The following is a 70,459-nucleotide window of genomic DNA, read 5'->3' on the forward strand; positions in this document are numbered from 1 at the left end:
CAGATTGGCTAGGAGGGGGAGAAAGAGCCATATCTCCCATGTTCGGGGGAGAGAGAGCCATATCTCCCATTATCGAGTCATGTTTTCCCATGTCGGTCTTCTTACTTTATCGAGATGGAAAGAGTGAGCTTTCAAGTGCCCAAGAGTTAGGAATGTGGGGGCCTAGAGAGTTAAGGAGCCACCTATAATTCCGAGTTGGGTGTATAGAGAATACTTAGCTGAATTTTGATAAATGACAAGCTCCCTAGCAAGGCCGAGAGGATCATGCACCAACTCGGGGAATATGAGCCATCTATAATCCTGAGTTGGGTGTATGGAGAATACTTAGCTAATTTTTGATACGTGATGAGCTCGCTGGTGAGATTAAGAGGGTTACATACTTTCTCGACTCAGGGGGATAATGAGCCACCGATTTTTCTACTAAGTTAGAACCAATGACAGAGTTTCTCGAATTGGGGGGGGGGCTAGTGAGCCCCATGATTCCGAAGGAGGTCTCATGATGCTACTTAGATGCCGAGTAGGTCCAATTGACGACACTTAGACAGTTTTCGACTAAGTTACAAAGACGCTCTTCTTATGGCTGAGGAGGTGTCATTGAAGGTATTTCTCGATTCGGGGGGTTTAATGTGCGCCATGTTTGCTGAGGAGGTCTCACGACGATACTCGGATGTTGAGTAGGTCCAATTGACGATACTTAGTCGTTTTTCGACTAAGTTACTAGGGTGCTCCTCTTATTATCGAGGAGGTGCAGGTGAAGGAGTTTCTCAACTCAGGAGGGGGAGGGGGGTAGTAAGCCCGGTGTTTCCCAAGCAGGTTTCACGACGTAACTCGAATGCCAAGTAGGTCCAATTCATGATACTTGTCTGTTTTTCGGCTAAGTTAATAGGAAGCTCCTCTAAGGACCGATGAGTTTCACGACTCAGGGGGGGGGGGGTAGTGAGTCAAATGTTTCCCGAGGAGGTCTAACTTTTTGCACTTAGCTATTTTCGCTAAGTGATATTGTACTCCTGGCAAGGCTGAGAAGCGACTGCGGAGGTTCATTTGTTTACACTTAGCTATTTTCATTAAGTGATACGGTACTCCTGGCATGGCCCGAGAAGCACTGCAGGAAATATGGACGACTCGAGGGGGGGGGGGGGTTAATGGCCTATGTTTCTCGAGGAGGCTTCATTTGTTGGGACAACGCCACTCGAATGCCGAGTAACCGCAAATGATAATTAGTCATTTCTCGCTAAATCGGTCGGGGAACTCTTGCCACGACCGAGATTATGCGAATGAAGAAGTTCATAACTCTAGGATACACAAACACCATCATTCCTTCATTGAGTGTATTTATTGGACCAGTTGGTGGTTTCAAGCAATTAACCCTATGCTGGATGAAAAGATAGGGAAGCCTCGTTCCTTTCTGAAGCGGTTGTCCAGCAAAAACATAGAGAGTCGCTTGGTCTGGAGTACCATTTTGGTCTCGGGAGTGGGGGAAAGGGTTCGTGATTGCGCTTTGCTTCTAGGTGCCCTTATATGCGGGATCCCCAAATGTTATGTTTTCTGAGGCTGAGCTAGGTGAGCCTCATGGGGGAACCAAGATGAAATTCCCGAGTCGGGAAAATACTCAATCCCGGAGTTGGGGAGAAGCCCCTAATTTCCCGAGTGGTGGGCATAACTTTGTCCATTTGATCTTGTTAGGTGACTGAATTCGACCGACTAGATTCTGCGGGTTGGTTCTCAAGTCGGTCTTCTTCTCATGACGTTACTCGGATACCTAGCCGTTTTTGGACTAAGTTACAAAGACTGAGAAGGTTACATACTTTCCTGACTCAGGGGGCTAATGAGCCGCCTATTATCGAGTCGAAGTACCTTCCTGTGTCGGTTATTTCCCGAGATGATCACCTTACATCCACTAGTTGAGATGGGCAAGCCCCTTATTTCCATAGAGGTTGAGTGGATGGTACTTGGTTAATTTTGCTCAATGTTGAGTTTTCTGATGAGACAGAGAGGGTCATTATCTTTCGGAGTTGTTCTCCAATGGGAGGCTAATGATCTCTGTGCTTTCTGAGGAGGTGTCTTGGAGAAGTTCTCGAGTCAAGAGGCTAACAAGCTTTGTGCTTCCCGAGGAGGTTCTTATGAGAAGTTTCTCGACTCAGGAGTTACTACGCCTCATGCTATCCTGAGGAGGTCTCTTTTATCGAAACGACACTATTCGGATGTCGAGTAGGTCCTAATAAGAAATAGTAATCCATTTTTTGGCTAAACTAGTTGGGGTACTCCTCTCATGATTGAGGGGGTGCCATTGGAGAAGTTCTCGACTCGGGAGGCTAACGAGCATTTTGCTTCCCTAGAAGGTCTTTCTCGTCGGAACACTGCTACCCAGATGCCGAGTAGGTCATAATAAACGGTCATAATCATTTTTGGCTATGTTAGTTAAGGCACTACTCTCATTACCGAGGGTAATTGTTTCCATTGCGATTGTTTTTGGTGGACTCCCAAGAAGGAGCCTCTCGTTTCGCTTCCCTAATTTTTGCGCCAACAAGCTTACAAATCTCTTCTCGTGTCGCTGCCCAATATTAAAGTGTTCAGTAATGGGAAATTCGTGATGATACTATGAAACAGTCCCGAGAACCTGTCGAGGGCCCGAGTTGGATGTTCCTTCTTTGTGCTTATGATGCGAAAGTACTATCTACGAGATCCTTCTTCCTGACTTGTTTCACGATGGTTGACAACTTGGCATGTGTCTTATTCCATATTTTGCCGACTTGTTGATGTGGAATATTTTCTCGGTCCTTTTATTCCCGAGCTTTCTCCATTATACTTTGAGTGGAGTTAATTTGGCTTGAAGATGAGGCCCTTAATTAAGCTTTTATTTGTCGGCTAAGAGCTCTTGAGTACTTTGTTAGATGCTCTAGTTGAGCTTGACTAGTGACTAACAAAGGTGGGATTTATAGGAAATTAGTTCCAGAGGTTGAGGTTGTTATGCTTATCTCGAGAGGTAGATCTCTCATCTCGGCTATGACGACAGGATGGGAGCTCTTCGGCCTAGGTGAGAAGCCCTTGTCTTTCTTCAGTCGGGTGCAATGTTGCTCTCGGTATGTGATTTTCAGATGTAGCATCCCCATAGACGGCGTCAAACTATTTCTGCCTAGAAACTGTTAAAGATGATGGTAGTGTTGAGAGTTTTGAAATCCCGAGAAGTTACTTTCTTACTAACTTATTCATAAATGTTCGGCCGCCTTTCGAGTGCTCCCTCACTTTTGGAAAGTAGTAGCAACACTGACTTCGATTTAAGGCAAAAGATGTTTAGCCTTTATTGAAGGATTATAAGGGAGGCGTAGCTTCGTCCTGCCTTATGACTGAGTTCCTTTTGTGTAATTGGTCGAAATCTCTGCTCCATACTGTTTTTTGTTCTTGGTTAAGGGATGTAGGTGGTGAATAGAGAGGTGGGAAGCCCTCGCTCTTTCGAGCAGGGGAGGGTTGGGGATATTTTTATAGTGTCCGGGTTGGGTATACCCTACCCGAATTTCAAAAAAGTTGTCAAACTACCCGATTTTTTTAAAGCGAGTCCATGGGGGAGGTAATGCAGGACGCGTAATTACGAACACTGATATAAGTGATAAAGGTTTGGTCTCATAATTTTGAAATTGAGAGATCAAATTTTATTAGAGCGTTCTTACTATCCGCTTGACTCCTACAGAGTCTGACTTGTAAAGTTGAATAGTGGAGAAAAAAAGTATTATGTAGAAACATGCATAGATTAACAATACCCAAATCCGTATTCCTAGAAATTAGACATACCTTAAATAATTGGTAAAAACTTAATATTACACAAAATCAGGTTTAATTTCTAGACTTCTCTTATAACTTCGTGTTGGACCGTATATTGTTATCTCTTTTCTAATGCCAAACCCATCATTCAATACTATATGGAGCCTTATTAAACCTATTACTTTTTTTTTCTTACAACGAGAAATCGTGCATTAATTAAAATAGGAATTACAACCTAATGCTAATACAACCTAATCTAAACCTATCAAACAAATCTAAAGGAGCTTTATGAGCTCTTACATTCCATCTAAAACAAAAATAAGTAAAACCGATAAAAAGTCGCTGGTGAAAGGGGGCGTTGCTGCTCCGAGCTTGTTATGGTGGATTCAAATCACAGATGCTTGATGGAGGTGGTAGAACAAGCGAATGACGTTCACAATCCAGACAACAAACAACCACCAGCGAGCTTCGCATCTCGTCACATGAGCAATCCCAACAATCTACTATTGCTGAGGATTCTAGGCTCATGATCTTTTAAAGAGTCATGTCTAGTTGTGACTAAGACTGTTTAGAGTGCGGTCTGGACCGCACCTAACCGCAACCCAAACTGTTTCTTTGCGGTTTAGGTTGGTCTGCGGTTTTAAAATTGAGGTTAGGGTTATGATTTCAAGCAAACCGCGGTTTGAGATTTGCGCTTTGGTTTTGGTTCTAATTTTTGTAAACTGAAACCGTACCGCAAACCGTAATTTTAAATGATTTTTTTAAGTTTTTTTTTAAAAATACAATTGACAAGGTGGCATACAAGTATACAATATTTTTTTTTTTTAAAAAGTTTGAGGTAAAAAACTTGGACACTTTTGATATATTATTATTTATGTTTAATTATGAATTCAATTTTCATATTTATTTGGACTATTTAAATTTATTAAAAAAAAAATTTACTATTAGATTATAGAATTAATGTCACGGAGGAAAAAGTGGTTAAACCTCAAACCAAACAGCACCAGACCGTTTTTGCGCAGTTCAGTTTGGGTTGTTTTAGGAAAAAGTGTTGTGCGGTTTAGGTTAGAAAAATGTCAAACCGTATATTTGCTATTTGGGTTGTGTTACATCCCAGACCGCACCAACCTAAACCGCAAACACCCCTAGTTGTGACTCATTACTCTCGCTCGAGAGTATATTAGGTTTCTCCATGAGGTAGGAGAATCGAAGATGCGTGGGAGATGAAAACCCCCGGATACAACTAGACCGTCACCTTCAGCTTTGAAGTGAAGGCATGGACCGTTACGATCAATGCCAAGCTAAAAAGAGAGACAAACAATTTGATCTCTCGAACACACCTCCATTTTGCAAAATTGGAAAACATATGTCCCAACCATGAAAAAATGTGATCGCTTCGTCCATGCTCACGAACTTCTTGAGTCACCTTGTCCCTCAGCAGATTTCCCAAAAACCGACATATTATACTGGTACAACCTTCACCAATCTTGACCCAATCACAAACACTTGTCGATGGCCACAACCAACCATAGAAAACATCTTTAGGAACTCGAAAACAGCAACACACACTTATAATTTGGAGATTTAACATGCACTAACCAGGGGAGAGGGGGAGGGGAAACCCAACGGTAACAGGGAGGGGAAAGGGGGACGGGAAGCCCAGCAACCAGGGGAGAGGGGGAGGGGAAGCCCGACACTAACTATGGGGAGGGGAAAGGGGATCCCGACACTAATAGGGGGAAGGGCAAAAGGACCCCGACACTAACAGGGGGAACGGAAAGGGGAGCCCAAAACACTAAACAAGGGATTGTACCTATCTGACGCGTGGACGGGAATGGGAATAGGGACCATGAACGCTGAAACGATGACACCAAAGAACAAGCACCACACCAACCTAAGCAAATTTAAATCACGCAACCAACTAGACCTAAATAGAGGAAGACCGACACAAACACACAACAGGGAGGGGAAGAGGACTGGAAAACACAAACACGACATAGGGGAGGGGAATACTCGAACACACAATAGGGAGAGGAACGGTGACAAGAAAACGAAGCGGGGAAGCGGAACGGTGCGGGGGGGGGGGGGGGGAAGAACACAGGGAAGGGGAACAAAATGGGGGAAAAGAAGCAGGAAAGGGGGAACACCGGGAAAGGGAGTGTGAAGCGAGATGGCGGGTGCGGTGGGGGAACGACAGAGCAGGGGGGACAAAGGAGGGTGGGGGCAAACACTGCGAGGGGTAAAAAGGACGAACCTAACAACGACGAACCTACAAGAAACAACCGGGGCCTGGCTCGCCGGCGACAAGGATGGATTCCAGCCATCAGCAAGCCTAGGAAATTGGGTGGCGAGGTAGTTTTAGGTTTAGTGTTGTTTAGAGGGAGATACAATTTTGAGTCTATAGTATTTATATTTTATAAACCTATAAATTTTACCACGGGCATAAAACATCAATTCTTATATCAACACTTAATTTCAACACTAGCATGCACCCACTTGTACACGACATGCGCCATTGGAACACGTTTCTCTTTTTAGGTGACCATAATGTGAAATATATTTCATTTGTTTCTTTCTAAATTCAACACTTTGACTTTTGCAACATTCACATACCTCACTTTGACTTTTGCACCATTACCTCACTTTGACGGTATATTAAAAACAAAATTGATCATCTAAATTGTTGTTGGATTAGTTTCAATATTTTTTTTAATATTATATTTTCATAACTTTTATTAATAGATAATATGAAATATTAATATTTAAAGTTATGCGTTGGCAAGCATGAAAGTGACCTTGCAATACATATTTAAAAACAAAGGTTTAGTATATTGTAAATTTCTATTTGACTAAATTTAAACTAGCACTAGTGAAAAAATAAGGAAGGGCTGTGCTAAAAAAGGCCCTTAGGGCGGCGCTTTGTGACAGCAGCCCTTTCAATAGCAGCCCTGCACAAGCGCAGCCCTTCACAACGAAGGGCTGCGCTTTTTGTTAAAAGCGCAGCCTTTTTGACCCAAAAAAAAAATTTTTTTTTTTCATTTTTTTATGTCAAATTGACACAAAATCAATTCCAAACTGATAAAATTATATATATTGCGAAGAATTTGATATCCAAACATATTTCATCTTCCATCTCAAACTTTGTTTCTATATTAGAAACAAATATAGATTCACATCTAATTAGCATATAAGTCGTATAAGTAAAAAAATTGCAAGAAAATAGAAACATTTGAAAGTGATTGAAACAATATATTGTATTGCCGGATATTTATTTTGTTTTTTGTTATTGGTTTTTGTTTGTGTTCTGGTTAGAGAAAGAGAGATGGATGGTTACGAGATATTTGGCGAATAAGAAAAAGAAAATGGGGAAAACAAGGTAATGTCGTTCTTGAGTTGTATGAAGGAGATGCATCATCATATGTATTGATAGAATGACGAACCTATCTTTGATCCACTCAAGAATAATCTTGTGTTTGTTTGTTCCTACGTGTCTCCCGAATTTGACGCCGACAAAAATGACCCGATATTTCAATATATTGTACGTACTTAGATCAGTAGCTACATATTAAGAAATGATATGAAAGAAATCAGATCTAAGAAAAATTAAAAATTAAATTACAACAACAATAAATTTGGTTCATCTCAAAACTTTGTACTCCTTAAACCTATGATTGGAAAAAACCAGATCTACCTTCACCCCAGACAAAAACGAAAAAAAAAACAGATCTAAGAAATAGAAGAACGGTCGAGTCAGATGCAAAAAAAAGTGAAATAATGACATTAAGAAACGAAAAAATTTGGACAGATGAATATTTATCAAAAATTATATATTCAGATACAAAAGACGAAATTAAAAACAAATCAACCTAAACAAAAAACTAAGACCAGATTCGAAAACAAGAAACTTAGAAGATGAATGGCGAAATTAACCAGATCTAGCAGACAAAATTAAGTTTGTTTCTCTCTCCTCTTTGTGTTCTTGCATGTCAAAATCGAAGAACTCGTTGCAATTTACAAGATGCCGTTGTTGAGTTGTATGAAGGAGCGAGGCAGGCGAATGTCGAAATTTAATTTTGTCGATTCATTTTTGCAGGGGATTTTTCTCAATTTTGGAGGATTGATTTTGGGAAGGAGAGGAAAAGGGAGAATTTGAGAGGATTAATACCGTTGTTGAGTTGTATAAAGGAGAGAGGCAGGTGAATGTGAGGGAGGAGAGAGAGAATGAGAGTGTGAGTCTGTGCGAGACGTGAGAATGAGAAAAACCCTAGCGCTTTTTTTCAAAATAAAAAAAAAAGCCCATGAAGGGCTGCGCTTGTCCCAAAAAACGCAGCCCTTTTAATAAAAGGGTTGCGTTTGACTAAAAAGCGCAGCCCTACTTAGTAAGAAGGGTTGCGCCTTTTTAAAAAGCGCAGCCCTTCACTTAGTAGGGTTGCGCTTTTCTTTAAAAGCGCAGCCCTTCTGTTATGTAGGGCTGCGCTTTTGCCCTTCACTAGTAGGGCTGCGCTTTTAGAAAAAGCGCAGCCCTTCCTTTTTTTTTTCCCCTAGTGTAGCTAAATAAGATATTATAAGTAACACGGCCCGTACAAAAGTGATGTTACCAAAGTAATTATAGTTTTTTTCGATACTCAGAAGTGTTGAAATTAGAATACCACTTGATTTGGTAGTCGCGACGCAAAGGTACAACGGTTAGAATGGCGAAGTTAGTTGGTATGGAAGCAATGATTTTGATTTTTTTTTAATGGAAGCAATGATCGGGTTGAAGCTATCCTATCAAAATAAGATTATCCAAAAGAAAAAAATGGCATTCCTTAATCCATACTTCCATTGTTTGCTCTTCTAGTAACAATCAGACTAACATCCCACGCAATAGTCTAGCTCGTCTACTGATCTAATTATTCTATGCGTCCTAACTTATAACTACAACACTCGCTTTTGGCACATTTTTTAGGAGAAGATAAAAAGAAGAAAAAAGATATATGAGTAAGGTGTAGAGTCCAATAATAGGAAGAAAGCATGGTAGAGCGAAAAAAATATGATAGAGCGAAAATAACTTATCAATATCTATATATATAAATTTATTAAAAGGCGTTCCTAAACAAGGAATGGTGCCACGTGGCGCTCTTCCTAAAGGATTTTTAGTACATTTAATACATGGATAATAAAATATTAGAAATTACATAGTATAGGGTTCAATCATGTGACCTCATGTTAATATACTAAAATTTTAACCACTAGATCAATTTTTATTTAATCTTATCATTTTAAGGTACAATATTAAAAAATGAAATTTATCCTTACCAATCCGAACCTAATAACTAATTAATATGTAGTAACCAGATTAGGATATTTTAAAAAGAAAAATAGCAACTTGAAATATGGAACCGGAGGTTATACTATTTTACAATCATACAATGTTCAGTACTGAAACGATGATTCAAACAAAACAACCACAACTTGAAATGTAACACTTCCATGTAAACTTTGACACAATGGATTAATTTAGCGACCAAACACAACCTCTACAACCAGGCTATCAATCCCTGCAGTAATTTCCCTATTTGCTTGTATGACCAAGAGGACGTTCAACACCTTTTCCGAAGTTGTCCAGTAGCTCTTGAAACATGTGATCAAAGCCAACTTGAAGTCACAAATACCATGGTGGATTGTAATGACTTTAGTGAATGGCCAAGTCACTGCTTTTTACACTTTAATAATGAAACTCGGATGCAAGGTTCACATCTACCTCTTTTCGTCAGTACACTCTGGACTATATCGGAATCTCATAACGAACAAGTTTTCCGTCAGCAACGACTAACAATACAGTCAATTTCTTTCTAGCTCCAGGATAGTGCACAACAACATGCCACATTCGAACAACAACAGCATGACCCAACGATAAACAATTTAGACCCATCGATTCCTCCAGGATTTCAGGTTGCAAATATTGGCTAACAGATTAGCTGCGAAGCCTCAATTACAATACAAACTAATGGCTCATGGGATAAAGTAAACAACATGGGTGGCTTCGCTTGGGCGGTTTATACGAGTACCCTGCATTTATGTAATAATCCTGTTTTAAAGAACGTTTATTAAATGTTAATTATACTTATTAAGTTAATTATGTTTCAAAAATTCTTATTTTATTTGAGTTGGAGCTGAATTATATTGACGTGTTGGTTATGTATTATTTATTTATTTTATGAGATTATTATTTCTATTATTATTCTATTATATTTTGGATTTGTGCAATTAGTTAGAGCGGTGTTTCGCAAATTTGAAAAAAAAATCAACAATCGGTTTCATTTTGTTTGGTCTTATCCTTTCCGTTTCCTTAATTGGGAAACCAATCCCAAAATCTTCCTTCTTTCTCCGGTGTCTCTCAGAAAACCCCAAACCTCAATTGATGAAAACCCGAAACCCCTTCTCCCTTGTCCCTCTCTCTCTCACACCCGCATCTCCCAAGCGTTATCGCGCCGTCAGCCCTTGCTCGCCGGAGTTTTCTTTCCCCTCTATTCGCGTCGTTGCTGTCGGTGACGTTGTTGTTGCTTTTTTTTTTTTTTTTTTTTGGTGAAATATGGAATCAATAAGCTTAAATGTCTTGGGCTAAACGCCTTAATACATAATTATCCCACATGTTCAAAAGATAACTAGGGGGGGTGGGGATAAGCCTAGTTACATTCACATCCAACAAACTTTTCCTTCCTTCCTTAGCCAGCGAATCCGCGAACGTGTTGAGATTCCTTGGGCAGTATTGGACCTTCATCTCTTGGAAGTAGCGGCTTTGCTCCCTGCATAACATAATAGAGTGGTCATTTGGAGCTGTACATTTTTGAGGGTCTGTAATTTGTTGCATCGCTTTTTTGCTGTCCGTGTTAATCTGAATGTGCGTCGCCCCGTGCTCACTTGCGATTGATAAGGCCCAGTAGATACCAAGTATTTCAGCGTGTAGAGCATTATTTGCATAAACTTTCCTCTGGAAACCTCGGATCCAGATACCTGTATAATCAAAAAAAATACCAGCCACACACGAAGCAGAATGAAGATTGACGAAGGATGCGTCAACATTTATGATAAGCCAAGGGTGATGGGGGGTGTTTAAGTGCTGAATCTCGGGTTCTCTTTGTGACAGTGGGTTGGGGGTAGCCCTATAATGGGCCATAGCATTGTTGTGAGCTTTATCAATAGTGAGGTCGGGAGAGGGCAGCGGGCTATTCTCAAAGACAAATTTGTTTCTTTGGATCCATAGTTCCCAGCAAATGAAAGGAAACAAGTAGTTCATAGGAAGACCCCTAAACATTATTTTTTCCTGCAGGTTACTCACTAACCATTCCTCAACCCTATCATGATTTTGACTAGTGAGAGACAATTTTTCCCAGACACCTCGGGCATAAGTGCATTCATTGAGGACATGTTTGGAGGACTCCTCGAAGGAGTGGCAAGCTGGGCATATTGGAGATTGAGTGATGTTACGATGATGGAGAAGCTTATTTGTGGGAAGGCGATCCCACCATACTAGCCAAAGAAAGATTTTTATTTTGGGTGACATATTGCCTTTCCAAAGCCAGTCCATGTTAACCACGGTTCTTCTATTTTTTGTGATGGCATGGTAGGCCATTGTTAGAGAAAATTTGCCCTCAATCTCAAAGGCGGAAGATGGTCTATCACAAGATGGATTGTGCGTGTCTGGGAATTTTATTTCCATGATACGAGACGAAATGAAGTCCGGAAGGGGTAGAGAGATGGCATCAAGGTTCCACTGGTTTGCTTGCCATAGATCCCTAAGCTTTAGAGAGGATTCGGTTTGACTTAAAGGTCCGCTAATGAAAGATCGAATGGCTCCTATACGTAACCAATTATCGTCCCAGAAAGAGATTTCTCTCCCATCTCCTAATTGCCAAACCTTGTTTTCCTGCAGGAGGTCCCATCCTAGACCTATGTTCTTCCAAATTTTTGAACCATTTTTGAAGGGAATGACTCTATCTTTTTGGATATATTTAGACCTAATACAGTCTTGGGCTAGGTTTTGTGGCCCTGGCTCATTTTCCACCCTAAACGAGCCATATAGATAGTGCTAAGATCCTTGAGGGCTCTAATTCCCAAACCTCCTTGGTCTTTGGGGAGAAAGGTAGCAGCTTTTCCTACAAGGTGAATTTTTTTCTTTGTATCTTTTTCCCCCCACAAGAAGTCATTGCAAATCCTATCCAACTCTTCAGTGGTAGTGACAGGGAGGGTTTGATTTTGGAGATAATAAGCAGGGATGGAATTGAGTGTAGAGTTGATAAGTACTAACTTTCCCGCTCGTGATAGGTAGTTTGTTTTCCATGCAGCAAGCTTTTTCCTAGCTTTATCAACAATGAATTGAACATCTCGTCTCTTTGGTCTTTTGTGGGAGAGGGGGACCCCTAGGTATGTTCCTAAGTCAGGTGATTCCTTAACCCCAAGTGTTTCTTGAAAGAGGTGCTTATGGTCCGGGGAGGTGTTGGGCGAGAAGAATAAACGACTTTTTTGTTCATTAACTTTTTGACCTGATTCAGCACAGAAATCTGCGAGGGTATCTCTTACAGAGAAGGCCGTGTCCTCATTAACTTTCCCAAACAGAAGGAGATCATCTGCAAACAACAAGTGAGATATAGGTACTCTTTTCCTACCTACCCAAAAAGGGGTCCAGTTTTTCTTTTGAGTTTCTATATTTATTTTCTGAGTTAGGTGTTCGAGACAAATATTGAACAGATAAGGTGAAAGGGGGTCACCTTGTCTTAGACCTCTAGAATGGAGGAAAGGTTGGGTCATTTTACCGTTAACCAAAACAGTGGAGGAAGCTTGCGAGACACAGTTCATAATCATAGCTATTGAATGGTCATCTATATCTAGGTAGCTAAGGCTTTGCTTTAAGAAATGCCACTCAATCCTATCGTAGGCTTTTTCAAGGTCAATTTTTAAGGCAAACCAACCGCTATTACCTTTTTTTAGGTTCATTGAGTGAAGAATTTCAGTGGCTATGACAAGGTTGACCTCCGGACCCCTCCCTTTTATAAACCCATTTTGATTTGAAGAGATCCAATTAGGGATTATTGGTTTTATCCTTTGAACGATTATTTTAGTCACGACCTTATAGATGGTGTTACAAAGGCTAATGGGTCTTAGCTGTTTGACTGTGGTTGGGTTTTCAACTTTAGGAATAAGGCAAATTAGGGCATTACATAAGCTTTCTGGGACCTCAGCTTTCCTGAACCAGTCAGCCAGTGCTATTTGAAGGTCTTGACCGGTGGTATCCCAGGTGTTTTGGAAGAAGAGGGGATGAAAACCATCGGGGCCCGGTGCTTTAAGGGGTTTCATAGAAAAAAGGGCAGTCCTAACTTCTTCTAGAGAGGGGGTGGGCATAAGACCTACAAATTGTGACAGAGGGTCTCATAAAGGTCTTATTAGGGCATTGTAGTGAATCAGACGTGAAAAGATTGCAGTAGAAGTTTCTTATATGATCTCTAAGTTGATTGGGTTCAGTAATGTCCTCCCCAACATTATTTTGAAGACTTAGGATTTTTCCTTTATGTCTGCGAATCTGCACATTTCTGTGAAAGAAAGCGGTGTTTCTTTCTCCTAGGGCATACCAATCCATTCGACTTTTTGTGAGCCAGAGAATTTCTTCTTGGTCTAGAATATCAATTAGGTCCTTTTGTAAATTTTCTAGCAGGTCTAGATGAAAAAGGGAATCCGGGTGGGTCTGAATGTATTTTTCTAAGCCACTTAGTCTACTAAGGGTCCTTTTTTTACGATGATAAATGTTCCCAAAACTTTCTTTGTTCCAAGAGGTTAGGTCTTTTCTAGTGTTATCTAACTTGGAAGCCAACTCAGATCCCTCCCCCCAGGCTTTCTCGACTACACTTAGGAATGAAGGGTGAAGGATCCACATAGGCTCGAATTTGAAAGGTTTCGGGCCGGTTCGGGCCGTAGGCTTGTCAAGGTGGAGAAGCAAAGGGCAGTGGTCGGAGGTGATTTTTGGCAGGTGAGTTATGGTGGAATTTGGCATTTTAGCGAACCATAAATCGTTTGCGCAACCTCGGTCCAATCTTTCGTGGATGGGGTTGTTTTTTCTTTTGTTGTACCAAGTGTATTTAGAGCCGATAAAACCCATGTCCAGTAGATTACAATCATTCAACATTTTATTAAATAAATCCGTCCGAGTTTTCGAAATTGGTCTACCCCCCCATTTTTCATGCTGACAAGTTACCTCGTTAAAATCCCCATATACTACCCATGGTATATTCATGTTACTTGCAATATCATACAAATGTTGCCAAAGTTTTTTACGTAATTTAAGCTTAGGACTTGCATACACTGCATTTAAGAAGAAGGGTGAGAAACGATTTTTTACCTCCACCAGTGCGAGGACGCTTTGGAGGTTGGCACTCAGAATAGTGATGGGACACGAGCAGAATTCCATAGCAGGAAGAATTCCTCCCGCAAAACCGATCGGGTCGACCAAGAACCAGCTATCAAAGGGAAGCTTTTGAATTATTTTTTCAGTGGTTTTTCGGCTGGCATGTGTTTCAGCTAGGATAACAATATCAGGGTCGTGATCTTGCATGATCAAGCGGAAATTGGGTTTGAAAGAAGTGCGGGCAATGCCCCTTGAGTTCCAATAGATGGCTGACATATTATAGGGTAGGCTTGGTTTGGCCATTAAGGCCTTGAGTAGTGGTGACTTGTTCGCGGCCCACGGATTGACTTCGTCCCTTGAAACCGGGTCTATCCACATCCCTCTTTGCGGAAATGCCGTCAACGTTGCCTTGTTTGGGAATTTTCTTCCTCTTCCCTCTTCCCAATTCACTTGGAACGTCAATTGATGAAGCATGGGGAGAATCCTCACTTCGACCATGGCGTTCGCATGGCTTAGGAAGGTCCAGTCGATGCTCCTGTGCTTCACTTGGTAAATTTCCCTCAGAAAAGGGAGGACCACCGTCGGATCCATCCATGGCCCCAATCTTAGCATCAACAGCCTTTCTTCGTCCTCGTTGGTTATCGGCTTTGTTAGGAGCCATAGAATGAATAGAAGCAATGGTTGGGGGAGATGAAACATGTCCTGCATTTGAGGTAAATGGGCCGGAACTATGGCTCCTTCTTCGTTGTACATCAACAAATTCAGAAGATATGGTGGAATCATCATCGGGTTGAGAATGAAGTTTTTGACTTGTTGGAGTGGGATTTCTATGAGGTTTTCGCCCTCTTTCCAAAGATAATAGACATGGACTTGGTTGACTTCCGGTTTGGTTGGGAGTGGTGGTTTCTCGAAAACACATGGGAATATCCACTCCTTGAGGATTAGACGTGGTGGTGATGGGGTTGGGCTTTGTGAATCCGGTGAAACCGGTGGTGGTGGGGTCGAGGGATTTGGGGAGAGAGAATTTTCCATGAGTGGGTGATTTTTCAGTTTGGTTACAGGGGGTAGAGTTTTTGGGGTCTGATGGGTTTGAATTTTTTTGAGGAGAGGTAGGATTTACGGGTGTAGGTAATTGTAGGGGAGAGGTTGAGTGATTTGATTTGCCATGTTTCACATGGTTAGAGGTGGAGAACTCTTCACACAAATCTTCTTTTCCTTCTTCCAAGATTTGTAGCAGTTGAAATGAGTTCTGGGTTGGCATAGGTTGGGCTATGATGTGACAAGATGGAGTTTTGCTCATATCTTGAGCAACAGGATTTGATGGGTTTGTGGGAACCGAAGTGTGAGAGGAGACTCTCTCTTTTGAGTTTTTTATTGGGTTTTTTATTGGGGTCCACCTTTGGACTTTGAGACTCTGATTTGCGGGACCCTTTTTTTCTTTTTTGTGCGCCGCATATTCTTTCCATTTTGGGTCATCTTCTTCCTCTGAGATTTGCAGATGGGGGCCTTCAAATTTAATGGTGCAATTCCGGTTACTATGGCCAAAGTTTGAGCATTTATTACAATACCAGGACCCTTCCAAGTATTCTACACTTTGGAAGACATTGCCCAACCAAATGCCCATGATTGGTTGACTTTCTTTTTCAACAAGGACACATATGTTTGCATACCTTTTACCTTCTCCCTTTAGGGTATTATTATCTATCTTCACGAGCTGACCTAGTTTTTTCCCCACTTGAACTAGAATGTCCTTCCGGAAAAGTTCCAAAGGAAGCTCAGGGAGTTTGACCCACACCGCTCCTTTCTCGCACTTTGCGTTTGATGGCTTAAACCCCGCTTCCCATTCTTGCACCCAGACATGGTGGTTTTGAATACACCATGGCCCGTCTGCGAGGACCTTCGCCCTTTCATGGATAGATGTACAGTTTATTGAGTAGAAGCCTTTTCCGAGAGCCGCAAGAGTAGGAGTTTGTGACCAAGCCCACAGTCTCGCTAATTCTTTAGCCAAGAATTCTCTCGCATAGGACCTGCCGATGACTTTAATGATAACACACAGTTTCCAGGGGGCACATAGCTCCTCATAGTGTTCCTTAGAAATTGGAATGAAAGGAGTTTGGAGTGAAGTGGACGGTGGGGGGGTGGTAGCATAGGGAGTTACTAAGGGTGGAAGGAGTGAGAGGCTTTCATGTTGTGGGTTTGGGGTGGAGGTAAGGATGTTTGCGTATGAGGGAGGGGTGGTGGAAGGGGTGGTACCTGGTGATGGAGGGGTTTTGATAGCTGATGAGATGGTCGACTCTCTGAGTGAAACCAAGCCTCCTGGTGGAGGATCTTCTTGCTCAGCATTGATGACTCTTTCTCTCTCTTTCTCTCTCTCACTTTCTCTCTCTTGCATGTTACTATTCTAGATGACGTTGTTGTTGCTGCTATCCTGTTTTTCTTTCTCTTGCCAACTTCTCTGTTCTCGCCAGTTCTCGTTGGTGGTGCTGCACATGGTTGCTGCAATCATCAGGCTCGTGACGAACTACCAGGCTACTCGTGTTTTGCCGCCCTGATGTTGTTGTTTGGTCGTTGTTGTTGGGTGTTGTTGTTGTCCTGTTCATTCTCTGTCGTTCTCTTTTGGAGTTCTGTTGGTGTTCCGTCGTGGTGGTATCACTTCTTCTCGCGTGCTGTTGCTACTTTGTGCGTGGAGGCCGTCGATGCTTAGTCGTTCGTCGGTGCTCCACCAGTGGGTACAGAAGCTTCGAAAACCCCTTCATCCCTCTGTTCTTCACTGCTATTAAAAGAGGTATAAAATTTATTGTTTGTATATCTAATTTCTGTTATAAAAATTAAAGCCCAAAATTTATGGATTGAAAATGTTTATTAAAACCAGCTTTATCATGTTGTTTTATTTTGATCAATGATTTCATAAGTTTTGAAAAGAAAATCAGATTAAGAGTTGTAATTTTCTTTTGATGTTGTTTGGTTGTAGTGGTGGTGTTGAGTTGCTGTTGGTTGTGGTTGTTATTGCGCTATTGTTATTTGTTGTTGTAGTTGTGGTAGTGCGTTGTTGTTGTATTCTTGATTTAGGTGAAAGTTGTGTGTTGAGTTTAGTTAATTTTGTTCTATGATTTGAATTCTCATTATGAATTAAGGATTATAGAATCGAGATGTTAGTCGATGTAGCTAATATCATCGAAGTTATATTTATTAATTAAGGATCAAGGAAATTAGAATGTTAAAGGTTGATAATTTATGAATTGGGAATTAGTTATGATTATGTTTTCTAGTTTAGATTAGTCTAAGTTTGGTTATTGATTATCGTTATAATTGTGACGTGATTCTTGGAGGATGATTTCGAAATGAAGTATCATTCGGGATTATGAAGGAAATTATGTTGGTGGAATTGGATTGCATTTCAGGTAACTTTTATTTTCAGTAAAATAATTTACTCATGCCCTTTTGTGTATGTGGATCTCTGTGATCTGTTTTTAATACTTAAGTTCATACTATGGCCATAGTTATGAATGTGTTGATTCTGGAAATGTTATTCGATGAATATGAATATTCAAATGTTTTGCTAGCTTAGTTTATGAACTGAAAATAGTAAGTGGGCAAGGTATGGGTGGAGGATGGTTACTCTTTTGACTTGATACGGTTGGCTACGCTCCATTGCGAACTTTGGGGGTAGTATTGTTGGGCTCCATAGCGAAGCTTGGAGGCAGCTTTGGTCCTTTGTCCAAAGCTTGTACTTGCCACTGATTTGTTTAAGAGAGTGAGCTACGCCAGCGTTGGAACGAGATGAAAATTATTTGAGAAATAAAATTTTTATAACGGGTTTAAGTAAAGCTTACGAGTTTTTCGCTCATTTTGGAATTTTGTTTGTTTTGTATTTCTTCTTTGAATTTACAGGTTTGGTATCAAGAGCTCGAGAATGGAAGTGAAGCGAGATTATGATGTCGTCCTAGATTAAGGATTGAGTTTGTATTTAGATAGTTGATTTGAGAATAGATATTTATATTTCGTTGTATATAATATTTGGGAATATTAGTCGAGATATTGGTGTAATTGAAGTCTTATATAAAGGATTTTGTTTTGTGGGCCCAGTAACCCACAAGTCTAGGATCGTTTTATAGGTTATGTTTCCGCTGCGAGTAAATATTTAATTTGGGGCTTATTAAGCATTGATTGTGATTAGTGAATCTTAAGTGTGATTAGCTAGCAGCTCGGGAATCTGGCTGTTACAATTTCCGAGTCCAACAAGGCTATTTATGTTATGCGCCATTGACCATTTTCACGGATGTTATGGCTTGTTTTAGGGCGATCACATGGGCTACGGACCAACAACACACGCAATTAAAGGTCTTAACAGACTCCCAAGTACTCGTATAACTGCTAAATTTGAAAAACCTTTGGATATTACCGTCAACTGTATCATTGTTTAGATACATACCTTAGCGGCACAACTCAATTCATGCCAAGTGGTCAAGCTCTCGCGTACACAGGTGGAATCAACTAATCAACTCGCTCGATGGTGTAGAAGGCACTATATGGAGTCGTATTGAAACCTGTTAGTTTGTACCTTTTATTTATGTATCCATGTTTATTTTCCGCAAGCTCACTTGATGTCAAAAAAAATGATGATGATTATTATGATGGCCTAATGTCGTAGTACAAACCATTGATGTTAATAACCATATATACAGGTAATACTATAGCACTTCAATAGTGGTGGACAATCGACAAGTCTAGAAATATAAGAATCAAGGTACCTTGGGGAACTCCTCTCATGACCGAGGGGGGCCGTTGGAGAAGTTCGGGAGGCTAACCAACCTTTTTCTTCCCGGGGAGGTCTTCGTTGTAGGAACAATGCTGCTCAAATGCCGAGAAAATCACAATAAACGATACATAGTCATTTTTGGCTAAGTTGGTTGGGGCACTCCTCTCATTACCGAGGGTAATTTTTCCCATTGCGATTGTTGTTGGTGGACTTCCAAGATGGAGCCTCTCCTTTCTCTTCCCTTATTTTTGCGTCGAAAAGCTTACAAAACTCTTCTCGTCCCACCGCCCAAAATTAAAGTGTCGAGCAATGGGAAATTCGTGATGATACTATGAAAGAGTCTCGAGAACCTGTTAAGGGGCCGAGTTACATGTCACTTATTTGTGCTTGTTGGATCTGAGAGGGGTTTCACACTTTTTTTGAGGGTTTATGATGCGCAAGTACTATTTGTGAGATCCTTCTCCCTGACTTGATTCACGATAGTTGACAATTTGGCATCGATTCCATCTTACGCCGACTTGTTGTTGTGAAATATCTTCTCGGTCCTTTTATTTCCGAGCTTTCTCCATTATACTTTGAGTGGAGTTAATTCGGCTTGAAGATGAGACCGTTAGTTGAGCTGCGATATGTCGGCTAAGAGCTCTTGAATACTTTGTTGGATGCTCTAGTTGAGCTTATTGACTATCCTCTCTAGGTTAGTCGTAGTGACTAACAGAGGTGGGATTTATAGGAAATCAGTTCCAGAGGTTGAGGTTGTTTTTCTCATCCCGAGAGGTAGTCCTTCATCTCGCTAATGAGTTAGTTCCACACTAGGTGTGGTATGACAACATGATGGGAGTTCTTCGGCCTAGGTGAGAAGCTCTTGTCTTTCTTCAGTCGAGTGCCATGTTGCTCTCGGTATGTGACTTTGAGATGTAGCATTCCCACAAATAGCGCCAAACTGTTTCTGCCTAGAAACTACGAAAGATGATGGTGGTGTGGAGAGTTTTAAAATCCCGAGAAGATCCGAAGTGGCGAGGAAGAGGTCTCCAACGATCCTGCAAAAAACACAATGAAAAACTGGCCCGGGGGTGTTCTCGGAAAGCCCCTCCGACTTTTAAGTAAGTGGATATTGAGGCAGAGAGAGAAATGAGTAAATGTAGAGATAGATGCTCTATTTTTTGTAGGTGAGAAGTCCATACCTTTGACAAATAAGACAACCCCTATTTATATTGGATGGGAACTCCAATAAATGAGGGCATTTGAGTCTAACCCCAGCTGGTGGAGGATTATCTCCCCTTGATGCAGTAGTAATTTCACCATAGATAGGCAAGTCCACGAAATGGGCCCAAATAGTTAGTATATCAATCATGACGTATACTGCATCTCTGTCATTGTTGTTGAATTTGTTTTGCTCCCATCTTCTTGCTTGAGATAGACCAATAACTACAATGAATAATGATGCTTTGGATTTCAGATTTTGAGTGATTTATTAAAATTATTTGTTGTTTCAAAGCAATGTGGATTTATCTTTGAGTTTTGTCATTAATGAGGATTGAGAAATCACTAATGGTGAGAGAGATGAGATAAAAGTTCAAAAACCCTAGGTTTCTGGCAGATTAAGCATATTAGCGTATTAGTAGGGGAAAGTAAGCTGGTATTTTGGGTACTCGCTTAAACAAAAAGTACACCCATGACTAGAATAGACAAACAAACTACTCGCTTTTACCCTTAAAAGTTAAAAGGAAGTTACTTTCTTACTAGCTTATTCATAAATGTTCGGCTGCCTTTCGAATGCTCCCTCACTTTTGGAAAGCAGTAGCAACATTGACTTCTATTTAAGGCAAAAGACGTTTAGCCTTTATTGAAGGATTATAAGGGAGGCGTAGCTTCGCCTGGCCTTATGATCGAGTTCCTTCGGTGTAATTGGTTCGAATCTCTGCTCCATACGGTTTCTTGTTCTTGGTTAAGGGATGCATGTGGTGAACAGAGAGGCAAGAAGCCCTCGCTCTCTCGAGCAGGGGAGGGTTGGGGATATTTTTATAGTGTCCGGGTTGGGTATACCCTACCCAAATTTTTAAAAAAGTTGTCAAACGACCCGACTTTTTTGAAGCGAGTCCGTGGGGCAGGTAAGGCGGGACGTGTAATTATGAACACTTCTATAAGTGATATAGGTTTTGTCTCATAATTTTGAAATTAATAGAACAATTTTTATTAGAGCATTCTTACTATCCGCTTCACTCCTACAGTGTCTGACTTGTAAAGTTGAATAGTGGAGAAAAAAAGTACTATGTAGAAACATGCATAGATTAACAATATTACCGAAATCCTTATTCCCCTTAAGTTTCCATTTGTTTACTCCCTTTTGAAGGAAGAAAAAACTATATTAAATACCTATTGTTGAGTTGCACTATACTTTACCTTAAATAATTGGTAAAAACTTAATATTACACAAAATTTATAAATGGGGAAGATCAGGTTTAATTTCTAGACTTCTCTCATAACTTCCTGTTGGACCATATATTGCTATCTCTATTCTATGGCCAAACCCAAAATTTAATACTATATGGAGCCTTATTAAACCTACTACTTTTTTTTTCGTACAACGAGAAATCGTGCATTAATTAAAATAGGAATTGTAGCCTAATGCTAATACAACCTAATCTAAACCTAACAAACAAATATAAACCTAACAAACAAATATAAAGGAGCTTCATGAGCTCTTACATTCCATCTAAAACCAGAATAAGTAAAACCGATAAAAACAGTCGATGATGAAGGGGGGCGTTGCTGGTTAGAGCTTGTGATGATGGATTCAAATCAGAGATGCTTGATGGAAGTGGTAGAAAAAGTGAACGAAGTTCACGATACAGACAACAAACAACCACCAGCGAGCGTCACATCTCGCACATGAGCAATCCCAACAATCTACTATTGCTCGGGATTCTAGGCTCATGATCTTTTGAAGAGTCACGTTCCGTTGTTACTCATTACTCTCGCTCGAGAGTATATTAGGTTTCTCCATGAGGTAGGAGAAATGCAGATTAGTGGGAGTGATGAAAACCCCAGATTCAACTAGAGTGTCACTTTTAGATTTAAAGTTGTGAAGACAAGGACCGTTACGATAAATGCCAATCTAAAAAAAAGAGCAAAACAGGTTGAGCTCTCGAATACACCTTCGGTTTGCAAAACCGAAAAACATACCTCTCAACCATGAAAAATTGTCATCGCCTCGTCCAAGTTCACGAACTTCATGAGTCACCTTGTCTCTCAACACGTATTCCCAAAAATCGACATATTCTACTGATACAACCTTGAACCACCAATCTTAACCAGTCACAAACACTTGTCAATGGCCACAACTAATCACAGACAACATCTCTAGTAACTCGAAAACAACAACACACTCTTATTATTTGGAGATTTAACACGTATTTTAAGAAAAAGACCTAACATACGGACATTAAACATAACTAGTTGGAGAGCCCAACAACTAAGGGGGAGGGGGGAAGCCCAACACTAACAGGGAGGAGAGGAAAGAGGATCTTGACACTAAGAGGGGGGAAGGGGAATGGGGAGCCCAAAATAACCACAACATTAAACAAGGGACTGTACCTATCTGACGCGAGGCTGGGAATAGGAACAGGGACCATGAACACTAAAATGATGGCGCAAAAGAACAAGCACCACACCAATCTAAGCAAACCTAAATCATGAAACCATCTAGACCCAAACAGAGGAAGACCGGCGCAAACACACAACATGGAGGGGAAGGGGACTGGAAAACACGAACACGACACAGGGGAGGGGAGGGGAATACTCGAACACACAATAGGGAGGGGAACAGTGACAAGAAAACCAAAGCGGGGAAGAGGAACAGTGACGGGGAGAAGGACGCAGGGAAGGGGAACAACATGGGGGAAAGGAAGCAGGGAAGGGGGAACACCGGGAAAGGGAGTGTGAAGCGTGATGGTGGGGGCGGTGGGGGAACGGTAGAGCAGGGGCGGCAAAGGAGGGTGAGGAAAAACACTGCGGGGGGCAAAAAAGGACGAACCTAACAACGATGAATCTACAAGAAACAACTGGGGCCTGGCTCGCTAGCAATAAGGCTGGATGTCAGACACCGACGAGCCTAGAACAGTGGGCGACAAGGTATTTTTAGGGTTAGTGTTGTTTAGAGAGAGATACAATTTTTAGTCTATATTATATATATTTTTTAAACCTATAAATTTTACCACGGGCATAACACATTAATTTTTATATCAACACTTAATTTAAACACTAGCATGCACCCACTTGTACACGACATACGTCATTGCAAGTGATGTGCATAGTGCACATTTCTCTTTTTAGTTGACCATAATGTGAAATATATTTCCTCTGTTTCTTTCTAAGTGCAGCACTTTGACTTTTGCAACTTTCACACACCTCACTTTGACTTTTGCACCATTCACACACTTCACTTTGACAGATTTTTGCTAAATACTTCCTACGTTCCGTAATCAGTGAAACGCGTATCTTTATTGTGAGAACTTATTTAGAGAAATGTTTTACTTATTATGGAACGGAGGAAGTATATAAAAACAAAAATGATCATATTAATTGCTGTTGGATTTGTTTCAATATTTTTTTGGGGAAATTCTCTCTAGTAGCCCTGTACTATTATTTTCTCTTTGGTGTCTTTTCTTATATGGGTTAATGTCTCTGGTAGTCCTAGATTAATTAATGTTATAATAATATAGGATTATTTAGTGAAAAAATGTTAGTTAGGGTTAAAAAAGTTAGTTAGGGGTTTACCCTACGTTAATTCGTTTGACGCACGTTTTAAAACTCCCTCCCATTAGTTTATTGTCTTCAAACTCTCATCAAGTTTTCCTTTCTCTTTCTTCTTCAACCCTAGTTTCGATTGTTTTTTCTCCTCTCTTTCTTTTTTCATGCGCAAGGCACCATGTATTCTTTTGCATCGACATCAATCAACTACGCATTTGTGCAAGGGCCTGCTGTCACCATGGATGGAAGCATAAAGTACGTTAAGGTGAAGAATTGGAACTGTCAGCCCACAAAGATGCTTGAAACTAGAATGTTAAATAGTACCTAGAATTTACGAAGGCTATACTACAATTGTAGGTTATGTGAGGTGTTTGCGTAGGTTAAGGAGGATGAAGTTCTTAGACATGGTATTAGATATGGTGATGAGGTTGTGTTGGATATGTACCAAATATCTTAGTTGACAGGTAGTGTTGATGATGTTGCAAGGTTCATCAAAATTGTGGCAAAATTGGGGATGTTAATGTATTTGTTGTTGCTGTTTTTCATTGTGGTTAAGTGAATGTAAGGGGTGGGGTGTTTTATGCAAAAGCTAAGAATGTGCTAATGGCGTAATATGTTAAGAAGTAATAAAAGTGACACATTTTGCTAAGTGTTTGTCCATTAATTTGATGTTTATTGTTTGCATTTGACAATAACAAACCAACACAATAGTGAATTAAAGTATTCCAACATAAACCATTTCCCAAAAAAAGAGTATTTGTACAACCTAATGTTTTAAGCATAAGAAAATGAGCATAGTACTGCCATATTCAAGCCAACAATACCTAAGTTAACACCATGTTCACAAAAAAATTATTTTAAACTAAACATTTTCTAAGGATGACTGTAGGTCCCCTTTTTCCCCTTCTTTGGTACTTTGACACCAGATTTAGGCTGTTGTGTCGAAGCCTTCGGCCTATGATTCTGTCTTGTCTAAGCAGTTGCACCATGTTCAAGGATTTAAGCTGATGCGTCTCCTCTTTTTTTTCTTATTGGTTTGGTTTTTCTTTCCCATCTCCTTAGCAGTCAAACCACCCTTGCAAGTGGCTGCATTGTGACCAAATTGTTGCCATTTGTTACACTTGACTGTCTTATACCTTTTGCACTTTCTTTGTTCATCTTCTTCTCTTCTTCAATTCCTTGGAGGTCTACCAATGCCCCTTTTAAGTGATGGCGGTTGTATAGTAGGTGCATCACTCTCTAGCCATTGATCCATGTCTGGGATTGACTTAATGCTATATGCATAGGTTGCCTTGTACATGTCCACAATGTACCGTTGGCTTGCAAAGGCATGAGGATTTAACCTTGCATGATGAGTAGCCCTCCTGGCAAGTTCGCAAGGTGGTCCAAAGATCTATCAAATCCCCACAAACACAAGATTTTTTGTTGAGGCTCACAGGTAGTGTGGATCTCCCATCAACAACATCATACTCACCCTCTGAACTCAGGTAAGCTACACATGTTCTTGAGTCACTTGAAATCACCTGCAACCTTTTGATCATGTTAGGGAACATATCTTCTCTCTTCCACTCTTGACAAGCATGGCTCCTTGTGGCCATCCTCGCCATTGTCAATCTCCTAATGCCTGCCAACATCAGAGTTGTCAGTATGTGTAAAGTGCATAGTCACTTAAAATGGAGATGTGTGTTTGTGTTTTTTACCTTCTAAGAGGGTGAGTATAGGTCTGCACCTATCAATGCCAATGATGGTATTAAAACTCTCAACAAATTTGGTTTTGTTGACATCACTTTGGACAACTGGCTTGAAAGTATGCTTTGACCATGTGGACTGCTCACCAATTTCAACAAGCCAATTAGAGCAAGTGGGTTGGTCTTCTGTAGAGCCTCCATTCCTTTTCTAAAAGTGAAAGGTGAGTATGCTCCAGTTTCCTTCCAAAAGTGGTTGACCATCAGTGGACAAGGAAACTTCCTCTTTCAATTTTTAGCAAGGTGTCTAGCACAATACCTTCTGTCCACTTTGGGCCGCAAATTAGCTATGGCCAGATCAATGCCCTGTTGTGACACATTAGTTGCAAATCTGTGAGTTACTTTGTAATAAAAAAACCATAAATAAGAATAATACAAATAACTTGCACTTACTTTCATCATATCACAGATAATGCACCATTCATCTCCTCCTCCTCCGGTATCCAGTATTGTTTTAAGATTTCATATGTAGAACTTTCAAGATTCTTCATCTTCACTAGATACTACAGCCCATGCAAATGGAAAGATCTCATTGTTTGCATATAGGGAAACCGATGATAGTAGTACACGTCCATAATTACCCTTTAGGTGAGCCCCATCCACCCCAACCAAACTCCTACAACCAGCAAGCACTCCATCCAAGGCACCTTTGAATAAGATGAAAATTAAAACAAAAGCAAGAGGCCTCTAGTGGATTCCATGCACAATTTGCAGTTGAATTAGGGTTGATACACTTTATTACTTCACAATACATAGGTAAGAAACTATAGGAAGTGTCATGCTCCCCCCATGTACTTCCATTAAAACTTTGTTTCTTACCCTGTACAATGTGCTTTGACACATTTAAACCCCATATTGGTCATACAAGAGCTTATTTAATGCCTTTGCAGGATGTCATTGTTAGCTCTTATATCCTCAAGTAAAACCCTAGCAGCCCATTTCACATTAACTACAGGATTTCTTGTCTCCAACCCAATGCAAGTGTGTTCATCACTCTTTATGGATTTAATGGACCAAGTCATGTCATCAGAGAGTTTACCAGCATGTAACCTCCATTCATAGTTAAGGGATGAGCATATCACTGTATATTTGCAACTGTTTGCCTAGTAACAATGACTGAAAACCCACTTTGGATACAATAATCTCTAACAACATCTCTTAGATGTTATTTATCTGTGAACAGTTGCCATGGCTTAAGTACTATCTTCCCCCTCATCTTTATACAATTGTCCATTGTTGTATAACTTAAGAAAGTAATTCTCAACATCATCATTATCATCATCCCAACACTTCTCTTGTTGGTCAAAATTATCATTGACCATAAATCCATAATCATCATCTGACATCCCCTCACCTTCATAAATTACACTTTCATTAGTGTCATCATCCTCCCCGCTGTTGTTAGTTTCATAAGGATTGTATGGTTCATCACTCTCTGAAAAGACATCCTCTAAAGGTTCATCATCAGCTAATGAAACAGTAGTAGGTATTCTCCTCCTCCTCCCATCAGTGTTATCTGTGTTAGGTAGGGATTGCACATGTGGGTTCTCAATGCCCTTCCTGAAAGCTGTTGTTTTGGGTTTTTTGTTGCATAGGAGGTGAAGGTTGTATAGGGACCTCAACTACAACAAATTTGTTAAACAACAAGTGTGGTTATTGGCCTTCTAGTGAGAGTTGTTTGTTAGACCTAGGGCTTCTCCTAAGGACCAACTCTTGACTGCCAATCTCACAAGGGCTATCAATAATCTTCTTTTTCCTTTTGTCTTTAACTAGTTGTTTCACTCCCCTCTCACTAACCTGATCCTTCCTTTTGTCCTTCACTCCCCTTCTTTTAGGCATCATTCTCTCCTCTACTTGTATGTCTAACCAAGTCTCATCCTTGTTTATGGTGTTGAAGGTCTATGCATTAATTAATTGAAGTGAGGGAGTGATGAATTTGTTACTTCTTCTAGGGGTAAGCTTCTTCCTTGGTTCAACACGTATGTAGGGTGGTGTTGATTATGATTGGTCCAGTGGTGGGCTTAGTGGGATATTAGTGTCAGTAGGTTCAGTAGGTTCAGTAGGTTGGGAGTTCATAGGTTCAATAGGTTCATTAGTTATGGCTGCTCTCTCTTCTCTCTCTTCCATTTGGGTTGTCCTTAGAGACAATGCAGATTTGATCAACACACTTGGTTTCCTTGTCTCTCCAACCCAAATGTAGATCTCTTTCTTGTTAAAACACACCAAACATATTTAACAAGTTCTTATCATTGTCTATTTGAACATGTTTCATGCAATGAAGGTAAGTGAATGTAGTATAATTGGGACATGCAAAATTTTCCTTGTTTGCGTTTTCCCAATATTCTAATGCTAGGTCAATCAACATGACCTTGTTAAAAAACGAAGATGATTCAGAGGTGAAATCCAATACCTGAAGATGATTCAAAGTTAAAAAACGAGACTTTGTTCAAAAGGAACCAAAAAATTCCATATTCTTCGAACTCGAATCCTCTTCGAATGCAACTTCAACCCCTTTCTATTTTCCCTAAATTTTGTCCTAAAATTGCGAAATTATGCTCTCTTTCTTGTTAACTAAATGGGTTTGTCAATTTCTCATCGCATTTTCCCCTAAGTCTGGGTAAATGATTTCTAGGTTGATCTAGAGAGAAGAAGGAAGACAAAGAGATGGAATAGGAGGGAGTTCTTTTGCTCCTTACTGGTGCAAAATTGGGGTGGGGTAAACTAATTACCTAGGATAAACCCCTAACTAACGTTTTTTAACACTAATTGACGCTTCTCATTAAATAATCCTATATTATTAAGACATTGATTAATCTCGGGCTACAAGACATATTAACCCATAAGAAAATATACCAAAGAGAAAAAACAATAGTACAGAGCTACCAGAAAGAATTTTCCATGTTCTTTTTATAATATTATTTTTATATAACTTTTACAAAGAGATAATATGAGATATTAATAGTCAAAGTTGTGCGTTGACAAGCGTGAAAGTAAATTTGTTGTACGTTTTAAAAACATAGTTCAATATACAGACAATATCTATTTGACTAAATTTTATTTAGCTAAGAGCTTGTTTGGTTCACCTTCAAATACATGGGAAATTAGAATTCCTAGGAAGTAGGTATATGTGTTGTTGTTTGATTGGACAAAACATGGAAAGTAGAACTTCCTAGGAAGTTTTATTTCGTACAAAATGGAGGAAATAACTGACCTAGGCCCTCCTTAGCTAAGTTGAAATTCCCATGGGAAATAGAATTTCCCATGTTCAACCAAATAAAAAAAAGTACTTCCTAAAAATGAAATTTCAAGGGCAATGCAAATTCAAGGGAAGCTATACTTCCCAACTTCAACCAAACGACCCCTAAATAAGATAATATCAGCAACATGGCCCTACAAAAGTGATGTTACCAAAGTAACTATAGTTTTTGCCGATACTCAGAAGTGTTGAAATAATAGTACTACTTGATTTGGTAGTCGCGACGCAAAGGTCCAACGGTTACAATGGTGAAGTTAATTGGTATGGAAGCGATGATTTTTAAGTTTTTTTTTTTTTTTTTGGAAGGAAGCAATGATTGGGTTGAAGCTATCCTATCAAAAGATTATCTAAAAGAAAAAATGACATTCCTTAATCCATACTCCCATTGTTTGCTCTTCTAGTAACAATCAGACTAACATCCCACGCAACAGTCCAGCTCGTCTACTCATCTAATTATTCTATGCGTCCTAACTTATAGGTACAACACTCGCTTTTGGCACATCTTTTAGGGGAAGATAAAAATATGAGTAAGGTGTAGAGCCCAATTATAGAGAAAAAAAAGGATGGTAGAGCGGAAAAAAAAAATTACCAATATATATATATATATTTATTAAAAGGCGTTCCTAAATAAGAAACGGTCCCACGTGACGCTCTTCTTAAGGGAGTTTTAGTTCATGTAATACATGTACAAAAATATTAGAAATTGCATAGTATATGTTTCAATCTCGTTACCTCAAGTTAATATACTAAAGTTTTAGGCACTAAACCAAATTTTATTTAATTTTTTCATTTTAAAGTACAATATTAATAAATAAAAATTTTCCTTACCAATCCGGACCTAATAACTAATTAATATATAGTAACCAGATTAGGATATTTTTTTTAAAAAAAAGTACCAACTTGAAATATAGAACTGGAGGGTATACTATTTTACAATTGTACAGTGTTCTGGACTGAAACAATCATTCAAGCTAAACAGCCGCAACTTGAAATGTGATAACACTTCCACGTAAACTTATAATCCTACAATATACCTGCTACTTTTTTTTACTTAATAGATGATGATAATAATTATGATGGCCAAATGCTGTAGTCCAAACCACTGATGTTAACAACCATATACAGGTAAGAGTATAGCACTTCAATAGTGGTGGACACTCGACAAGTCTAGTAATATAAGAACCAAGGTACCTTGGTCTAGTGGTAAGATTCCCACCTTGCACCTTGTAACTAGGAGGTTCAACTTCGAACCCTGCCACTAGGGTCTTGAGGGTGGGATTTCACTTGTCCTCCCCCTCCCTTCCATGGGCCTCGTCTCAAAGTTGGATTGGATCTAATCTATGCGAGGTTCGTGTTTCATAGGATCTTTCTCCTTACCATATTTTGCTTATAAGATAATGCCATGTCACCTATATTAATGACCATAGAGCAAATCTTACTCTGCCTCCATTTTGAGTCATTGGAAATTTCAGTAACGCTTTGATATACTGGGCAATGATCGCTTCTGCTTTCTGTCATGGTATAGCCTCAAGATTACTGCTGCAGTCTCTTCAATGGCTCTGCTAGTCACCTCTGTCAAACATTAAACAGGTAATCAGAATATGGTTCAAATGCTGAAACATATAGATCACTGAAGACAAATGCATATCTTTCTATTCTACAACAGCTTTCAGTCAACCACAAAATAAAACAATGCAAATTTACACATCCAAAATAACTGGACAATAAGTGTACTTAATACTTACCGATTACAGGCCAGCTTGGATTTTGTGCAAAAATTTTACCTGCGTGTTCTAACTCCTTTTTCACGTAACCCATCTGTGAGTAGTTGTGCATCTCATGTTCAGCAATCCCCAGAGTCTTGGCTCGGGACTTTCTTATTGTTTGCAAGATCATCGGATCAATGGTCAAACCAAAAACTTTATCAGGGTCCAATTCAAACAGAGTTTTTGGCAACTCCAAACCCATTACAATTGGTACATTTGCTACTTTGTATCCTTTTTGTGCAAGGTAAATTGACAAAGGAGTCTTTCCTGTTCGAGAGACACCAGTAAGAACAATATCAGCCTTATGCAAATTCTTCGGTAGAGCCCCATCGTCTTGTTTGATGGTAAACTCAACAGCTTCAATCCTTTGGAAGTAATCCTCACTTAGGAAATTTGTGCCTCCCGCCCCGCGGGGAAGACCTGAAGGTGAAACACCAAGATGAGAAGCAATTGCCTCAGTAATTGGGCCCAGGATATCGGTGCATGGTACACCCCATAATTGACAGGCTTTTCTTGCAGCATCACCCATTGAAGGATCAGCAAGAGTATAGACAAGAATAGCATCTTCTTTTGCAGCTTGCCTCACAATTTCTATTAGTCGATCAATGTCATCTACCTGCTCAAGTATCAAGCACACAGAATTAGGAAGCTAAATGAAGGGATAAGAAATAAAACTTGGCCAGTTTTTAGAAGTTGTGAGCAGCCAAACCACGGGCAGAAAGCATGTCTTCAGCCAAAGTTTCAAAACACCACCAACAAATGGGAGAGCAAAGGATAATAAAATCAGATTTTGGTTTGAGATAAATATGATACTTGCACACACCATTTCATCTCAAGCACCCGTGTCGGTTACTCAACACTCACGAACATCAGATATGGACACTAGACACCTCATCTTGGACAATATACATGCCAGAATTTCAAATAAAGCCCATGTCAGAGACTTGGAACAGAATCATGCCAGACATGAGTGATCCATAGCCTAATTTTACTTCAAAAGGATGGTTCAATACACATTGCAAAATCTGAATGGAGAAACTAGTTAAAATATTAATGACGCAGGTTAAGAAACATGTCAAAATCCGTCTGCAAAGACTTGACGGAAACTAAAAAGGTGCCAGAATACGCGAAATGGTGTTCCTAATGACTAATTCAGTGATTTGATTCAAATCACTCAATTAGCTATCAAATCACTCAATGATGAATGACTCCAAGAAAATCATGCTGTTTGGTAGGCTGTTATAAAGGGTAGTGTTGAGATAAGCCTTGTTATCAGCACCAGTATTTTACTGTCATTATAGCTTTCTAATCCTTAAGGCCTTAGGACATCTGTTAGTATCAAAAGCCCTTTATTGTCTGAGGCTGTAGTTTTGTCTGTTTGTGGAAATACTACTGTGCAGGTGTCATGTCATCAGTGGCTGGTTATTTGTGACCTAAGGATCCACAAAGGAGCCGCCACTATTCGAAGTCTGTAAGCTCATTGTGTAAGGCAGATTTGGGGGCACAAAGCAAAACCAGAAAAGAAAAAGAAGAAAGAATTCGGACGGAGCTAATCTTGTTTGCATTGAATGATGTAGCTTCATGACAATTTCATTTATCATCATGGTATCAGAACTACAGGTGCGAATTATAACTTCTTCTGTTTAATTCTAACTAAATTCTCTTTTCTTGCTTCTAAAGTGTGCTGCTTTGAGCTGATGTTGTATTGCTTGTTCAGTAAGGAATATTTCAGCTTTATTATTGCTGCTAATCATTAAGTAGTAATTTATGTTGAAAAACCTGTCTTTAAATATGGCACCTGGAATAGACTCCACCCGTCCTCTATACCTACATCCCTAAGATGGAAGTAACTCCATTACAGTTGAGAAACTTCAAGGCTCCTCAAACTTTAGATCTTGGAAAAGATCCCTAAAATTTGGCTTAGCTTCTAAAAGAAAGCTTGGTTTTGTGACTGGAAGTGTAAAGAGATGCAACTGATCCTGTGAAGCAGACAGCTTGGGATACCTGTAACAATATGGTAATTTCTTGGATAACAGGGAAAGTTAATGAACCTGTTATGAAGTTTGTTATGTTTCTTAGCAGTGCTCATCACATCCGGACTCAGCCGTCAGCAAAGATTTTATGTGAGCAATGGCTCAAGAAAGTATAAGCTCAATAAGGATCTGTATGAAACAAAGCAGGAAAAGGCAAGACCATAACAGACTATTACATAGACACGAGAGGCCTTTGGGAGGAACTTGAGTTCCACAGCAATCTTCCTCCCATAACCACAGTGACAAATGAGATAAACTCATTCATTAAAGATGTGAACGAACAACATGAAGAGCAAAGACTATTTCAGTTTTTTAATAGTCAAAGGAGCCACACCTTGATGAGCCCTTTCCCCACTCTGGATGTAGCCTGCTACTTGCATCAAGAGGAGAGCCAAAGAAAAATATTGAAACCAGTTAAAGAAGAGAATGAATCAGTGTCTTTGATGGGTGAAAATAGTGACATGACTTCTGTTGAATGTGGAAAGTATGGACATACCAAGGATAAATGCTGGAGAATAGTGGGACATACAGCTAAATATCCAAGGGCTCAAAGAGATAGAAAGGAAGAATCAAGAGATTTTGAAGATAATAGTAGTGGTAGATGGAATAGAGGTGGCAGGCATAGTAGAGAAGGACTGCTGCTAATGCCAAGATTAGCAATGCAGATTGCAGTTAACAGCTCATGCTGGGAGCAAACCACTATCAGTCTCACTGCTCAACAGCTTCAGCAGTTGATGAAGCTATTACCAACTCCATCAAAAACTTCTGATTGAGATATACTTACGCTGGTACGCTGAGGTGTAACTATGCATGTGTTGTGAAGGTAGAGTAGATTATAGACTCAGGGGCTTCAGATCACATGACTGGTAGTTTGAACATGTTGATCAAGGCGACTCGGAGTTGAAAGGAGCAGAAAATTAATCTTCCAACAGGAACGACAACAGTCATCTCTCGCACTCAGATGTAATTCTTAGAATGATGTAAAGCTCAAGAATGTACTATATATTCTCACCGTTAATGTATTGTAAATGCAGAAACTCACTAAAGACAATGATTAGAAGGTGGACTTTCACCTTGAATACTGTATGATACAATAAAAAAATCAAGAAAGGTGAAAGGAGTTGGACAAGCACTCCATGGCTTGTAATAACTTGTGAATCAGCCTATGGAAGTACTATTGAAGAAATGAGAAAAAGGGAAGCTTGCAAATGAAAGAGAACAAGAAAGACATCAAGAATGTGAAAGCAATAAGTGGTGATAGTCATCTGAATCTTCCTAGCACAACGGCCAATGCTCCAAATACAAGCATCACAACTTTATGGCACTGGAGATTGGGACATGCTCTTGTTCAGAGGATCAGCAAGAACAAACCTTCATGGATTCAAGGAGAAAGCAGTGATGTGTGCCTAACGCCCTAACCTGTCCCCTAGATAAGTTCACCAAATTTCCATTCAACTCAGTGATTCCAGAGCTTCAAGGATCCTAGAGTCAATCAACATAGACGTCTGGGAGCCCTAGAAAGTTGCAACTACACACAATCACAGATACTTATTTATAATGGTGGATGACCATAGTAGACTGACATGGGTTCATCTACTTAAACACAAATCCTTTCAAGCAATCCAGAACTTCGTGAACTTGGACAAAACTCAATTCAATGCTTAAATGAAGTAGATGACCATGGTCTTGAATTTGATGATAGGAAGTGCAAGCCAATATTTGCATGCATGGGAAACATACAGTAGACCTCAAGACTAGAGAACCACATAAACATATTGGAGACAACTAGGGCTCTCAGATTTCAAAGTGGCCTTCCCCTTGAATTTGGGGAGATTGTGTGATGTGTGTTGTGCACATCGCCAACAGACTTCCTTCCGCAATTCTGAACAAACAGACTCCATGTGAGATACTTCATGAAACTCCTCCTAATTACAAGCATCTGAAAGCTTTTGGTTGTGTAGGGATGGCAAGTAACCCATGTAAAGTCAAAGAATTTAATGCAATAGGGGTCCCTTGTGTGTTCCTAGGATTTCCTCATACTCAAAGAGGATTCAAGCTTTTGAATCTCACAATTAACCTTAAATTTGTGAGTAGAGATATGAAATCTACGAAAGCATCTTTCGTTATAAGTTGTTTCATAAAACTCCTGAAACGAGTCCTCGTAGGCAAAAGTGAAGATGCCACCCATCTCGAGAGAGATATTGAGCTAAGGTCTAGCAGGGTTTATGAGACACCTACTTGGCACCAAGACTACATAACTAGTAGCTCTTGTACTAGTGGGCCTGATAAAATACAAAATACAGTTGAAACCACTATTAGTGGTGCCTTCTCATGTTCCTTGTTTCAAACTCATAAACAATCTGAACACACAGGATTCAAAGAAGCTGTTAAGCACCCAAAGTGAGTAGAGGCTATGAATGAAGAATTGAATGCCCTAGAGGAGAATCAGATGTGGGATATAACTAATAAAATACAACTCTGATGGAAGCATAATTAGATACAAGTCCAGACTTGTAATTATGGGAAATAGACAGAGATATGGTGTAGATTATAAGCAAACATTTGCTCTTGTAGCTAAAATGGTCGCACTCATGTCTTCATGCTGTTGCATTTAGAGAAAGTTGGCATTTACATCAAATGGATATTAAAAACGCATTGTTACATGGTGATTTACGAGAAAATGAGTACGTGAAGTAGGCTTAAGGTTAGACCATGATCACAGACTTAAGGTTCAGCAAGGAGGAGAAGAAGATACGCGATGAAAAAAGCGGCAAGTGTGCAAGCTTAACAAGTCACTCTATGAACTTAAGCAAGTAAAAAGGCAATGGTTTGCCAAACTAAGCAGTGCCTTGAAGTAACATGGATTCAATCAATATTAGTCGGACTATTTTCTCTTCACCAAAGGAGAAAGACTCTTTTATGGTGATCTTGGTCTATGTTGATGATCTAATACTAGATATAGTTGTCAAAGTACATGTCCTCAGCAAATTCATGCATTATTCTACCAACATTCACCTTCAATCTCCAAAAAGGGTGTTAAGGTACACAGCGGCCAGCAGGTTCTCCCACTCAAGACATACTTGTTGCCAACAAGTCAACTGCTCACTTACAAGCTTTCAATGATAGTGATTGAGGAGGGTGTGCTTCTACTAGAAGATCAACATCTAGGGTTTGTACCTCCTCGAAAACTCTCCAATTTCATGGAAATCGAAAAGACAATGAGTGGTGGTGGCCAGGAGGAAGCAAATATTGGCCAATGGCTTTGACCCTTTGTGAAGTTATGTGGCTGAAGCCTACTAGAATGTACCATGACAATCAAGCTGTCTTGGCCATTGTAGCCGATCCAGTTCATCATGGAAAGACTAAACATGTAGACATTGACTATCATTTTACGATAGACAAAGCTCATGAGGTGTGATCACTCCTACTTACGACCCTTCTCCCTATTTAAAAGCATCAGCTTCTACTCTCCAAACTGATAGTTCAGTCTTAAGCCTTGTTATCAGCATAAGTACTTAACTGTCATTATACAGATACTCCCTTTTTTTAATTGTTATAGCCTTAATTCCAAGTTTCCAACATGATTTGGGGTTGGCCAGCAGAAATCGTTTTAATGTCGGAAGAAAAACTAAGGAAACTTACCCCGGAAAACAAGTGAGTACTAACGGAACAACCATGGTCAACTAAGCAATGGTCAAACTGCCCTAACGCCGCATTAACAGAATTCTCAGCCGTCCATCCTGTGCCGTCAGAAACCATGTAAATAGACTTTCCGTCCCGAGTTTCGCCGTCATCTTCTCTCTCTGAATCGGAGACAGCGTCGCCGGTTCGATCTTTCTCAACCGGAACCGCTGCTTGAACCGGATTTTCAACCGGGCGGTTCAATTTTCGGCCCGACCGTATTGATCGAGCTCTGGACCAGAGGTTTAGCTTCGCGCTTCCCTTTTGCTTCCGAGTTTGAGGTTCGGAAGGTCGGTCAGAGGAGAGATAAATGGTTGGGATTGAAAGTTTGGGTTCGGGTGTCGGGTCTCGGATACTGAAGCTAGTAGTAGCGGCTAACATTTTTGTTATTGTTTCTTCCCTTCGTTCAGACTTCAGACCATCAAAAGATAATAATTAAAAATACGAGAATTTGTCATCTTCTTCTATCTATTTTAATTGTTTTTAGGATTTTTTTGTTCTAAATTACCTTTAACTTTCAAGTTTTTATGAGAAATTATCTTATAAAAAAATTGTTGTCTTAAATTACATTACTTTTACAATTTTATTGTTGCCAATAATTTTTTTTTATAAGAACTGTAGTTTCTCGCAAAAACATGAAAGTTAAAGGTAGTTTAGGACAAAAAAATCTTTTTTTTTTTATATTCTGGAATTCAAAACATTATACTAAAACTTATTAAACTAGCACTAACGTTCATTTGAAAGTAAAACTATACTTTGGCTTATTTTTACCCCAATTTTACCATTTCAAATTTCTAGTTCAACTTTATCATTTCAAATTTTTACTTCAACTTTATCATTTCAAATTTTAACTTCAATTTTACGACTTTCAAACTCCACAACACGTAAAATCTATCACCACCAACCCATCAATATCTCCATCAGCAAACACAATAACTTTCGACGAAGAGGTAATCTTTTCCGGGACAATGATTATGGAAACGTTTGACCTGCACGTTTTTGCCATGGACAAAACGTCTGGTCTGGACGTTTTGTCTATGAGTCAGACATTAGGTTTAAACGTTTTACCCATGGAAAAAACGCCTTCACCAGACGTATTGTCCATGAGAAAAACGTTCAGGCCAAGCATTTGACACATGTAGAAAATGTCATGGCCAAACCTTTTGTCCCTAGGACAAACAGATCAGACGTCTTTTATAAATGTTATTTTATTTTATTTTATATATATATAATGAAATTATATTATCTTATAGATTAGTCTGATAGTAAACTTTCAAAATTTTGTTTTATATTATATGTTAAAATAACTTTATTTTAGTTAATTTTGTAATTAATAGTTTATTTAATTAAATTAATTTAATTTATAATCTAACTTAATTTATAATGTGTGCATAATGGTTAATTGATGATTGCTTCTTATAATTAACAATGATATCATTAATTTGTTTTGGAGTATGTTGGTAATGGGATCAATTATAACACGTATTTCGACAATAGCCCATAATTTCAAAGTCGTGATGTTGCAGCTAGTGGTGTAGGAATATTGCCATTGACATTAGGTTTTTCTTGATGATCAACAGTCACATTTGGATTGTGATCGTGGCAAGAAGAAGGAGTCTCGTGATTTCAGCATAACAATTAGAGAAAAAACAAGAGAAAAGGATGTGTGTGTCAATTTAGGTTGTTCCTCGTCACAAGAAACTATTACGCCTATTAAGTAGTCAGAATTAAGGTTGAACATGGGTTTGATAACCACCCAATGTTGTTATACCCGCTGGGACATCGACAAATCAGCGGTCTTAGTCCCTCCGCCAAGAAGGTTGTTGGAGAATTAAGTACATCCCATGTAAAACCGCAACACATCATGAAATCCATCAAGGGTTCATCTTCCGTCTTTGAAGTCAAACATGAGGCACATATACAACTATAGACATGCATTTACAAAGGCGAAATCAGAAGGCAGAAATGCAGCCCAACAATTTCTTCATCAGGTTGTTGAAACATGAAAGCAAATACCTTGACTAGATTAAATAATTAATATTTCTCCACAAGATATATAAAAATTAACTTGACAATATTTTGGGATTTTATATTTTTGAAAATAAAAACTATACAAGACCTAAGTATTCAGCATCATCAAAACATGGAATACAACAATATTTCCACTTTTTGATGATGGCAAATATAAGGCATATAAAAATATTGAAATCAACAAAAATTAACAAAATAAAGTAAAATAAAGCAAAGCAAAATAATCAAGAGCTAAGACTTCTAAAAATAAGACAAAATCTAGAACTAAAAAATAAGACTAAACTAATTAGTTTTGAAAACAAGGTAATTAGAAAAGTCAAAATGCATAAGAAAAGTCAACAAGCATCACCACAAAAACTAAGGAGACTAGGATTTTTTTTATGTGCCACTTCACTTCCCCATTTGTTCATCATCAAAAACATCTACGCAACCAACAGTATTCTAAGAGTGTATCAAAGACAACAATGTCAAATGAAAAGTTTCCCAAACTGATAATAATGCTAGCCATTCAAACATTTTAATGATGATGCAATAGCAAGATAAAGCATTGAGTCATGAGGTATGCACAAGATGAGTTCAATGAAAAATGAGGGAAAGAAGCACATAAGACAAAAAGATAAGCAATGAAAGGAAGTAAAGAGATAAAAGATAAGCAGAAAATGTTGTGATAAACACATCCAAATGATAATAAAATTAAAAGTAGCAACAACAAACCACCATTGTTTAAAGTACAACCCAAAAACCAAAGTAATATTGTTCTAATAGATTAAATGGAAGGAAAGGGGATTAGGGATTGGGGTGAACAGAGAAAGAAGAAACAACATTGACAATATTCTCTCTCGCAACAGCTTCTCCTCTCTTGACAGCTGCTAAGATTTGCTCCTGTTGAAGATCAACTCTAGCTACCCCGGCTTCAACACCCTGAATCCTAGTGTGGAGAAGGGACAAAGACTCCTGAACATAATGCAAAATCCAATGAAGACCAGTGGTGGAGAGAAGTGGAAAATCCACAATTGTAGATCCTGGAGAGACTAGATGATCTAGTGACACCCTGACCCTAACCCCTTGGAGACTTAGACTCTGCTAGTCTCTGATTCATTCGAACTGACCTGGGTTCCTTTTGATCCCAGACTCTCCCTTTCCCTTAGGTTCCTCAGCCTCATATTCCAACTTGCCATCATGTACCCTCAACTTAAGCCTAAAAAGTGTATCCTTATTGAGGTAGTTCTGAGGCTCTAGATCAAATGAGGGACTGGCAGGAAGTTTTATTTGGTTATTTTGGAGAATGACAGAGATGAGGTTACCATAACCAATTTATTATTTTGTGAGATGTAGTAGGAAAGATGAGAAATCATCAAAGCAAGAAAGTTTATTTTTATATTTTTAGCAAGGCAAAACATTAAAGAAAGGACCATGAGACTCGCTTGAGTCCTCTTGGAGGTTCTTGGCAAAATGAAGCGCCAAACTAATTGAAACATAAATTTGTGAAAAGAAGAAAGATCTTTTTGATCTAGGGACTTGTCAACAGGAGCACCACCAAAGTAACCTAGAATGGTGGCGCTAGAAGCCCCATTCACATTCAACTTAGCCCTACCCTTAACATACTCATTGTACCCTTCATTTGGTACTTCAAACCACTCAAATAACTTTTTCTCACAGAATTTTACCAATTTTCCATTAACAACACTAATGCATAAACCCTCATTATTTTTAAAGCTTGAAATAAACTCGCTCATCTCACATTCATATAAACCCTCATTAAAGCTTAACACCTTAGCTCATTTTTAAAGTTTCACTATATCAAGAAACCGACCCCACTTGATTTTCGTGCAGCAAAAAAATTAACACAAAACCCTATGATGTATTTAGAAGACTTAGACTTCTCACCACGCTTAGTCGGAACCAAAATTTCTTTTTGTTGCTCTCTTGAAGCATGATCAATTTCTTCTTCCTTCTTTGGAGAAATCACGTCATTTGTCGTTGAATTATCTTGAGAACCCAGGGAATCTTCATTAGAATTTAAAGATTCATTCTCACTTTCGTTTTAATCTACCAGAGAAAAGATTTTTCAGCCGGAATTTTTTTTTGTTTCATTAGAGATTTTGCGTTTTGGTGCCATGGAAAGTTCGATGAAGTTGAGAGGTTTTGGAGAGAGAGAGACAGAGGTTTTGCAGTGTTGATGGGTTTGAGGTAAAAAGGTAAAAGTTGACGTATAAATTTGGTTTGATGGGATGGAGGCTTTTATGTGGAGTTAGATTTATGGGGGATAGTGAAAATATTAATGGTGAAGCGTTGCAAAAAATTATATGTGGGGGATGAATGAAGAAAGAATTTAATATGTGGAAAGAGAAAAATATGTAAAAAAAAAAATAAAAAAATGAAGTGGATATTTATGATCGAAAGAAAATAAAAGAAAATAAAATAATAAAAAAATAAACTCATGCAAGTGACATGTTCATACTATATGTACGTAAACCTTACCATATTGTGCTCAGGTATATGTGTGGACAATAAGGGGAGTATTATGAAGACCAATGTGAGTCCTTAACATTGGTTGTATGTTGTATGAAATAAATTCACAAACTTTTGTTGGCCATTTAGAGTAATTTTGTGACTTAGGATTTCATTAGAAGCAACATATTCAATGAATTCTAATGATCCCTAGCTCTAAGTGAATTTTCTCAAACTTTTCTCCAGGAAGTGGTTTGGTCAAAATATCAACAATTTGATTTTTTGTGGGACAAAACTCAACTTTAACAAGTCCTTTTTCAACATTGTCCTTAAGAAAATGATGCCTAAACCTAAAGTGGTGTACTAGATCCTTGGAAATACAGATAACACTAGTATTATCACAATAAATAGGAACACACTTGAATTTTATGCCGAAGTCTCTTACATGTTGCTTGATTCAGAGGACCTGGGAACAACATGCAATAACATCCACATACTCTGCCTCTGCGGTGGATAGGGCAATAATACTTTATTTCTGTGAGCTCCATGAGACCAAGCTTGTTCCTAGTTACAAGACTATATTTGATGTGCTCTTGCGATTTATGAAGTCTCTAGCATAATCAACATCCGAGTAACTTACTAGATCAAATACCTCACTTCGAGGATAGAACAAACATTAGTCATCGCTTCCTTTCAAATACCTAAGAAGTCTCTTAATTGTGCTTAGGTGAGATTCTTTGGGATTTGATTGGAATCTAGCGTATAAACCAACACTAAAAGCAATATCTGGCCTACTTGCAGTTAAGTAGAGTAAAGAACCTATCATACCTCGGTATTGCTTTTCGTTTACACACTTACCATTTGTATTCTCCTCCAACCTTGTCCCTGTTCCTATGGGAGTATGGTTGGTTTTGGATTGTTCTAGTCCATACTTTTTCAGCAATTGCTTGACATACTTCTGTTGATGGACCATTGTCGCTCTTTCGACTTGCTTGATTTGCTAGCCTAAAAAGAAGTTCAACTCACACATCATGCTCAATTCGAATTCCCTACTCATAAGATCGATCAACAAACTCCTTACAAACAAAATCATTTTAGTAGCACCGAATATTATATCATCTACATAGATTTGGACTACTAGTATGTCTGTTCCTTTTGAACCTAGGAACAGGGTCCTATAAACTTTTCCTCTAACGAAGTCATGAGAAAGTAGGAATTTTGACAATCTTTCATCCATGATCTAGAGCTTGTTTTAACCCACTGAAAGATTTATCAAGCTTATAGACCTAATTTGAAAGATCCAGATTTCAAAAATCGGGAGATTGTTCCACATAGACGTCTTCTAGTAAAAAGCCATTTAAAAAGGCACATTTGACGTCCATTTGATACAACTTGAATTCCATAAATGCAGCAAAGGCAATCAAAATTCTTATTGCTTTTATCCTAACTACATGAGAAAAGGGTTCATCAAAGCCAATACCTTCTTGTTGATTGTACACTTTGGCTACGAGTCTGGCTTTGTTCCTCACAACATTCCATGCTCATCAAGCTTGTTCCAGAAGACCCACTTAAGTCCGACAACTTTCTGGTTTTTCGGCTTGGTCTTCAGGTGCCAGACCTTGTTCCTCTGGAACTCGTTGAGTTCCTCTTACATAGTATTGATCCAATATGATCTGTAGGTTCTGACATAAATAGAAAGGCATGAAAAGCACAAAAATTCTTTATTTGGGATCTCGTTTGAGTTCCCTTTTCTATATCACTTATGATAAGATCTAAAGGGTCAGAATTTTAATGTTTTCAAGGTTTTGGATCAAATCTCCTGGATGCTTCTGGAGTTTCATGAGGTAGTTGAAGTTTTTTATCTTCTTGTGGTTGAGGAATTCCTCCTTATTCTTGAGTTCCTCCTGTTGCTTGTTCCCTCTGAGTATTAGGCTTAGGGTTCTCGGGTTCGGGAACATGCTTCTGCTCTTTTCCTGCAGAGGTTAGCTTCTCATCATAATGATTTGACTCTTCAGGTCAAGTCAAACCAATTTCAAAATTATCATTAGAACTCGGTTCCTGCAAGGAGTTAGTTTCATCAAAAATTACATGGACACTCTCCTCAAGACACATTGTTCTTTTATTGTACACTCGGTATGCATTCCTATTTGAAGCATATCCTAAGAATATAGCTTCATCGCTTCTAGCATCAAACTCCCCTAGATTGTCTTTACCATTGTTGTGAACAAAACATTCAAAATACGGAAGTAAGAAACATTTGGTTTTCTTCCTCTAAATAATTCATAAGGTGTCTTCAATTTTATTAGCCTCAACATGACACAATTGATAATGTAACAAGTTGTGTTTACTGCCTCAGCCCAAAAGCTCGTACAATGATCATCATTCTTGCCATGTCCTTCAGGGTCCAGTTCTTCCTTTCTACTACTCCATTTTGTTGTGGTGTTCTTGGAGCAAAGAAGTTGTGATCTAGGCCCTCATTACTGCAAAATTCATCAAACTTGGAGTTTTCAAACTCCTTACCATGGTCAGATCTTAAGTGTTTCAATTTAAAACCACTTGTTCGTTATATCTTTTTTGCAAAAGTTAAGAACTCGTCAAAGGTTTCATCCTTACTATGAAGGAAGAAAAACATGTAAATCTAGAGAAATCATCGACAATAACCAAAACATATTTCTTACCCGATCTATTTTGGACACGTACAAAGCCACACAAGTCCATGTGAAGAACTTCTAATGGACATTGCATGCTTACCATTTTCTTAGATTCAAAGGAGGATATTACTTGTTTGCTTTTGGCACATGGATCACAAACACCATGGTACATGGAATTAATTTTTGGTAACCCAACTACTAAGTCTTTCCGACTTAGATTATAAAATAGAGACAATCTGGCATGACCACAATGTTATGCCAAAGAAGAGGATCTTCTTCAATTACACTTAAACAAGTAAGACTGTTCCTAGGAACAAGGTTAAGATCAACCATATAGGCGTTTCCTTTCCATATTCCTTCAAGAATCTTGGTTCCTGTACTTTCATTGCTGACAACAATGACTCATTACTAAACTTCACTATATTGTCTTTATCACATAACTGAGAAATGCTAAGTAGACTATGCTTTAAGCCCTCGACCAAAAATACATTATAAATGGAGTGTGGCGGAGACTTACCAATTTTTCCTACAACTACTATATTACTTGTTAGGTTATCTTCGAAGGTCACAATTCCTCCATAGTAAGTTGAGAGTGAGACAAACCTTGATTTATCACCAGTCATATGCTTAGAACAATCGCTGTCAAGTAACCACATGTTGTTCCCCTCACTTTAGCTTGTATCCAAAGGAACTAGTCAGTGATAGGAACCCAATCCAGCTTGGGCTCCTTTGTTGGACTTAAATCATCCTTAGGTTTCCATAAAAATATTTGACATAAAAATAAAATATAAAATAATTCTAGATAAATATAAATAATAAGCTCATCACCTTAAAGTTCGATTACGTAAAACCCATTGTTGATCTATGAAGTGTGATGTGACGAGCATGTACCTTTTTTTTATTCGAAGCAGTCCACATATTGGTGGTTCTTACAATTCTACCATCATTCTGTGCTAATAAGGCCTTGAGAGAAGTCCTATCTTCATTATACATTCTCATGATGTCACTCCTAAAGATGATGTTTCTCAAAATCATCTTGAAAGAAGAATTAAGACTCTTCACAAACATCCTAAACCCAATGTGCTTCACAATAGATAAAGGATACTCATGTATTACTACCATACTTACCAATTCCTTCCTTCAATTATCTTGATCAATTTTTTTCATCTTTTTCCTTCTCCTTATGTTCCAAGGTTGTAGATCCATCAAGTTCGGTTTTCACCTTAAATTGTGTTTGACCAATCCCAAGTCTCAAGTGCTTTCCCGGAAAAACCTTTCATGCATGTTTAAGAAGATGTGAAGTTCCATTGGTCCCCTTGTAAGAGAGAAGGGAGGGACAATATTTGCACTTTGCCTTTGATACACCCTTAATAACAACCCTATCAAAAAATTCCCAAGCTTCGGAAGTCAATTTCTGTTGGAACATTTATAGGGTAATGGGTTTGAGACTCATATGGGTATGTACTAGAAGAGGAGGAGGTCTAGTATGCAAAAGGTTAGAGTGCATCAAGTGGTAAAAACTGTAATACCCCATATTTTCATGTATTTATTTATTAATTAAAATATTTATTTTCTAAAATAAATATTTTAAGCAAAGGGTATTTTAGCAATTTCACTCGTTTTAAATTATTTTGGCGGAAGATGGCGCCAAAATTGGATTTGTTAAACTTTTGGTTTTGAATCCTAGTCAAAATTATTCAAAAAACCAAAAAAAAAAAAAAAAAAAAATTTTTTTTTTTGGGGCCATTATTTTTGACGGGATTATGAAGTAAATGGGGGAGTTTTGTTTTTCAAATTTATGATGAAGGTTACAAATCTTGGTTTAATCTTCTAATTTATGGTGAAGGTTACAAACTCTTTAATTTTCAAAATTAAGTACTCTACCTATTCTACTCCTATAAATACCCACATCTTTAGTCATCTTTTCCACACAAAAACTTTGGAGAATCCATACTTCAAGGTTCTTCTTTCTCTTCTTATCTATTCTAGTTTTATATTTCTTATTCAAGTTCTAATTCTCTTTGGGTTAAGAAAAGAAAAAGATTTTCCATGTTTCTTACTCAAAAATATTATGCTCATGATAGGTTATTCATGTTTACATTCATGATTAAGTTCATGTGATAAGTTACTTATTAGATTTTTATTATTGGTTTGTTAGGAGATCGTTCAAGATTAAGACTAAGTGGAGATACTAGTATACTTTTTGTGCAAGATCAAGGTACGTTATGTAGCTAGATCTTGTAAAATGTGGTTTATATGATAAAGTTGTTTATTGATTTTATTGGTTGGATTGGTTTAGAAATTTGGTTTAAAATGGTTACAATGTTTTATTATTCACTCTTGAAAAAGTGAAAAGAAGGAATGATATTATCAATCATTTTATATAGAAGTTTTGTTATCCTTTTTGGAAAATTAAATTATTTTTACAAGGAAAGGTTGATTGGTTTTTATGAACTTTGAATGTTCAAAAAGTTGTTTATGAGGAAAGGAGGTTTATTCATGACTTACAAATATTATTATTATTTCCGCTTGATTAATATCAAGAGATTCAAAGTCCACTTGTTGGCAATTATAGTTACCCCTTGATATAGCTCCGTGATGGGATGACTAGCTTGGGGGTGTGCACACTTAGCAAAATAGAAGGGGAGATAAGAAGAGAATTGTTTTCAGGTTATTTTTAATCCAAGTTGTTTGGAAAGAGTTTATTCTTAAAAAGGTTATTCTTGAATTACTATTCAAGTGTTTGGAAAGAGTTTGTTCTTGTTGTTCTTGAATTATTATTCAAGTGTTTGGTAAGAGTTTGTTCTTAAAATGTTATTCTTGAATTATTATTAAGTGTTTGAAAATAGTTTATTCTTAAAGAGTTATTCTTGAATTTTTGGTTATGGAGTTTTCGAAATGAAAAATTATGACGAACTAACAAATGTGTTACTTATCTAGTACATTTCGTACTCAGTTTTATACTGACGCGTATTTTCTTTTTCCTATTTGGCTTTGCCCTGTTTACCTTTTTGGTAAGCAGATTTGCAGGTGAATTTTGGATGTGCATGGGAGCATACTAGGAAGGGGATCTTCACCTAGATTAGAATGTTTCATTTATTTTGAGTTTTGAGACAATATTTACTTTTATTAATAAAGAAGTATTATTATTTTTTGTTAAAGTCTTCCGCTGCAAGTTATTTTGGTTAGTTAGTAGTTGGTTGCCGAAAGCGTGGTAGTTACGTGGCGGTAATACTCCTAAATTACTCAAATATTTATTTATTAAATTATTTATTTAAAAGTGAGTAATTTGGGGTGTTACAAAGTGGTATCAGTTTTTCAGGTCTTGAAAAGATAAAAGTTGAACATTAAAATTGATGGGTAGACATAAGATGGGCATATAGAGTTTCGCATTTGCATTCCAAATTTATAATTTTATTTAGTTATTTTATTTTTATTTTTGACGATTTGTATAGATGCATCTTGCTAGTGCCACAAAAAGGTATATACATATTTATATTTATAATTTTATTTGGAAAGATGAAGGTGTAGATATGTTGGGGTGACAAGCTCTGTCTAGGATTAGGAAGGCTCTCCCCGACGCTGTGGGTAACTTTCTTACCTGGGAGCTATAATACCTTGGCTATTCTATATCTTGAAATCAAGTACACTTAAAAAAAAAATTTATGATTTTTTTTTTAAAATAAATATTTTAAGCCAAAGTGGTGCATCAGTACAAATCTTGAACTATATTTAGTTATCATATATTAGTATTACTCTTATGATATTCTTGTAATATCTCAATTCTTTTTACTTTTATATGATTGTTCTTGGAAGTAGAGGAAAAAATTTATGTTATTCCCTATGTATGGGATAAACAAAGAGGTCATGCTGCATTGGCCAGCAAATAGTAGTATTATGTGTATTATATTTCTTTTAATGAGTAATTTTGTTAACAGATGATTAACCATATGAGGGACATGTATTACTCTGAAGAACTTCTTTGGAAGGAAAAACGGTCCCTGATTTTATAGATGATATTGTTGAGGCCAGTGGTATTAATGCATTTGACTGGGAGCCATGGGTCAGTGAGGAACCCTACCAAATTCTGTTAGCCTTAATTCACCTTCCTCAGACACCCAAATACCAAATCCTCCATGATAAGTACGCTAATGTAGTCCTACCAACTGGGGAGTGGAAAGAGATAATCATGAGTTCCAGGGAGTTTGGTTAGCCACTATTCTTCATTTTGGCACCGATTAATGTATATAGAAATAGATGGAGCCCAAAGGGTGGGGATGCCATTGATATTGACCTACCTAGCCCAGTATCCACAATTTCTTCAGTTGATAGCATGGGATATGAAGGTTCATCTGAGCCTGATAGCCCAGAATATACCCCTCGAGAATACCCAGGCCAATATGATTATATAGGCTATGACGAGTTGGAGAATGTTATTGAGGCGGGCTACCCAGAGTTTGAAGTCTCCAGTAACCAGAGGAATATATAGTTTTGTTTCGGCCATGAAACGGCCTAGTTGTCTTAAGAATATTTTGATACACTCAAATGTTCTAGTAGTTGTTATGAATAAGGCCTCATATTTGGCCGTGATGTACGAAATGTGATTGCTATATTTTGAACTAGTTATATTGACATGGTTATTTATTGAATTGTTTGGTAGATAGACAGTAATTCTCTGAATGTTTATATATGTATATTTACTCAAACACTTTTACTCCTAGCAGAATGGCAGAAAGAAGGAGAAGGAGTATGGGTTCTATGGTTAGAAGGCTAGCAAAGATCACTGAAAACATCACTCAAGTGATAGCTAATCAAGAAACAAGCAGAGTGAGACTGATAGTTTTGGTGAGGTCTTTAAGAGGGTAGCAGCTGTCAAACCTCCGACTTACCATGGGAAAGAGGACCCAGCTAGCTTAGAAAACTGGATCCGAGAATTTGATAAGCTTTTTGATGCCATAGTGTGCCCTGAAAACCTTAGAGTTAATAATGCTGTTTATTATTTGAGAGATGAGGCAGACCTCTGGGTGGAAACAACGAAAAGATGATCTTTTAGAGGATCCGAACTTTGGTGGGACGAGTTTAAAGAAGCCCTGAGGAGTAAGTTTTATCCTGCGTACTTAAGGAAGCAAAAGGCTATGGAGTTCACCAATCTGAGAATGGGGACTATGTCTGTTAATGAGTATTATAGCAAATTTTTGGAGTTGATGAGGTTCGCACCTGAGATAGTACCATCTGAGACTTTGAAGGCCCAAAGGTTTGAGCAAGGGTTAACCTTAACTCTCCAAAGTAAGCTAGGAGGAGTAACTTTTGAGACTCTTGATGAAATTTATGGTAGAGCTGCTCACTTATATGGGATTAAAGGAAGAGAGATTGAAGGGACTTCCTCTGGGGAAAAGAGGAAGTATAACAACAATGGGAACAACAAAATTGGAGATAAGAAGCCTAAGCCCAATGGTGGATTTAACCAAACTGAGAAAGATAATAGGTACCCTAGTCGGAAGCCTAATGGGAACCAAGGAATGGGAAGAAAGCTGAGAGAACCTTTTTCTGCAAAAGGTGTGATAAGAACCACCCTGGAAAAGATTGTCAAGGCAACTTGGTGACATGCCATTATTGTCAGAAATTGGGGCACCGTGAATATGAGTGCTTTAGAAAAGCTGGTGGAGAACCTGCAGTTAAACCTGACCCGAGTAGTAAGGCACCTCAGAATGATCAACAGAAGTTAGCTTCTTCCAATGCTGGTGTTAAACCAGGGATGGGAAATCAGTCTAAAGGCAGAGTTTTCGTCATGAACCGCCGTGAGGCTCAGAATGTTTCTGAGGTAGTAGTTGGAACCTTTTTCATTAATTCCTTGTCTGTCAAAGTGTTATTTGATTCAGGAGCATCTCATTCATTTATTTCTAGCACTTTAGTAGACAAGCTCCAGTTAAGCAGTCCAGTGTTTTTTCATTAGAAATTGCATTGCCATCAGGGGAAATGTTTAATTGTACTAGGTTGCATAGTCAAGTACCTTTAGTGATAGTTGGGGTGAACTTCCATCCGACTTAGTTGAGTTTGATTTGTCAGACCTCGATGTGTTTTGGGGATGGATTGGTTGGGAAGATTCAAGGCTCATATGATTGTGAGGCCCAGAAGGTGTCCTTAGTCGGTCCTAAGAAAGAAAGGGTGACTTATAGGAAGCTTGGGAAGGAGAAGGGAATGAAGATAGTGTCTGCGATGAGAATTCAATCTTATGTGAAGAAGGGGTGTCCGTTATTCTTATGTGGGTTCAGAGGATTGAAAAGGAAGATGAGAATAGGGAGATTCCAGTCGTATCTGAGTTTCCTGATGTGTTTCCTGAAGAGATACCGGGTATGCCACCGTTAGGGATCTTGAGTTCACCGTAGACTTGATGCCAGGAACCGGACCTATTTCAAAGGCTCCGTATAGAATGGCTCCAGCTGAGATGAAAGAGTTAAAAGTTCAGTTGGAGGAGTTATTGGAAAAAGGGTATATAAGACCTAGTTCTTCTCCTTGGGGTGCACCTGTATTGTTCGTGAAAAAGAAGGATGGTAGTTTGAGGTTGTGCATTGATTATCGGGAGTTGAACAATGTGACGATCAAGAATAAGTATCCGCTTCCGAGAATTGATGATTTATTTGACCAGTTGAAAGGAGCGGGAATTTTCTCGAAGATAGATTTAAGGTCAGGTTATCACCAATTGAGGATTGCTGAGGGTGATATTCCTAAGACTGCGTTTAGGACACGGTATGGTCACTATGAGTTTACAGTGATGCCGTTTGGTCTGACCAATGCACCTGCAGTGTTCATGGATTTGATGCATAGGGTTTTCAGGCCATACTTGGATAAATATGTGGTTGTGTTTATAGATGATATTTTGATATATTCAAAGGATAGGAGTTGTCATGAGCTGCATTTGAGGGAAGTTTTGTCCACCCTAAGAGAGCATAAGTTGTACGCCAAGCTCTCTAAGTGTGAGTTTTGGTTGGATGAGGTTGCATTTTTGGACATGTTATCTCAAAGGAAGGAGTTTCGGTGGATCCTACTAAGATTCAAGCGGTGCGCGAATGGCCAACACCGAAGACGGTGTCTGATATAAGGAGTTTCCTTGGGTTAGCTGGTTACTATCGAAGATTTGTAAAGGATTTCTCAAAGATATCGAGACCAATGACTAGCCTGATGAAGAAAGAATGTAAGTTTGTTTGGACTCCAGAGTGTGAGGAAGCTTTTTCGCGTTGAAGGAAAGGTTGACTACAACACCAGTTTTGGCTCTACCGATGAAAGCCAGCAGTATGATGTTTATAGTGATGCTTCGAAATTTGGGTTAGGGTGTGTATTGATGCAGAACCGGAAGGTCATCGCTTATGCTTCTAGGCAGTTAAAACCATATGAGGTGAATTATCCAACCCATGATCTCGAATTAGCTGCAATAGTGTTTGCTTTGAAGATATGGCGACACTACTTGTATGGGGCAACGTGTAAGTTGTACACGGATCATAAGAGCTTAAAGTATATTTTCACTCAGAAGGAGTTGAACATGAGGCAGAGGAGGTGGTTGGAGTTGATCAAGGATTATGATCTGAGATCCAGTATCATGAAGGGAAAGCTAATGTTGTTGCTGATGCATTGAGTCGAAAGTCGAGTCATTCAGTTAATGCAATGGTGCTGCCAAGTCAGTTATGTGTCGAGTTTCAGAAAATGTCATTGGAGGTACTAGAAGAAGGCGGTGTGAAGTTATTGGGTTCTTTGTCGATTCAACCCTCAATCTATGATGAGATTAGGGAGGGTCAATCAAAGGATGAAAATTTAGAAAAGATTCGAGAGAAGATCCGGGATGGTCAGGTGTCGGATTTCCAGATAGCCGATGATGGAGGTATTCGATTTAAAGGGAGGTGGTGTATACCAAGTAATAGAGAAGAGTTGAAGCGGAAATTAATGGAAGAAGCTCATAGCTCACCTTATTCAGTACACCCAGGTGGTGATAAGTTGTATAAGGACATGAAGAAAATGTTCTGGTGGCCAAACATGAAGCGAGAGGTAGCAGAGTTCGTGGCTAAGTGTCTCACATGTCAAAAGGTCAAGTTTGAGCACAAGAGGCCGCAAGGGAAGGTTCAACCTCTGGATATTCCGAGTTGGAAATGGGATTCTATATCAATGGATTTTGTGTCTGCATTACCAAGAACTAAGGCTGGAAATGATACAATTTGGGTAGTGGTAGATCGTCTAACTAAATCTGCAACTTTCATACCTATGAAGAATACTTGGTCGATGGATCAATTGGCTAAAGCATATGTGAAGTGGTGGTGAAATATCATGGTGTGCCTAAGGACATTGTTTCGATCGTGATTCACGATTCTTGTCCAACTTTTGGCAGAGTTTGCAGAAGGCTTTGGGTACTAATTTGTTAATGAGTACAGCTTTTCATCCGGCTACAGATGGCAAACAGAACGAACAATTCAGACTTTAGAAGATATGTTGCGATCTTGTGTTATGGAGTATCAGGGTTCGTGGGAGGATTTCTTGGATTTAATAGAATTTTCCTACAACAACAGTCATCATGCAAGTATTGGTATGGCTCCGTTTGAGGCTTGTATGGTCGGAAGTGTAGAAGTCCAGTCTGCTGGAATGATATTAGTGAAATGTGGTGCTTGGACCGAGTTCCTCAAGAGACGGTGAAGCAGGTGAAAGTGATTCAAGAAAAGATCAAAGCAGCTCAAGATCGGCAGAAGAGTTATGCTGATTTGAAGCGAAGGGATGAAGAGTTTCAGGTTGGGGAGAAGGTATTGTTGAAAATATCTCCAATGAAAGGGGTGATGCGATTTGGGAAGAAGGAAAGTTAAGCCCAAAGTATATTGGGCCATATGAGGTGTTAAAGAAGATCGGGAAAGTGGCATATAAGTTGAATTTGCCAAATGATTTAAGTCGAGTCCATGATGTTTTCCATATATCTCAGTTAAGGAAGTATATTCCGGATGTGTCTCATGTGCTGCAACCTGAGACCATTGAATTAGATGATAGTTTGACTTACGAGGAAAGACCTGTAAGAATCCTTGATAGTAAAGTTAGAAGTACTCGGACTAAGGATGTAAGATTAGTCAAAGTATTATGGTCAAACCATCAGACTGAGGAAGCAACATGGGAAGCAGAAGCGGATATGCGCAAGAAATATCCGGCGTTGTTTTCCGAGGTTAGTTGTCGAGTTACGGGGTCGTAACTCCTTTTAAGGGGGTAGAATGCGATAGAGTTTCGCGCTTTTTACTAGAGTTATTACTTTTAGCATATTTTTGAGTCATTATATGCATTTTAGACATGAGCATTTGAGTTAGAAACTACAATTTTAAATTTTAATCCATTTTTGGAAAGTGATTATGACTTTTTGTCTTGAGTTTCGAGGTCGAAACTTCTTTTAAGGGGGGTAGACTGTAATACCCCATATTTTCAGATATTTATTTATTAATTAAAATATTTATTTTCTAAAATAAATATTTTAAGCAAAGGGTATTTTAGCAATTTCACTCTTTTAAATTATTTTGGCGGAAGATGGCGCCAAAATTGGATTTGTTAAACTTTTGGTTTTAAATCCTAGTCAAAATTATTCAAAAACCAAAAAAAAAAAAAAAAAAATTTTTTTTTGGGCCATTATTTTGACGGGATTGTGAAGTAATGGGGGAGTTTTGTTTTTCCAAATTTATGATGAAGGTTACAAATCTTGGTTTAATCTCTAATTTATGGTGAAGGTTACAAACTCTTTAATTTTAAAATTAAGTATCTACCTATTCTACTCCTATAAATACCCACATCCTTTAGCCATCTTTTCCACACAAAAACTTTGGAGAATCCATACTTCAAGGTTCTTCTTTCTCTTCTTATCTATTCTAGTTTTATATTTCTTATTCAAGTTCTAATTTCCTTTGGGTTAAGAAAAGAAAAAGATTTTCCATGTTTCTTACTCAAAAATATTATGCTCATGATAGGTTATTCATGTTTACATTCATGATTAAGTTCATGTGATAAGTTACTTATTAGATTTTTATTATTGGTTTGTTAGGAGATCGTTCAAGATTAAGATAAGTGGAGATACTAGTATACTTTTTGTGCAAGATCAAGGTACGTTATGTAGCTAGATCTTTTAAAATGTGGTTTATATGATAAAGTTGTTTATTGATTTATTGGTTGGATTGGTTTAGAAATTTGGTTTAAAATGGTTACAATTTTTATTATTCACTCTTGAAAGTGAAAAGAAGGAATGATATTATCAATCATTTTATATAGAAGTTTTGTTATCCTTTTTGGAAAATTAAATTATTTTTACAAGGAAAGGTTGATTGGTTTTTATGAACTTTGAATGTTCAAAAAGTTGTTTATGAGGAAAGGAGGTTTATTCATGACTTACAAGTCATATTATTATTATTTCCGCTTGATTAATATCAAGAGATTCAAAGTCCACTTGTTGGCAATTATAGTTACCCCTTGATATAGCTCCGTGATGGGATGACTAGCTTGGGGGTGTGCACACTTAGCAAAATAGAAGGGGAGATAAGAAGAGAATTGTTTTCAGGTTATTTTTAATCCAAGTTGTTTGGAAAGAGTTTATTCTTAAAAAGGTTATTCTTGAATTACTATTCAAGTGTTTGGAAAGAGTTTGTTCTTGTTGTTCTTGAATTATTATTCAAGTGTTTGGTAAGAGTTTGTTCTTAAAATGTTATTCTTGAATTATTATTAAGTGTTTGAAAATAGTTTATTCTTAAAGAGTTATTCTTGAATTTTGGTTATGGAGTTTTCGAAATGAAAAATTATGTCGAACTAACAAATGTGTTACTTATCTAGTACATTTCGTACTCAGTTTTATACTGACGCGTATTTTCTTTTTCCTATTTGGCTTTGCCCTGTTTACCTTTTTGGTAAGCAGATTTGCAGGTGAATTTTGGATGTGCATGGGAGCATACTAGGAAGGGGATCTTCACCTAGATTAGAATGTTTCATTTATTTTGAGTTTTGAGACAATATTTACTTTTATTAATAAAGAAGTATTATTATTTTTTGTTAAAGTCTTCCGCTGCAAGTTATTTTGGTTAGTTAGTAGTTGGTTGCCGAAAGCGTGGTAGTCACGTGGCGGTAATACTCCTAAATTACTCAAATATTTATTTATTAAATTATTTATTTAAAAGTGAGTAATTTGGGGGTGTTACAAAAACGCATTGATAAACCAAGGGAGACAGAGGACTGGCCGCGAGTCGCGACAACCGTCGCGAGTCGCGACCAGTGGCCCGTCGCGAGTCGCGACTCGTCTTCTGCCTTGGAATGCGAAAAAATGCCTTGACGGCTATATATCCGTTGTGATGTTTCGTTGATCATTTTAATGACTTTTAAGGTCCTTAAATCAGTAGATTAAAGGCCTTTGATGAGTGATTAAGATGGGGGTTATGTGATTAACCACTCTAGTCAATGAAAGGTTGATTATGCTTATATAACCTTGGGATTCCTATGAGTGAGGGGTTACAAGAAAATCAGATTTTTTATACTCTAAAATACCTCTTACTTTGCTTAAGAGAAACCTTGCAATCTTCTCTTTAGTGTTTATCACAAACACAAAAACACAAGTTCTTGTTGATTCACTTAGAAGATCATCTAAGTGGATTGTTTCTCTCCATTGTATCTCATTAGTTATTTCGTGGTAACCCGGTGATCCTAAAGGGGCGAAATTAAACTAATAGGAAAGCGTAGTTTCCGTGCCTTGGAGTGGGATATCCGGTTCTCTCATTGATCACATCTAACAATCTATTAGTTTAATTTTCTCATTTCTTTTCGGATATGGCTCAAACACTCAAGGACATGACTATGAACTTCCAAAAGTTGGATAAGTTTGAGGGGGTGGGCTATCGTAGGTGGCAAAAGAAGATGCACTTCTTGTTGACCACTTTGAATGTGGTGTATGTTTTATCAACACCTATGCCACCACTCCCGGAAGATGGAGAGGAAGAGTCTCTTGAGACTACTAGGAAGAGGATAAAGTGGGAGAATGATGACTACATTTGTCGTGGTCATATTCTCAACTCTCTCACCGACCCGTTGTTTGATCTCTACCAAAATGTGGAGAGTGCAAAGGAACTTTGGGATGCTCTTGAGGCCAAGTACATTTCGGAAGATGCTTCAAGTAAGAAATTCCTTGTTAGTAATTTTAATTCTTTTAAAATAACTAATGATCGGCCTATTATGGAGCAATTCCATGAGGTCCATCATATTTTGAACCAAATAAGGTCACATGGTATGGTGATGGATGAGGCAATTGCGGTTGCCTCAATCATTGATAAATTACCAAATTCTTGAAAAGATACAAAACATCTTTTAAAACATAAAAAGGAAGACATGTCCATGGAGCAATTAGGAACTCATCTTCGTATTGAAGAGATGGGGTTAAGGATACTACTCCTAGTATTCCTAAGTCTACCGTTAACTTGGTAGAGGTTGGTGGGTCTAGTAAGACCAAGAAATCCAACAACAACAACAACAACAACAATAACAAAACCAATGTTGCAAACAAGAAGAGGAAGAGCCTCTCTTGTTGGATATGCAATGGTCCTCATCTTAAGAGGGATTGTCCTTCTAACAACAAGAAGAAGACAAAGAACACACAACCTAATGTTGTTCAAAACCAAGGTAACAATGCACATGTTAATGTAATTGAAGAAATGCATTTTGTTGCTATGATTTCTGAAATTATGTGTGTGCAGGTTGATGATTCTTGGTGGATAGATTCGGGAGCCTCTAGACATGTGTGCAATAACAAGGTTTTGTTCAAGTCTTTGAAAGATTTGGATGATGGTCCAATCTTGTATATGGGGAATGATTCTACGGTAAAGGCTAAAGGCATAGGCCAAGTAGAATTGTTGTTAACCTCGGGAAAGACTTTAACTCTCCGAGATGTTGTGTATGTACCGGAAGTTAGGAAGAATCTTGTGTCCAGAGGTCTTTTGAATAAGTATGGTTTTAAAGTTGTTTTTGAGTCGGATAAGTTTGTAATTTCCAAGGGTGGTATTTTTGTTGGACAAGGTTTCTTTTGTAATGGAATGTTTAAATTTAGTATTGATAATAAAATTGGTACTAGTTCTATTTACATGCTCGATGTTTCTTCTCTATGGCACAATCGTTTATGTCATGTGAATTATCGTAGATTATATGACATGTCTAAAATGGGGTTAATACCTCCTTTCGATTTAAAGTTAGAGAAGTGTCACACTTGCGTGCTAAATAAAATTACAAAAAATCCTTATCCTAGTGTGACTAGACAAACGATATTGCTTGAATTGGTGCATAGTGACTTGTGTGACTTTCATAGTTCACCTTCTTTGGGAAATAAGAAATATGTTGTAACTTTTATTGATGATTTTTCAAGGTTTTGTTACATATATTTATTATTTACTAAAGATGAAGCACTAGAAAAGTTTAAGACCTTTAAAATCGAAGTGGAACTCCAACTTAATCAAAAGATTAAAAGACTTCGAACGGATAAGGGTGGTGAATATTATAATCCAAGTTATTTTAGTTCCATTGGTGTAATTCATGAAACAACCGCCCCATACTCACCTCAAAGTAATGGTATAGTGGAAAGGAAAAATAGGGTCCTAAAAGAAATGGTTAATACCATGCTTTCTAATTCGGGTCTTAATGACGGTTTTTGGGGTGATGCAATTTTAACTGCATGTTATATTTTAAATCGAGTTCCTAATAAAAGGAATAAGACTACCCCTTATGAACTTTGGTGTAATAAAAAGCCTAATCTCAATTACCTTAAGGTATGGGGTTGTAGGGCAATTGCCAAATTGACGGAACCTAAAAGGAAAACTTTAGGTGAAAAAGGAATTGATTGCATTTTTATAGGCTATGCGGTACATAGCAAAGCCTATAGGTTTTATGTCATTGAGCCCAATGACTTTGTCTTTATTCACTCCGTGATAGAGTCAAGGGATGTAATATTTGATGAGACTAGATTCTCATCGATTCCAAGACCAAAGGACATGATACCTAGTACTAGTTCTAATGTTGTAGATGACATTTCTAATGATCATGATACTACAACAACGGAAATTAGGAAAAGTAAAAGAATTAGAAAAGAGAAATCTTTTGGACCAGATTTTCAACTATATCTAGTTGAAGGGTCAAGGGAGTCAATTTCGACTCAAATTTCATATTGTTACAATATGGAGGAGGATCCTAGGACCTTTGATGAGGCTATGAAGTCTCATGATTCTGCTTTCTGGAAAGAGGCAGTGAAAGATGAAATGGATTCTATCATGGGTAATCACACTTGGATTTTAGCTAATTAACCTCCCGGTTGCAAACCCCTAGGTTGTAAATGGATTTTTGTAAGGAAAAAGAAAATCGATGGAACCATACTAAAACATAAGGCCCGGTTAGTGGTCCAAGGTTTTAGGCAAAGATATGGTATTGATTACTTTGATACTTATGCTCCAGTAGCTAGAATAGCTACTATTAGACTATTGATAGCATTAGCTGCGATTCATGGTCTAGTAATTCACCAAATGGATGTAAAAACTGCTTTTCTTAATGGTGAATTGGAGGAGGAAGTGTACATGAATCAACCTGAAGGGTTTGTGGTCAAAGGTCAAGAAACTAAAGTTTGCAAATTAATTAGATCTTTGTATGGTCTTAAACAAGCACCTAAGCAATGGCATCAAAAATTTAATGAGGTTGTGTTGTCTAGTGGGTTCAAAATAAATCAGTCAGATAAGTGTGTATATAGCAAATTTGATAATAACGGTAAAGGAGTTATAATTTGCTTATATGTTGATGATATGCTTATTTTTGGGACTAACTTGGAACAAGTGGAAAGAACCAAAGTCTTTCTCCTCTAGCTTCTCCATGAAAGATTTGGGTGAAGCGGATGTTATTCTAGGTATTAGAATAATAAGAGGGAAAGGGTCGTTTTCTTTATCACAATCTCATTATATTGAGAAAGTGGTCAAGAGGTATAATGAGTCAAATTCGACTCATTTTGCTACTCCTATGGATCCTAGTATTCACTTGGTTCCGAGTAGTGGTACTCCAATTTCACAATTGGAGTATGCAAGCTTAATTGGAAGCTTGATGTATGCTATGACTAGCACTCGGCCGGATATAGCCTTTGCTATTGGCAAGCTCAGTAGTATACTAGTAATCCTAGTATGTTGCATTGGCAAGCATTGAGAAGAGTGTTAAGGTACTTGAATAAGACCTTGGATTATGTCATAACATACAAAAGAGAACCTTCTATCTTAGAAGGGTACTCGGATGCTAGTTGGATTTCGAATAAGGAAGATTATTCATCCACTAGTGGTTGGGTGTTTCTTCTTGGAGGAGGTGCTATTTCATGGGCATCCAAGAAGCAAACATGTATAACGGATTCCACTATGGCATCGGAATTCATTGCTTTGGCTTCTTGTTGCCAAGAAGCGGAATGGCTAAGGAATGTGTTGAGTGAGGTGGACCTATGGGTGAAACCTATGTCACCTCTTGCTATCCATTGTGATAGTGCATCAACCATAGCTAAAGCATATAGTGAAGTCTACAATGGCAAGTCAAGGCACATTGGAGTTAGACATAGCTATGTGCGGGAAATGATAAGGAATAGTTGTATAACTATTAATTTTGTTCGGTCTAGTTTGAACCTGGCGGATACGTTTACAAAACCGTTGTCAAGGGAACTAGTGAACAAAATGAACAAAGGGATGGGTCTTAAGCCTATTGATCAACCTATGGTGAAGGAAAACTCTATTTGATGTCTAATACAACGTTAGATCTCAAATTCAAGGAGGATAGTACTTCTCTTAGAGGTTGGGAGCACTTGTTTAATACATCCCAAGGTTAGTGCTTGTTGCTACAATGATAAAGAGGTTGAATGTTTATTCTTAATAAATCTTTGATAAAAATGCTCAATTGTAGGAGCATGTTCGGAAAGATTTACCTATGTAAGCTAGAAGTTTGGCCGCTTCATCAAGTCTTAGGCTTGACTTGGAATGCTTATGAATGGATATGGACACCAAGGCTTCATAGGTGTCGGAGGTTTAAGAACCTAGTTTATGTTTGTGTGTATTAGTAACTTCAATAATTTGTAATGGTTATATGATTCAAAGCTTTGTCTATCATTATGATCTAAATTATTGTAAAGATTACTTTTACTAAATGGAAATTCAATCGTTAGATATTTCCATGACGCGTCTTCTGCCTTGGAATGCGAAAAAATGCCTTGACGGTTTATATCCGTTGTGATGTTTCGTTGATCATTTTAATGACTTTTAAGGTCCTTAAATCAGTAGATTAAAGGCCTTTGATGAGTGATTAAGATGGGGGTTATGTGATTAACCACTCTAGTCAATGAAAGGTTGATTATGCTTATATAACCTTGGGATTCCTATGAGTGAGGGGTTACAAGAAAATCAGATTTTCTATACTCTAAAATACTTCTTGCTTTGCTTAAGAGAAACCTTGCAATCTTCTCTTGAGTGTTCTTCACAAACACAAAAACACAAGTTCTTGTTGATTCACTTAGAAGATCATATAAGTGGATTGTTTCTCTCCATTGTATCTCATTAGTTATTTCGTGGTAACCCGGTGATCCTAGAGGGGCGAAATTAAACTAATAGGAAAGCGTAGTTTCCGTGCCTTGGAGTGGGATATCCGGTTCTCTCATTGATCACATCTAACAATTTCTTACCATGTTTACAACTAGTCAACTCACTTGCATTTTTCCTTTATTAGAAATATGAGTGGTATGATCATCTTCAAGGTCAACAAAGCCTTCGAAATCCACTTCTACAACATTTCCCTCATTAAATACTAGAACTCGAAGAGGTTGAGAAGAAGCTACATGATTCTATTCCACAACATTTGTATTAATATTAGATTGTTCTCCTTCCATTTACTACAAACAAAGGAGAAAAATAGTTATAAATTGACAAGCATGAAAACTAATATATTTTGCAATAGAAAAAAAAGGAATTAAATACAATAGAGCGGATTGTTTTTTTAGTTAGGATATGAAACATCAAAATAGACAATGATTTTTTAATTATAATGGTTTAATAATAAAAGGACTTTAGATAATTTTTTGCACAGAAATTTGCATAGTAACTTTGACCAGACTGGCCTGAGTTATAAATATAAATATATTAGACCTTGAGTTAAAAATATGATGAGTTGCAGACTTACAGAAAGTTACAACAGCATGCTAGCATATATTATAAACCATTATAAAATTAGACTTGTCGTACCATACAATATAATTACACAAAAAAATGAATGGAGTTCTTCTAATATGATATTAAACTAATAATTTTTCATTATAGCAAGTTAATCTACTGCTATACACAATACAACAAAAAGGATCAAAACAATAACACAAAGACAGTGAACTGGCTATCTACTCCTACATGTATCACTACCAAATTATCATTGCAAGTGTGAAGTGTCTACTCCTACATACAATAGCACAAAATAGATAAATGACTAAAAAAAATTAAAATACAATGAATGACTAAAAAAATTGAATGCAGTTCGGAATTTAATAACCTTAAACAAAACCCGCAATAATAAAATCTGCAGTGATTAAATAAAACAATTGAATTATGCATGGTTGGTTATAATACTATATCTTCGGCTGCAATTGAACTGCCGGCGAGGAGGAGGATAAGTCCGAGCAGGTGGAGGCTGGAAGGAGAAGAGAGGTGGTTGCCTGGTTGGTTACTAGTTAATGTAGAAGAAGAGGCAACAACCAACAAGAGGAAAAACTAATTGTATTAGGATTAAAAGTATAATATTGTATTAGGGAGTAGGGACATTAGGGTTAAAATTATATTTCGTTAACTGTTAATTAGTAATTACCAATTTAAATTCAATTTTTTTCAAAGAAAAACGGATCTACGGGTCGGATCCATATTCGGACCCGCTTTTGAAGGGGTAGATCGGGTCCAATTTTTTGAGATCCATATCCTTAAAAACGGATCTGGATCTGCGAATCTGGAGCGGGTTCAAGATCGACTTCCAACTTATGTTGGACAATTGAGATTTTAATCATGAGCCAAGTTCAGGGAAACTCGTCCTAAAACTGAAAGTTGGAAGATTATGATTTTAGTCACTAAGTCCAAGTCTAGAGGTGCTAGTCCTAAAACTGAATGTTGGACGATTATAATTTTATTCACAGCTAGAGTCCAGAGGTACTCGTCCAAATGTGATTGTCCTAGAAGTTCCACGCCTTAGCCACTCCCATCTTTCTGGAACGGAGCTCGTCCGAGCTTTTTAGACGAGGTGTGTTCCAACAAGGAGAGCGACCATCATAGGTCGTCCTTCTATGGTGCCTAGTTTGAAGTTTTCAATTAGTTTTTAATGAGAATTTAAATCATGCTTTCACTTGCTAGCTTTGTTGAAAATGACTGCTTCCATGATTATCATTTTTGGCCGACTTCCTTTAGGTGGTAACATTTGTCTTGTAGTATTGGTTCCCTTACTAGGGTCGTGACTAATTGGTCGACCTTGCTTTTGAAAATAATATATCTTTACCAAGGTTTATCATCTTGAGGTGGACTTCTTTTAGGTGGCAATATTCATCTTGTAATAATGTTTCCCTTACTAGGGATTATTGTGACTTGATGGACCTTCCTTATGAAAATAATATACCTTTACTAAGATTTATCATATTTGACCATCTTCCTTTAGGAAGCAATGTATTCATTTTGTAGGAAAGTTGTATTGACTTACTTCCTTTATGCGTTATGCGTTTCTTCAATTTTTACCTATGTTACTGTCACTTGAATATCAATGATTAACCAGTGGTAAAATGCCCCAAAGTGAATGATTTAAATAAAATAGAGAAATAATAATGAATATAAAGAGAAGGTAGAAATTGTATTATGTGAATTTTACTTGGCAAAGAACCAAGGTTTATACATACATTCCTAATTGTTTTTTTTTTTGTGTGTGACACTTTTTCTATTTACAAACTACCATTGTTCAAAATTGCATTCTATTAATTTTAGTATTTTATTAAAGTGTTCGAGTTCCAAGTTCGCTGTATGGGTCATCCATCTAGATCTTGACGACGAAATGTTCCATCTCTTACTTCTTCCACAAAGAGGTAATAAGGTCCTTCCCAGTTTATTGTAAGTTTTCCAAGTTTCTTGGCTCGTCCTATGACTTCCATATTCCTTAGGACTAAGTCTCCCACTTTTAGCGATCGTCTGGTGACTCTCTTGCTAAATTCACGAGCTTCTACAATTGTATTCTTAGCAATGCGTTGCCTCTTACCTTTGGTAGCTGATCTACAGTAGTGTGCAAGGTGGTCCAGTTGACCTCTTTTGTGTACAACATCACTCTCACAGTTGGGGGTGTTCATTAAAAATCAAAACTGAAAATCCGTACTGAAATACCAAAAAATCGGTCTAAATGGGTGGTTACCGTACCGACAAAAAAAAGCTTTAATGGTACGATTATTGAACCGGTAAAATTAACGGTTAAATGGTACAGTTGCTGTTATGATTTTTGAGTGAATGGTTAACCGAAATATTTTTTTCTCTATGTAATTGTTATGAAACATTTTCAAACAATTACATTATTTCTAACATTTGTTGCTAAGTTACAACAATTAGAGGAAGTATGTAATTATATGAAAACTCAAGTACTAATATAAACACTATAATTAGCAAATGAAGTGAATTCTTAGTTTTAGTTATGTTTTTCAATTGATTTATTATCCACTTTATAATACATTTTATGTTAGAGTATATATAATATTGAAATATATGCAAAAAAAATTGAAAATATATATGTATACATAATAGTATAACTTAAATAACGGTAAATGGTTAACCGGAAAACCGTATCGAAAAAACGGTTAACCGCTCAAGCGGTAACCGGTCTAAAAGGTTACGATTATGGTTCGCAAAAAGAGCGAGCCGAAACTTCCGGTTACCGAACCAAAATATTGTTTCGGGACGGTTAACCACCCATGAACACCCCTACTCACAGTGGGCTCTTCAATCTCAATGGGCAACAAAACCTCAGTTTTATAAACTAGCATGAAAGATGTCTCGCTCGTGGAATTCTTAGCCAAACCGGGTTATAATGTTCTTCCAAATGAAATTCTTGACATTATTGGTAGTTATTCCTCATACGGCCTCCGCTTCTACCCACTTAGTAAAATAATCAATAGCTACAATCACAAACTTTTTTTGTCCACCAGGCATAAGAAAAGGTCCAAAGATATCCATGCCCGATTTAGTAAAAGGTAGAGGGAACAAAATGGGAGTCAGGTAATTGGACGGCCTCTGGTGTAAGTATCCATGCGTCAGACAACTGTCACATTTCTTAGCATAAGCAAGGACATCTTCTTTTAAAGTAGGCCATTAGTACTTGGTTTTTTTTACCAATACTTCTCGCTCCGAACCTACAACAAAGGAAACCAACCTTGGAGGTTTGGGTGATGGTCCCCCCTCCGAAGCTTAAGTAAGTTTAGGTAATGAAACATGTTTAGTGATAGAGAGAGAAAAAGAATACTCCCTCCGTCCCAAAATACTCTTAACACTTATCAATGTACGTAGTTTTAGATGATAAGTTTTTGTTTGGTTATCAATTGTTATTTTATTGAAAAGTAGATGTGATATGAGTTACTAGTTAGTAAAAGTAGTATTATTTTATTTTAAGGAGAAAGAATATGGGCCATAATTAGAGTTGGTAGTTAATAAGAGTGGTATTTTGTTTAGTTGTAGGAGAGAGAGTGTGGGTCAATAGTTAAAAGGTAGAATGATTAAAATAATAGTGGGTCATATCCCAAAATAGAAATGTAAAGAGTATTCTGAGACAGATAAGAAAGAAAAGTATAGAGAGTATTTTGGGACGGAGGGAGTATGTTTTAATACAGTAATGGCACAATATTTAATAATCTACCTTTCAACTGATTTTAAGGGAATTACTTATAATGTTTGGAATCGGAAAGCTGACATTTGATGTCACTTTAAAATATGAGCATTTGATTGGCTGAGCAATTTGAATTCGCCATATGATAGACAATAATTGGAAGTTTTAATTCACCCAATCATATGCAGTCATTTTTTTGGCAATTGGGTTTGATTATCCCTTCTTTCTTAAATGAGCTTAAAGCATGAAAGGATTAATACCTTTCAAAATGTCATATTTTCCTCCATTTTTAATAAAATATGGAGACCTCTAATTATTCCACGAATGATCATGATATCAATAACAATAAGAATTAATTTTTAAATATAAGAATAATGAATTTTGAATTGATTGTCTAATCTGAACTTATTATTTTTATTTGATCTGATCTGATTTAAAATAAGTTAAAATAAGACGAATTGAACGTGGCCGAAGTACTATTTAAATAGTCCATGCTTAAGTATACAAATTTTAACTTACAATTGCAATGACTATAAATACGGCTATGCTTTCTACCTAGGTTCAGGTTCAGTAATTGACACATCATTTATTGACCAAGGTGTTGACTTGCTCGATGATTGGATTGAACCAATCTCCTTGGAAATTTTGGACTTCTCTATTGTTTTTATGAAGAAACCTGGTGCTTCTGGCACGGGAAGGGTGACTGAGTGGCTGTCTAAGGTGAGAACTATTGTCGCCATACTAGGTCTATCGTTTGCGGATTCCTGAACACATATCAATCCAAGGTGTACACATCGCATAATTTCGTCCATTGAGCACGAATCCCTTATTGTTGGATCAACAAATTCCAGAATCATGCCATCTCTCCATTGTTTCCATGCCTGCAATATTATATTACGGTTGTTAAAACCTAGGCAAAAAAATCATCAATTTTTTTTCCATCAACACTATAAAACTAAGTACTTACATGACAAAGAAGGTCCTGTGTATCCCCTGACTCATAATATGTGTTATTTCTCCTACCACTGATAATTTCCAGCACTAAGACACCAAAACTATATACATCTGATTTATTAGAGAATTGCCCGTTCATTGCATATTCTGGAGACATGTAGCCACTGCACATACAAAGTAATAGTTATGCGGTAGCACATATTTCATTTTCTTTTCTTCGTATAAATTAGTTTTCATTGAATTAGGTACTTGTCAATAATAATTTTGGAAAACTCACTAAGTTCCGACAACCCTGCTTGTATTGCCTTGGGTTTGATCCACTCCAAATATTCTTGCCATTCAAAAATCAGCAATTTTTGGGTTCATATCAGCATCCAACAAGACATTACTTGCCTTAAGATCTCGATGTATAATTCGAAGTTGAGAATCATGATGGAGATAAAGCATCCCTCGAGCTATGCCTCCTATAATTTTATAGCGTGTTGTCCAGTCAAGAAGTCCTTGATTTACCGGATCTGTACATTATAATTGTAGAGGTTAATTATATAGTGTTATATATTTGAACTAAGATAACCAAATTGAATGTTTCAAACTAAATAACGGGATATGAAATTTACTATACCAAAAAGAAAATTGTCAAGGCTCTTGTTGGGCACATATTCATATACAAGTAACTTTTCTTGTCCTTCCAAACAAAATCCGAAAAGCCTCACCAAATTCCTATGTTGAAGCTTGGCTACTAATACAACCTCATTTTTGAATTCTTGTACTCCTTGAGATGAGTTCATAGACAACCTCTTTACTGCTATCTCTCGCCCATCAGACAGTGCGCCCTAGGGGGAAAAGCAAATGGAAATTTGTTTACATTAAAGGTAAGATTGAGATACTACCCCTTGTGCCCCGCAATCTATTAGATAAGGGCATGTCTGTGCTAGATTACCCTCTTATTTCATCGTCACTTCATTACCATTAATTAGTTAAGCAAGGGAACAGTAGAAATTACAAGATCATATGTACTATGTTGGGGAAGATAAAAACTTGTACGGACAGGGATAATACTATAAAGTCTGCATTTCCATCTTACTCACCTGTCTCAATTCTAAATCAATTACATCATCAGAATATTTTCCATCTTACCTTATATACACCACCAAATCCACCTTCACCCAATTTGTTCTCCTCGGAAAAATTGCTTGTTGCAGACTGAAGAGTTGTTAGATCATATTGCAAAGACTCGACAGTTGTAAAATCCTCAACTACAACATCCAAGGAAACAATAACTCAGTCAGCAAAAAAAGCATTCCGTCTTTCTATTTTTCTCACATCCAGGATGCATCGAAATAATTACGCTTACCCCTTTCAACAACAGGAGCATGCGTCTTGGTTTTCTTGTATTTGGCGCAACAAACACATATAAGAATTAGTGCTGCTAAGACCACCACTACAGGAACGACAATGGCAATAATGACCTTTGCTGAGACATTACTTTCTGCATAGAAACATGTTACATCGCATGAACATGAATTTTGTTACAAGTCAACAATTGGTAGAACAACTGAACAAGAACATTAATTTGAATCTACTAAACTCTTTTTTTCTTCCTATTTTTTGTTTAGTAAATTCTAATAAACTATGAGGAACTTAAATGAATTTACATGAGCTGCCTTCGCTTAATTTAAGCATACATCTTATATGCTACTAGGATAGATAAAGAGAAATATGCTTTAACTCGCACGATCTTGGCCATGTTTTTTAACTCATATATTTGATTCTCATATGTGCAAATAGTGCAAGGTTGGGCAGAGGAGGGGTAAATGATAGAAAATGAGACATTGGAGAGAAAAATGGCAGCAAACAGCCAAACACAACCCGGATGAAAAGAGGTGGAAATTAACGGTGTATTTGGTGGAAAAATATTTCCAATGGAAAGTGCTTTTCCATGAAAACCATTTTCTAGAGGAAAACTCGAATCTAAATTGATTGTGCGGGATAACTTTCCTTTGAACCCATTTTTCCTTGTTTATGTTGTGGCATTATTTCATGGGGTTTTTTTGTCAGAAAGGACCTAATAAAATACAAGTTTTGTGGGGAAGGATCTAATAAATTTTTTTTTGTCAAAAAGGACCTAATAAAATACTTCCAATTGTGAACAGGAACCACTTTATGAATTTCCGACCAAATTTACCATTTACCGACGTTGACCCTTTTTTTTTTACGTAGTTGACTCTTTAAAGTTTTGTTCCTATTTTAACTGGCCCAAACATATTGGATTCTCACACTTTCCTCCGAACAGCGCAATCTCCATTGAAGGGAAGCATCAACCTATTTGATCTTATCCTGCAACCTTCATCAAATCCAAGGTATGTTTTGCTCTTCAAATCTAGGGCTGGCAATGATGCGAGTCGAGCTCGAGTTTGACTAAACTCGACTCGAACTCGAAAACTCATACTCAAACTCGACTCGACTCGAAAACTCGCGAGTTTCAAATTTTCAAGCTCGAACTCGAACTCGAAACCTAAACTCGAACTCGAGCTCGAACTCGAACTCGTTTCAAGCTCGAACTCGTTTCAAGCTCGAACTCAAACCGTTTCAAGCTTTTTGGTCATTTGATATAGTTCTATTTTTTATAGAAGAAATTCTTTACTTTGCTTTTTGGTCATTTTATACACTTTTTTTTCATTTTTTTAAAAAGAAAAGTACAAGTATTTTTATAGAAAAAAATAAAGTTAAAATTTCTTAAAAACAATTAAAAGTATATATATACATATAAAATTTTATCGAGTATCTCACGAGTTTCTCGAGTCGAGTATTGAGTTGCTCGACTCGACTCGTTAACCTGTCGAGTCGAGTTCGAGCTCGAGTCGAGCTTTGACCGAGCCGAGTTCGAGTAGCTCGCGTGCTGTCTCAACTCATTGCCAGCCCTATTCAAATCTCTCTCTCAATGTTTAAGGGTTTTTGAAGTTTAGGGGTCCTATTATACGTTTTTCCCAAAATCGCAAATTAGGGTTCTTAATTTTACGATAATTTCTCTTCTCCTCCTAATTTTACGGCAATAGAAACAGAACATTAAAGAGTCGACTAGGGGTAAAAAAAAGGGCCAACGTCGGTAAATGGTAAATTTGACCGGAAATTCATAAAGTGGTTGCTGTTCACAATCGGAAGTATTTTATTAGGTGCTTTTTGACAAATTTTTTTTTATTAGGTCCTTTTCCACAAAACTTGTATTTTATTAGGTCCTTTCTCACAAAAAATCCTATTTTATGTGGTGGGGAAAAATATGGCTTCCCTTGCCTGTCTAGGAAGAGTAATTTTCTACATTTGAAAAATGAAGTTCAACCCATATATTCACTTCGTTGATCGGGTCCAAACCAAACATAAGAAAGTGAGGAATATAATTTTCTAGAAAATCACTTTCGTTCGGTCGTCGTTCCAAATCTCTATTACATAAGGGAAGGGGGGAGCAATGGTGTCCTCTTTTGAAACGCCTATTTTGCCCCCTTCCCTTTCTAAATTACAAAAGGAATGTCAAAATCAAAATCGACACTCAAAGAAAACTACCGAAAATAAATTTACAACACTCACTCACAAATCACTTAAAAAAGAAACTTTACAAATCACACATACAATTGAGAAAATCACGCAAATCACTCAAATAATCAGGAAACTTTATTAAAATTTAAAATTAACATACAAACTAAAACTAGCTAATAACCTATAACGTCAATACATACAAAAACATTTACAAAAATTTACTTACAAATCACTATTCTCAAGAACCATTCACAACTAATGGTGGGTCATGATAAAAAATAGAGGTGTATTTGTAGTGAAATCAAAATTTAGAAGTTACACAAGGAAAAAAAAAATTTACTTTTTTATAGTGTTTCCTATATATAATGAAACTTTTACATATATTTGGACCTGTTTTTTTCTATTATATAATAGCAATTGATTATCAAGGTAAAAAGATTTATGTAAAATATTATTCAAGAATTAAAGTACAACATATCTCTATTACATAAGGGAATGGGGGAGCAACGGTGTCCTCTTTTGAACTGACTATTTTGCCCCCCTTTCCTTTCTAAAAATGAATAAAACCAAAAAAAAAAGAACATGGTGATATTTAGTAAAGAAGATCATAATTATTATAAAAGAACATGCGCATATAAGACTTGAGAAACAAAAAACTAATCAAAATCACAAAAGAACACGGAAGAATTTTATTCACAAAATGAAGGTGAACTTAAATATTAACTTGAATTTCCAGTTTATCTACTACTTAGTATTAGGCCTAAAAATATCATCGCACGGCGCACGCATCGCGTGCACAAAAGGCTAGTGGTATCATAAGAAAGCCAGTGAAGAATACCCTAAAGCTCTTAAAATTAAAAATGAATCAAATAGTAGAATTAATTAAGAGAGTTAGACAAATTAGTGATGTAAGATTTGAGAGACAGTGGAATAAAAGACAGACTACGGAAAACCCAAATCCAAAATTATAGGCCAAACATTGGCTGGGCCCAGAAACCCGATTGACCAATTGGGTCCTAGCGTGAAAGTAGCAAGTAAGGAGGCAGAAATTGACCCAGCCGGACCACTTTCTTTAGTCAAACCCCGACCCGGCCAATGATTACCTATGAAAGTAGCAAGTAAGGAGGCAGAAATCGACGTACCAGAGTTGGTGGAATCACCAGTGGGTGACTGTCGGGGAGGTAGCGGCAACGGCTGAGGTGGTGTTGCTAGGGACGACAAATCAAAGAAAGCATTAATCTCATATCGGATAACACAGCTTGGCTGCAACACCTGTCCACCCAGAGTCACCATCAACTGGCCAATACCATTCTCCAAGCATCTATTACAATCACTAGCGCTCAAGTCCGGCGTACACTGACCCAACCCATATATCGTTTGCAAACTCGTATAATCTACGGTATCTGTCGCAAATTTCTTCTGCGATCCACCACTTGCAGCTCGGACAACGATGTTGTTTCTCAACATGTTCCCCAGAAGTTGCTCGAACCGGGTTGAGTTCCCCGTTACATTATTCACATTCCAATACATTATGGACGGCGATTCATCCATTCTACCGAAAAATGATTGATTGGAATACCTTACCATACAATAGTCGTACCACATGATGGCAACTTTTCTGTTTGGACATGTGTTTGGAAGGTCGGTAGTAGTAGCCGTGGTAACGCAATCTTGGCACGAGCTAGTGTTCTGATCCCCGCGACAGAGGAAGTGGCCAAAAACTTCTTCACTTTCGTTGTTGTCATTGCCAGAAGCCGCTTGATGGTAGCCGCTGGGGTTGGTGGTATTGGACGATAGATATCGGAAGAGGGTGT

At 37.8% G+C, this 70,459-nt stretch overlaps 1 protein-coding gene, 1 long non-coding RNA gene and 1 pseudogene across 3 annotated transcripts; 1 reads left to right on the forward strand and 2 right to left on the reverse strand.

Annotated features, from left to right (window-relative positions):
- Positions 1-9,473: 9,473 nt before the first annotated feature.
- LOC125492483 (uncharacterized) lies at positions 9,474-18,297 on the forward strand. The gene is made up of 4 exons (XR_007269085.2): positions 9,474-10,286; positions 16,540-16,919; positions 17,464-17,535; positions 18,026-18,297. It is a non-coding gene; the product is annotated as an uncharacterized LOC125492483 (long non-coding RNA).
- Positions 18,298-29,549: 11,252 nt separating this feature from the next.
- Positions 29,550-36,541, reverse strand: LOC104901122 (probable pyruvate, phosphate dikinase regulatory protein, chloroplastic). Of its 2 annotated transcripts, none has more exons than XM_010688667.4 (3): positions 36,085-36,541; positions 30,428-31,025; positions 29,550-30,215 (listed from the first exon to the last, which is right to left on the reverse strand). In XM_010688667.4, exons 1-3 carry the CDS (start codon positions 36,502-36,504, stop codon positions 30,112-30,114), a joined length of 1,122 nt encoding a protein of 373 aa, XP_010686969.2. In that variant the 5' UTR covers positions 36,505-36,541; the 3' UTR covers positions 29,550-30,111. The 2 variants fall into 2 exon arrangements, with proteins under 2 accessions (XP_010686969.2, XP_010686968.2); XM_010688666.4 differs by having other exon boundaries at positions 30,389-31,025; positions 36,085-36,540.
- A 28,084-nt stretch (positions 36,542-64,625) lies between these two features.
- LOC125491520 (cysteine-rich receptor-like protein kinase 44) overlaps positions 64,626-70,459 on the reverse strand; it is a 6,142-nt pseudogene continuing 308 nt past the window's right edge.

This window comes from Beta vulgaris, chromosome 8 (genome assembly GCF_026745355.1).
Source record: "Beta vulgaris subsp. vulgaris cultivar EL10 chromosome 8, EL10.2, whole genome shotgun sequence".
Taxonomy (NCBI): domain Eukaryota; kingdom Viridiplantae; phylum Streptophyta; class Magnoliopsida; order Caryophyllales; family Amaranthaceae; genus Beta; species Beta vulgaris.

Bases quoted from the DNA above. Each gene is read 5' to 3' on its own strand.
- LOC104901122 (XM_010688666.4), bottom strand. From the start codon at position 36,504: ATGTTAGCCGCTACTACTAGCTTCAGTATCCGAGACCCGACACCCGAA. The intron at 31,026-36,084 runs GTAAGTTTCCTT...ATACTTGAGCAG, and splicing joins GTACTCACTTGTTTTCCGGG to GTAGATGACATTGATCGACT. The intron at 30,216-30,388 runs GTAAGTATTAAG...AATGTTTGACAG, and splicing joins TCCAAGCTGGCCTGTAATCG to AGGTGACTAGCAGAGCCATT.